The sequence below is a fragment of the Xenopus laevis genome, chromosome 6L (assembly GCF_017654675.1).
Source record: "Xenopus laevis strain J_2021 chromosome 6L, Xenopus_laevis_v10.1, whole genome shotgun sequence".
Classification (NCBI taxonomy): domain Eukaryota; kingdom Metazoa; phylum Chordata; class Amphibia; order Anura; family Pipidae; genus Xenopus; species Xenopus laevis.
Window position 1 is genome coordinate 18,196,992 of NC_054381.1, and position 72,089 is coordinate 18,269,080.

The window sequence follows — 72,089 nt, forward strand, 5'->3', positions numbered from 1 at the left end:
CCCCAGCCTTTTTCTTGGGCTGCACCTCTGAGTCTTTCTCAGCATGGTCCTTCTTTTTATCCCCTTGCTTCTTTTCGGGAGGCAATGCTGAGTTTTTCTCATCCACTGTCTTTCTCTCTGGAAGTCCCTTTGAATCTGTCTCATTTCTAAACAGAACACAAAATGCAATGTAAGTATTTAGAAATGTGTATTTATCTTGTGTGGGGCGCATGTATAAAAAGCTTCCTATTTACCATCATTACCATTGTATTAATTTGCAACAAACTACTAGTTGGACATGGTTGGCTAAGAACTGCAGGCTGTACAGAACTGAGCACTACTATAAGTTCAACTGGGACAGGGATTACGTAATTAAACAGAAAGAAACTTTGGGGGGCGCAATCTCCGAATTTTTCTGAGTTTTCACCGAAAGCTCCAAAAACATGGTGAAATTGCCTGAAACCCCCAACACAACCAAAAATCAGTGGGACTGTTCCCATTGATTTTTACGCAACCTCGACAGGTTTGAGATGCCGTATTTTTATATTCTGGCTTTTTAGCCCTCGGGGTTTAATAAATTCCGAAAAAATTAATGATTTTTTAAAAGTCAGATTTTATAAAAAAGATCACAAAATTTCGGGGAATTTCGGGTATTCAGAGCTTAGTAAATAACTCCCTTTAACTTACTCTGTAGGCCTCTTGGAGAATTTCCCTGTCTTTGCCTCTGCTTCAGCCTCAGCACGAGGTTCTTCTGACTCTGCTTCAGCCTCATCAGAAGGCTTGGGATGCTTAATCCTAAACACACAAGAATTACACAGATAAGTAACGAATGTTCAATTCTATGTGAAGAATAAATCATTAGAATAAGTGTGAGTCAGTGATCTACTAATTAAAGCTTTACTAAAATAGACACAGACCTGAATGAATATGATCGGATAAAGACAGAGGTTGTGTAGCACTAAAAACACTGAATTTAAAAGACTTACTCTTTAGGCCTCTCAGTATCAGTATCCCCTTTGGTCATTCTTGTACGTCTTCTTATAGCATCTCTCCGTACAAACTTTGTCACTTTTCCTTCATCTTCTGACTCTACTTCAGGTTTAGCTGGTTCCTCTGCTTCAGTTTTAGCAGGTTCCTCTGCTTCACCTTCAGCAGGTTCTTCTACGTCAGATGCAGCTGTGTCCTCCGACAGAGAAGTCTTGCTCCTAAACAAACAAATTGTAGGTTTAAGATGCCGTGTTTTTATATTCAGGCTTTTTAGCCCTTGGGGTTTAATAAATTCCGAAAAAATTGTGATTTTTTTAAAAATCCGATTTTATAAAAAAGATCACAACATTTCGGGGAATTTCGGGTATTCGGAGCTTAGTAAATAACCCCCTTTAACTTACTCTTTAGGCCCTTTGGTCATTCTTGTACGTCTTCTTATAGCACCTCTCCGTACAAACTTTGTCACTTTTCCTTTATCTTCTGACTCTACTTCAGTTTTAGCAGGTTCCTCTGCTTCACGTTCAGCAGGTTCTTCTACGTCAGATGCAGCTGTGTCCTCCGACAGAGAAGTCTTGCTCCTAAACAAACAAATTGTAATCAGATCATGCATTACGTTTTAAAAGAAATGCATCCATGAAGGTGATAGGTCACCTTTAATCAAAAGCAATAAAGGAAAATGTTATGTGTGGATCAATACTCACCGGCTGATCTCTGTCTGCTGTTCCTCTGATCCAGCTTCAGACGTATCCTCCTGCACCGTTGATTCAAGAGTCTCAGTTCTAAACATTCAAAAACATAAGTAAATAACATCAGAACTTGGCAAAGCAGAGGCAAGTGGATAACATGTAGAGCTGCATCCCACTAGGGCTTCCACTAATAATCCTGATGCCCCGTACTACTATGTTAGCAGGGTATTATCTTCATGGGGTCTCAATTATTAGACCATTGGTCAACTGGGCCCCCTCCTCACCCTCACCCACCTCTTTCCTAACCCAATAATCATGCTTTTGGATCTCATCCTTTACTTTACCATGGGGCCCATGACCATAGCACCCCCTGATGGAGGTCCTGAGCTCTAATAACATGAAGAAATAACCTCAAGGATAGAAACTCACTCGCTGGGCTCTTTCTGCTCTTCCTCTGATGCAGTTTCCTTCAATCCTAAACAAATGGAAAGTATGTGAATAACAGCAGGACTTGTCTTAGCAAAGTAGACACTGTCCCTAGAAACGTACATCATTCTTTGCCCCCAATAAATAATAAGTATACCAGTTTAATATTAAGATATTAGAAGCAATTTAAAAGAAACAAAGCTCATTCTGGATTAAAAAAACACACTTACGGTGCAGGTTTCTTAGATTTTTTATCTTTCTTGTTCTTCTTTGCATCTTTGCCTTTTATTTTCTCAGCAGCTTTCTTCTTTTTCTTTGGTTTAATCCTGAACAGACAAAATAAATATATGAAATGTAACTGAATAAGTTGGTGGGTAACAATGCAACAGATACCTCAAGTACCTCAAGAGGGAGGAACCCTTGGATTTAAAATTGTAAACTTAGAAACTCACTTTTTCACTTTTGGCTGCTCCTCCTCAGGCTCAGTCTCGCTCTTCTCTGTGGTAGAAGTCTCCGACCTGAACAAATAAAGAGTTTAAAGATAATGAGAACTGATATTTTATATACAACAAACAGTAAAAGAACACAGTGTTAAGTCTTAGAAACTCACTGGCTTATCTCTGTCTGGTCTTCTTCAGTCTCCTCTTCCTTCTCATATTTAGGCCTAAACAAACAGAGTGTTAAACAATAATGAAACCTTTACCGATTCAACTTTCCCCACTTTAATATTAATCCATAAAAATCCTTATTCCCAGACAATACACAGACACAATGGCGTATAATAGTAGATATAAAGATTTACTTTGCTCGTTTCTTAGCCTTATGGGGAGACTTCTTAGAAGATCGACTCTTCTTGGTCGACTTTTCTGGAGGTTTTTCATCTTCTTCATCCTCCTCCTCTGTGTTTTCCACTTTTCTTTTCTTTGCAGCTTTTTCCTTCTTTTTCTTTGGTTTAGTCCTGAACAAACAGAATAAATATATGAATTGTAACTTTCTGCCATTGCCAATTTGCTCCACCTAACTAAATGTGCGTTGGGTGGAAATGATATTCACATGTGGAGTTCCACCCAACAGCAAGCTTATAAACTCACTTTTTCACTATAGGCTGCTCTTCTTCAGACTCAGTCTCGGTCTCCTCAGTGGAAGGAGTCTCCAACCTGAACAAATAGACAGGATAAAGTTAATGAGATCTCCCCTTAACCAATGCTTCCTGATAATCATTATAAAAAAGTAAAAAACACATCCCATAAACATCTACAAAGAACAATAACCAACGGATCAATGATGTGTTTAGATGTACTAAAGAATCTATATTGGGAATTTGACTTAAAACAAGCTGATATTTCATATATTACTGCACCCCAACAATCAATGGAAAAATGGTTTAAAACAATAAAGACAAAACTTAGTTCAAGCTTAAAAACTCACGGAGTTTGCTCTTCCTCAGCCTCCTCGTATGTTGGCCTAAAGAAACAAAAGGTAGAATAAATGAACACCTTTCAGATCCAATGTTGTGTGCTGAGAAAAAGTGATTATCTCCAGTAAACTGTTTATATCCCCGTTTAGTTTTAATTTATCAAAATCTGTATTCCCAGACAATATACTGACACAAAAACGTATATTAGTAGATATAAAGACTTACTTTGCACGTTTCTTAGCCTTAAGGGGAAACTTCTTAGAAGATCGACTCTTCTTGGTCGACTTTTTGGGAGGTTTTCATCTTCTTCTTCATCCTCCTCCTCCTTTGTGTCTTCCACTTTTGCTTTCTTAGCAGCTTTTTCCTTCTTTTTCTTTGGTTTAGTCCTGAACAAACAGAATATATATATGAATTGTAACTTTCTGCCATTGCCAATTTGCTCCACCTAACTAAATGTGCGTTGGGTGGAAATGATATTCACATGTGGGGTTCCACCCAACAGCAAGCTTATAAACTCACTTTTTCACTATAGGCTGCTCTTCTACAGACTCAGTCTCGGTCTCCTCAGTGGAAGGAGTCTCCAACCTGAACAAATAGACAGGATAAAGTTAATGAGATCTTCCCTTAACCAATGCTGCCTGGAAATCATTATAAAAAAGTAAAAAGCACATCCCATAAACGTCTACAAAGAACAATAACCAGCGGATTAATGATGTGTATAGATGTACTAAAGAATCTATATTGGGAATTTGACTTAAAACAAGCTGATATTTCATATATTACTGCACCCCAACAATCAATGGAAAAATGGTTTAAAATAAAACTTTGTTCAAGCTTAAAAACCAAAAGGTAGAATGAATGAAAACCTTTCAGATCCAATGTTGTGTGCTGAGAAAAATTGATCATCTCCAGAAAACCATTAATATCGCCATTTAATTTTAATATATCAAAATCTGTTTTCCCAGACAATATACTGACACAAAAGCGTATATTTGTAGATATAAAAACTTACATTGTATGTTTCTCAGCCTTATGGGGGGGCTTCTTGGTAGGTTGACGCTTCTTGGTAGACTTTTTGGGAGGTTCAACTCCTGGCTGTTGTTCATCTTTGTCAGCCTCCTCTGTGTCTACCACTTTTATTTTCTTCACAGATTTCTTTATCTTTTTAGTCCTGCAAAACAAAATTATGGAATGTAACTTGCTGCCATTGCAAATGTGTTCCATCCAACTCAAATGGAAGCTACAAAGTCATTAGTGGGACTGAGCTTTAAATGCAAAATTTAATCACAGTGGGTTTGAAGGACATTTTTCTATCAACATTCAGTAAAACCCATGGATATACAGTGACAGTCCAGCCTTTGGTATCACAGGTGTTAGCATGGTGTGTGGCTGAAAGTATTCTGGGAATGTCAAGCAGGGACAGATCTAGAGGAAGGCAGAAGGGGCATGTGCCTAGGGTGCAGTTGGGTAGAACTTGGCACGTACCTCTTCTCTCTGCCTACCTCTAGTCCCAGAGCTCATCACCAATGGCAGGTAATCACTGTGCATTACCACCCAATCCCGTGACACCATCATGCATTTGTGCACATGCATACAGGGGAGGGAGGCAAGAGTCCAGCCGGGTTGCCTAGGACGACCGGCCAGCTTGACCCGGCTCTGATGCCAAGAGCAAAACTGAGAAACTTACTTTTTCTGTATTGGCCGCTCTTCCTCTTCTTCAACTTCACTCTCCTCAACCTTAGTCGTCTCAGACCTGGACACAAAGTAAAAATGATAATGAGAATTATTCCAATCCAATGCCATGTGGAAACCACTAAAGTGACTGTTTGTTAATGTTGCCATTTTATATTAATATATCTAAACCCTTATGGGAAATGATATAAAACACAAAGGCTTATATTAGTCAATATAAAATACTTACACAACAGGTTTCTTAGATTTCTTAGATTTAGGAGGAGATTTCTTGGAAGGCTTGATCTTCTTGGTAGACTTTGTGGGAGGTTCTTCTTCATCCACCTCCTCAGTGTCAGCCACTTGGATTTTCTTAGCAGTTTTTTTCTTCAGTTTCTTTGTTTTAGTCCTGCACAAACAGAAGAAATTGATTGTAACTTGCTATAGACACCTTCTGCCATTGCAAAGATTATCAATCAAAATCAAGTTGCAGCTACAAAGCCACTAGTGTGATTAAGCTTTAACTATAAAATAGTCGCAGGTGGGATTTAGTGTTATTTTCCTATCAACATTTAGGACAACATCCAAAGATGCTGTTGCATCAGCCTTGCTATTATAATGCCACATTGCTACTATTTGGTTAGCAGGGGAGCAGCCAGGGTGGCAGAGAAAAAACTCATCTCTTACTCACTTTTTCTTTTTTGGCTGCTGTTCCTCTGTGATTTCATCTGCTGCATCTGCAGGAATCCTGAACAAAAGAAATACGCAGATTGAAAACTCCAATATGACAGTGAGTGGAAATAATAAAAATTAGGAGTAAAATGGAAAGGAGTGGGTTGTGACTATTCTAACCTCTAGAAGGGGATTGGGTGATACAAATGTTTTTAGAAAAACTGGAATATTATACTTTAGAGCAGAAAAATATGCACAGAATTTTATAATAACATTATTTAATATATTGGGAAAGCTCTAATGAATTATATTTGCTTTGGGCAGAATTTTTTTTTGTGTTTGCAGCCTCTGGAAACGAACTAAAATCTTACAGACCTCTGGGTGGTTTCAGCAGTAACTTTTGTCTTGGATTCCCCAGTTGTGATCAGCCATTCGGCATCGGTGGGTTTCCTCTTCTTCAAGCTCTTGTAAATCAAGAACCTGCACAAACATAGAAAGAATACAGGTTCTTAAGTGGCACATTTTCGAGACTGCTATCTGACTCTTAAAACAATCTATTAGGCGCCTGATCCCTTCCAGTTCTCTTCAGCGGCTTTAACCGGTGGGGGCGCAACATTGTTTGAGGAGTCAGGACAAGCAGTGCAGATGCTGTTGTTTATAGCAGTTACATTAACAAATAACTTTTGTAACTGATAAAATGTGTAATTATGGCAATTGACTTTGCAGTAATTCCTCAATCCAAATAAAAGGTCTATAATTAAATAACTCACCACACAATGACCTGGGCCACAAATACCGCAACCACTACAAGTGCAATAATGACAGAACTGCTATTGCTGGTAGTGGAAGCTTCTCTCTTGATCCGGATTAATGGCCGATCCTTTATTTCTTCATTCCCTTTTAGGTCCTCTATCTTTGTCGAGTTCTCTTCTTCCTCTGTAGATAAATAAGGATTAGGTGAAGGACATCTATCTATCTAAAAAACTTTAATCAAATATAACAGTATGGCATTGCTAAGGATGCCTTTATACTTTACCTAAGTTCTGAGTGTTCAAGAAGTGAACCTTGACTTCTGGCACAGGCTCGTAGACTTTTCCATTAATGGTGACTTGAGCTTTGTAAGTGCCACGGTCATTTCTCTTTGCAGGACTAATCACAAGAGAACAGTTTCCTTTATGAAGAAGATATGGGAATATCTGAAACCGTTGCCCTGACTTGGAGAATTTGGTTTGATTGGCTCCCGACCAGTTAATCAAGGGGATGTAACTCTTTCCTTCATCTAGGGTTTTGAGCCATTGTAGATGTAGCTGTTCAGATCTGATAGTAGAGTTCGCAGTGAAGCTACATGGTATAATATTCCAGGACTGTAATTTCAAATTCACATTCTCCTCAGGGTAAGTCAAGTGTCCGATGTTCAAAACTAAAAAAGTAAGAGAAAAATATAGATTAACATCTTCAAATCTGCTAGAAATCAATCAGCCATTCCACAAAGAAAAGCTGTCTTATTTTGTATTTACTTTCTCCACTTACCAGGTAATGGAAATGATGATGATGGTGATGGATTAGAGATGAGAAGACAGAGTCCAATGAGGAACCACGAAAAAAGATGAGTAAGACTCATCCTCTGTGGCTCAAAGAACTCTGACTCCTTTTCTCACTAAAGGGGACAAGAAAAGAGAAATATAGATGAAACACATATACATATACAAACACGTGATAATACTTTTAGTCCTTCATTTCCTACACAATGATTATATTATAGTTTCATTTAGCGATGATCCATAAATGAAGTCACTCTATAACTTTTCTATAACTCCCCAATATTTTACAACTGGGGACACATTATTTTATATATCTATATACAAAACACACACACACATATATATATATATATAATATATAGTTAATAAAGTACCCCCTCTTGTAAAATATAAGGATAGTATAAGTTACAGAGTAGATCCATTACCATATAAAAGCACAAGGCTGAAGGCAGAGTGGTTTTATACAGGTCATTGAACTTTGAGATGACCTTGAATAACCTTATATTAAGGGCCATTTAAAGGATATTATATAAAGGCTATTCATGGCTCTTGTGTATTATTTATATATATGTGTGTATGTATATTATGTGTACTATATATAGTATTTATGCAGGTAGAGTGCTTTTATACAGCTCAAGTAACTCCAATGTAACTTTTAAGTTATGATGTACATGAAAAATGGTTGGTACAAATGTGGCATAGGGGATGATTTTTTACAAAATTATAATTGTTTATGTTAGGCTTATAGACAAATGACAGGCAGTGTGCACACTATACATCACTGGCTGTGAGTGTTTTCTATAATACATGTATATATATGAAATAAATACATATACATACACACATACCATATTAACTATTAATGGCCTAGTTCCTATGTTTAAAATGAACATTTCTTATCATTACAATATCTCTAAACATTAATTCCCACTTGGCTCTACCACAGATTAACAATGTACCTTGAATTCTCTGTATGATATAAAAGCTTTCAGCACTTACCTATTTGCAGTGTTGCTCCTACGGAAGCTACAAAGCAAATGAAAAAAATAGACTGTATGACTAATGTGTTTCACCTGGAATGATGTCACAGTGATAATTGGTTTCACCTGGAATGATGTCATAATGACCCTGTTATATCAGCTGGTGATTTCACAATGATATGATGATGTCATAATGACCCTGTTATCTCAGCTGGCGATGTCATAATGACGTGATGATGTCATAATGATGTGATGATGTCATAACGATGTGATGATGTCATAATGACCCTGTTTACTAGTTTCAGCTGGAATCTCATTATCGTATGTGATGATGTCATAATGACCCTGTTTACTAGTTTGTTTCACCTGGAATGATGTCACAGTGATAACTGGTTTCACCTGGAATGATGATGTCATAAAGACCCTGTTATTTCAGCTAGAATCTAATGGTCATGTGATTTCTCAATGATGTGATGATGTCATAATGACCCTATTACTAACACCTTCAGCACACAGGCAGCAGTATAGACCAAGTGGCAGATCATTTCACTAATGTGCCCAAATATTACTACTACGCGATTCCTTGTTTCAATGAGTTGAATGATGTCAAAGGAACAGTTCAGCGTGACAATAAAAACTGGGTAAATAGACAGACTGTGCAAAATAAAAAATGTTTCTAATATAGTTAGTTAGCCAAAATGTAATGTATAAAGGCTGGAGTGACTGGATGTGTAACATAATAGCCAGAACACTACTTCCTGCTTTTCAGCTCTCTAACTCTGAGCTAGTCAACGTCTTGAAGGGGGACCACATGGGCCCCTTCATGTCTCTGATTGGTTACTGCCTGGTAACCAGGTTAACCAGTCAGTGTAAACCAAGCGAGCTGCAAAGCAGGAAGTAGTGTTCTGGCTATTATGTTAGACATCCAGTCACTCCAGCCTTTATACATTACATTTTTGGCTAACTAACTATATTAGAAAATGTTTTATTTTGCAGAGGTTATCTATTTACCCAGTTTTCATTTATACACCGAACAATTCCTTTAATGGTTCAAAGAATGCCAGGCTGAATGGTCGGCCCCCATACATTTTTCACCTCACCAAATCTGGCCCTCGTTGCTAAAAGTTTGGACACCCCTGCCTTAACCTCTGCTTTACCATCTAATGTCCAGTGGAACACACATTTTAAAATATTATCTGTCTTCACAGGTAAAAAAAATGATTGTAGGAGGTCCCCTATTTTACCAAGTCGGCAGGTTTTAGATGTTGAATAGTCAAATTCAAATTCTTAAAGGAACAGTATTTTTTTTTAAAATTCAAATCAAATTTGGTCTATTACCTAGTTGACTTACACTAAAATAAATGTGAAATTCAAATATAAAAATTAAAATTTTCAATTTGACTCTTGATAAATCTGCACCTTAATGTAAGAAAAAATCGCCCTTTTGTAAATTGTAATAAATAGCATTGATAACGTGAACAAAAAGTTACAGTTAAAAGAAGTTTGCCGAAAAAAAAATCTTTAGCACTTTAATGCAAGAATTTTTACTAGCTTAATGCACAAAACATGTCCTTAATACATTGGTAAAGGGTTGAGTGCAGAGGACTCCTTATATTGTTCTATATGAATTTCATGGTCACAGCCTCATTGCACCCTCGCTTATTGGTTTAAAAATTCAATCTTCTTATTCTGCATACTATTTGTTATTATATTGATTTGTATGGTTTATTGTGAAAACCAAATAAAATATTTTAAATCAGATGCAAACATAATAAATAAACAAATAAATAAATTAGCGGTGAGCACAACTTTCCCTTGTTTGTTATAGTTTATAAAGGAGCAGTGGCCAGCTCCATGTTGTAGCCCCCAGCCTTCCCAACTATAGTCAGGTGATCCCACTGGTGGTCAAAAAAGGGCATGGTCAGGGGTGCTTCGCCAATGAGGCGAGTTGAGGCTGTCGCCACGGCGGCAGTGCCCCACTAGGTACCAGGGGCAGCAAACTGCTGCTGTCTCAGGTGGCGGAGGGGCCAGGATCGTCCCTGGGCATGGTTTTGAGGGTTGCACCGAATACCGGTTCAGGATTCTGCCTTTTTCAGCAGGATTCGGCAGAATCCTTGTGCCTGAATCCTGATTTGCATATGTATATTAGGGGCAGGTAGGGAAATCACGTGACTTTTCGTCACAAAAGAATAATTTTTTCCACTGTATCATTCATGACCCTAATATGCAAATTTGGATTCAGATTCAGTTCGCAATTTGGCCGAATCTTTCACCAAGGATTCATCGATTTGGCTGAATCCCAAATAGTGGATTTGGTGCATCCCTACTAAAATGTATAATGAAGCAATAGAATTCCTAATGAATCAGATGAAAGTTGAGTGTAGGACTGGCCAGATATGGGATGACTTTGATGCAGTTGTCCAGCTTAAATATATAAAATACCCCACTTGTAATATATAAGGATATTATAAGTTACAGAGGAGTTCCATGACATATAAAAGCACGAGGTCGAAGGCTGAGTGTTTATATACAGGTCATGGAACTCAGAAGTGAATTCTAATATCCTCATATTTTGCAACAGGGGGTACTTTATTTATTATAATACACACGTTTCAGTGAGTCATGTGACAGAAATGACATCACTAAGCTCTGATTAGAACCAATGACATCACTAGGCACCATTTATAAGGATATAATTCAAAGGATATTCATGGCTTTTGTGTATTATATTGCAATCTATGGACAAACAATCCCTGTTTTGTTTAAAGGGGAAGGCATTTTTTTGTAGCTTAATGCACAAAATGTCTCAGTGACCTTAATATATTGATAATGGATTGAGTGCAGAGGACTCTTGTCTCTCTCTGAAGGAGAATGGGCAACTAGAATTGGCGGAAGGAGTGGACCACAGAGTTACTGGATATCATTTTATATTAATTTCTCTAAAAAACATACCGTATATACTCGAGTATAAGCTGACCCGAGTATAAGCCGAGGTACATAATTCTACCTACGAAAACTGGGAAAACTTATTGACTCGAGTATAAGCCTAGACACAACTACAGCCCTGTCTCCCAGCAGCGCACATTCTGCCAAAGCGACCCCCCCAGCAATCAACCGGACTTCTTTGCAAAGTTGGTGGTGACAGAGAATTGCCAAACGGATTACTGTGTGCATTGTCCCACTGTCCCACTACCATGTGCAGAGGGTGCTGTGTGATATTGCCATCACTGTTAATCTTTCGTATAACCAACAGAGGGCACTGTGTGATATTGCCATCACTGTTAATCTTTCGTATAACCAACAGTGGGCGCTGTGTGATATTGCCATCACTGTTAATCCTTCATATAACCAACAGAGGGCGCTGTGTGATATTGCAGTCACTGTTATTCTTTCATATAACCAACAGAGGGTGCTGTGTCATATTGTAGTCACTGTTATTCTTTCATATAACCAACAGAGGGCGCACTGTTATTCTTTCATATAACCAACAGAGGGAGCTGTGTGATATTGCAGTCTCTCCCCAAGCGAACTTTTGGTATAGGAATGATTAAAAGTGACTGCAATCTCAGCTACTGCCCACTGACTCCCAGTATAAGCCGAGGTAGACTTTTTCAGCACATTTTGGATGCTGAAAAACTCAGCTTATGGGGTAAGCCCATAGAGATCTCATACAATGAAAAGAGTGTTTCATTTGGAAATTATTAAAGGGGTTGTTCCCCTTAAGTTAAATATTAGTATGATGTGGAGAGTGATATTCTGAGACAATTTGCAATTGTTTTTTTTTTTTTATTATATGTGTTTTTTTTTAATTATTCAGGAGCCCTTCAGTTTGCTTTCTAATTGCTATGGTCAAAATTACCCTAGCAACCAAGCATTGATTTAACTAAGAGACTGGAATATGCAGATGAGTAATAAAAAGTTGCAATAACAATAAGGGGCAGACCCTGGAAATAGCTGGAATCCACAAATACACCATTAAAACTTGTCAAGCTCATGTAGAAGTCAATGGCAGAGGTCCCTTGAACCATTTGAAAAGGTTAACAGCCTGTTTGATGGTCAATTTTTTTTCCGGATGGGTTTTGCCCAAAAACTCGAATAATTTGAGTGGTTTGAGTTTTATTTAGCAGAAAACTACGAATGCTATGTAAGTTATGAAAAAATCTGCATATAAAAAGTAGAACCGGTAACAATCGCTGAATAATGTGCTTACAAATATGAAAACATCTTAAATTTGAGGTTTCAGACAATTATAAGCAAAAAAAAATCAGAAAACCTGATTGTTAAAAAAAAGGTCCAACTGGATCACAGCAGCTTCTATTGACTTCTGTAGGACCTCAACTGCTTTTACTTGCTGAAGTTTTGTATTCGAGTTTTTTTCCAACTTTTTCATTCAGATAAAATAAAATTAAATGTAATTAAATAAAATCATATCATTGTCAATGTAACATTTTGTTGTCACCGTGTTTTTATTATTATTATTCAGTATACAGTTAAGTATTTTAAATTAGGGAGTATTGTCATCCTGGGTCATATCTTCTTTATTGATCCAAGGGTTCCAAATTTGTTCATATTTATCGAGTTTGTCTTTTAAAGTGTAGGTCATTTTCTCATTAGCTGCTATCCACTAGATTGTCCTTTCTATAGCCATATGATGTGGGCCTGGTCCTTTTCCACGTTGAGGCTAAAGTACATCTTGTGGCCGAACAGATTTGAAACGCGAGTTTGTTACAGTGTTTGGGTTTGTTGGGGAGCCGTTTACCAAACAGTGTTACCCATGGGTCTGGTTCTATATTAAGTTGGAACAGTGATGATAAAAGTTTAAACGTGTGGGTCCATGTTTGTTGCACTACTGGGCATGTCCACCAATTCTGCCAGTTATCTGCCTTCTTTCCACAACCACTGAAGCTCATTTCCGAGCATTCTGGGTTCCATTTATGTAATTGGTCTGGTGATACATACCAATCATATAGGATTTAGTAAGGCTTTTCTTTGATGATTGCATTTAGTCAGTTGCATGCCATTTCTGTGAGTAGGTCTGACCATTGCTCGGCTGAGAGGGTTTCTCCTGTGCATGTTTCTCATCTTTGTTGATGCTTTGTCTTCTCTGGAGTCCTATCGTGCCACAATAGTCTTTATATCTTAGTTATTAGAGCTCTTTGGAAGGACAGGTTGTAATAAATCCACTCGGACCTTGTTAATTTAGCTGCGAGCATTGTTGGGAATGCTGATTTAATGTAATGGGACACCTGCATTAAGTGAAATTAAATCTGTCCTGTTAGGTAGTCACACATTTATTAAAGAATATGTCCCAAGGTAGCAGTTTCGCCTTTAGTAGCCCAACCTTTGCATCCTAAGGTCACTGAGCCTGGGGTGTATTCTGGGTTATTATGAACAGGAATAACCACGCTTGGTAATCCTCTAAACTTGAATTTATTTTGGCAAGAGTCCCATATTTGTAATGTGTGGTGTATATATGAACATAGGTATATTGTTTGAGTGGGCCTATGTTTTTTCGCCAGCCATGGTAGATCTCACACTCCAATAAGTTGCATTAAGGAATGCTCTATGTCCACCCACCTGTGAATCATTGTCATAGAGTTCCACTGAACCGTTTGTGCTAGTCTGGCTGCAAAGTAAAAGCTTTTGACATCAGGTAGCCCCAATCCACCATTATTTTTTGATCTTGCTAATATATTTGTAGCGATACGTAGAGAACACTTTTATTGCACCACACAAAGGAGGATATGTAGGATTGGAGGATTCACAATTCTTTGTCTGGGATTCTGATCAGGAGTGCTCTATATAGGTACAACAGTTTGGGTAAGATCACCATTTTAACAGCGTTAACCCTTCCTAATAAAGATATTGGGTATGATATCCATGTATTCATTAAGCTTTTCAGCTGGACTTACATCGGTATAAAGTTGAGTTGATTATTTTTTTCTGAGTTGTCTGCCAAATTAACCCTTGATTGCCTGACTATCCCTGAATGCTGCCTCTATTGACCTCGGCCTTTTGGACCTAGCCTGAACTCCACCTGAACCGACCACTGCCAGTGTCTGACCATCCCTGTATTCTGCCTGCACCGACCCCGGCCTGTTTGACTACACTTTTTTCTATTCCAAGAATGGTGCCTTCCATCCAAAAACGTTATGATGACCGTGCCCCTTTGCTCGTCCAGAACTCTTGCTTGGATCCTCTCTTATTAACTTACCTGGTGGCATCCAATTAGAGGAGGGCTCCTCCCGAAGTGAAAGGTGGCTGCTACGGGCAGAAGCGGAGCCGAGACCAGGGAGCCTAGCACTTGTTCTGGATTTTGGGAGCCGTCATGACAAGTGCTTATCAAGTGGTAATTGAAGTTAAGTTTGAGCAATTTTAGGGATGACTCCAACATGTTGTGTGGAGTGACTACGTCTTGGACTGGTTTATACAGAAGCCAGAGACTGAACAGAAATTTGCTATATGCTTGAACAAGTTTGGGAGTGATGTTAAAGGATGTGAAAGAGTAAAGATAGTGTCGTCTAGGGGCGTGGTCTGGTGCTACATGTAGGAAGACGCATTAGAGAGTTGCTCTGGTTCCAGATCCCAAATATCCTGTAAATATCAGCAACATCACCCAGCAAAAACGGATTACAGCGACCTGAGCTGGGAGCCCTTACCACGTAGATCCCTGATGGGGCAAAATCACGCTTCAGAAGCGTGCCTCTGAAGCTGCAGCTAAGCTGGAAAGATTTGGCCGTGATGCGCGGGAAGGCCAAGATGGCGGTGATGGGCCTGACCTGAATGACAACAACGATCCCCAGCTAGCAGAGCCCACACTTACAGATCTCCTTACCGAAATTAGGTCATCCAACGAAGCCTGCACATCCCTGATATGTGCGAAGATCGAGGAGATAAAAGTTGATCTCTCTATAATTAAATTAGACTTCCAAAAGCTGCAAGAGCGCACTGCTACACTGGAACGCAGAGTAAGCTCAGTGGAGGATATGTGCAACCCACTGCCGGAGCGCATGCAGCAAATGGATAAGGCGATACACACCTGTGCAAGTAAATCTGTTGACCTGGAAAACAGGCTCCGTCGCAACAATCTCCGGTTCATCGGGTTCCCAGAAAAAGCCGAAGGAGGCTCCCCTGAGAACTTTATCGAGACCTGGCTGGTGGAAAAATTTGGCAGGGAGGCCTTCTCAACCACCTTTGCAGTCGAGCGTGCACACCGGATACCATCCAAGGCCCCCATCCCAGGTGCGGCCCCAAGACCAGTCATCACAAGATTGCTCAACGGCAGAGATCGAGATTCAGCGCTGTCTCATGCCAGGAAGTCGGATACGCTGACCTACAACACAATCAAGATCTCCATCTTCGGTGACTTCTCGGCTGAGGTTCAGCGTCAGCGTGCCAGATTCATCGAATCCAAGTGTCGCCTGAGGGAACTCAGATACCAATATGCCATGCTGTATCCAGCCCAGTTGAGAGTGATTGTGGATAACAGCTTTTCACCTCCCCTCAAGACCTCAGCGACTGGATCGACAGCACGAAAAAGTGGGATGCCTAAAAAATCCTGCTGGTCTCCAAGCCGAGAGTACATCGTCTTATCCCCCGGGCCGTAAGGGGCAGAGGTGACACTTCAACCAGGTCGTATAAATCCACCATGTTATTGCTTAATATTACTATCCTTCAGACGCTCTGACCATCGCTGCAAGGGCACAGCGGCTGTTTTTGTTATTTATGACTTTCCTTGTTCATTCCAAATGCCCAGTGAGTAACTTCCTTTAAAAGCAACGGGATCAGGGTGATAGAGTAACCTTTTCTTTTTTTGTCTTTTTCTTTTTTCATTTCCCTTTTTTCCTTGGAACAGTGGTGCTGTTCATAAAGGTGGCCAGTGCGAAGTTAAGCACAAGGGAGAAGAACGGCCACGCGCCACACCCCCCGCAAACGCGTATGTTAACTAGTATTGATGGTTATGGGTTACAAATCTGCCAGGAGTTGGGGAACTGGTCGAGAGGGGTTAATGTTCCACAAAAAAGGTTCAAATGTGATATATCTGATCAACAGGTGCAACCAGGGCTGAAGCCAAGCAAGATGCACAAATGCATAAGTAGCAATAAATTTTCAAAAAGGGAAAATGACGCAATTACTTAGCTGGAATGTAAGAGGGCTCAATGACAGCATAAAACGTAGATTAGTTATGGATTTTGTTAAAAAAGCTGGGGCCAACATAACTATGTTACAAGAAACCCATCTAATTGGCAGTAGGACACTAGCCCTGAAGAGACCCTGGGTGGGCTGGTACTACCATGCGGAATACTCCAGCCACTCATCAGGAGTTGTGATTCTTATCTCCCGCAATACCCCATTCAGGGCAATAACAATCAAAACTGACCCCAAGGGTAGATACATATTCATACATGGTTACATCCAATCCCAAGAGGTAATTCTAGCATGTATATATATTTATACCACGCGCATACCAGGATACATGCTTGATACAACTCATTGAATTTATAGCAAACTATCCGCATGCAGAGGTAATAGCCATGGGGGACTTCAATGCACCTCTAGACTGTTCAATAGACCGTCTCAGAAGACGCTCTCAAGTTATCATAGATAAAGACACGAACATTAAAGCTCTGACCGAATCTGCAGGTCTCACAGGGGCCTGGAGACATAGACACCCAGACAAGTAGCAGTTCTCCTGCTATTCCATGTCCCATTCTGTGCTATCCCGCCTTGACCTAGCTTTCTTAAACCAAGGCGCACTCACGGGCAGTGGCGTAACTAGACCCCTAATTTACAACTGGGCCCCCCTCCCTCCTCACACATTGGGCTGGAACACAGAATTACTGACCTAAACACGTATATATAATCCAATAGAATACCGACAATCTTGAAAAAAGTCCAAAAAATTGCCAGGGTGCAGATTCAGTAAATATTCATACAAACATCAAATGGAGTCCGCACTCTCAGGATTTAAAATAAACTTTTTTTTTTTAATAAAAGCTACAAGCTGACGTTTCGGCCTTGTAGCTTTTATTAAATAAAAAAAGTTTATTGTAAATCCTGAGAGTGCGGACTCCATTTGATGTTTGTATATATATATATATATATATATATATATATATATATATATATATATGTATATATATATATATATATATATATATATATATATATATGTATATATATATATATAGGGACAGAGAAAAATAAATCAATCTGAGAAAGACAATTATTCTTTTAAAACAATTTTAGTACAGGTATGGGATACGGAAACCCGTTATCCAGAAAGCTCCGAATTATGGAAAGACCATCTCCCATAGACTCCATTATAATTAAACATTCCAACTTTTTAAAAATAATTTGATCCCAACTAATTAATCCTTATTGGAAGTAAAATCAGCCTATTGAGTTTATTTCATGTTTAAATGATTTTCTAGTAATGAAGATCCAAATTACAGAAAGATCAGTTATCCAGAAACCCCCACGTCTTGAGCATTTTGGATAACAGGTTCCATACCTATACTCAAAGGATATAGCACCGGAGTCTGAAATACATTTTTACTGTTATGACAAGGGTTAATCACTGCAGCATTAAAGGGGTCATTCACCTTTACTTTACTTTAATATGGTGTAGAGGGGGATATTCTGAGAAACTTTACAATTGTTTTTGTTTTTTTCCTTATTTGTGGTTTGAGTTATCTAGCTTTTTATTTAGTAACTCTCCAGTTTGCAATTTCAGCAGTCTGGTTGCTAGTGTCCAAATTACCCTAGCAACCATGAATTGATTTGAATGAGAGAATGGAATACGAATTGCAGAGAGCCTGAACAAAAATAAAAAGTTGCAATAACAATAAATGTATAGCTTTACAAGGCATTTGTTGTTTAGATGGGTCAATGACCCGCATTCGACAGCTGAAAAGACTCAGAAGGAGAGAAATAACTCAAAAACTATTAAGAGAAAAAAAATGAAGACCAATTGAAATGTTGGTTAGAATTTACCATTCTATATCATACTAAACGTTAACCTGAAGGTGAACCACCCCTTTAAAGTTACACTATGGGGGGCATGTGCAATAGGTAAATTGGTGCATGACTGTAGGTGCAGACTAATTGAAATTAAATATTTAAAGACAGAACCAAACTGCAATTACATGGGCAACATAAGAAGGAGCATTGGAACAACCTGTAAAAACACCTTTGCTTGAATTGCTTTAGTGAGGTGTGTTGTGATGAGGGCAGCAGGCTTCTGGTAAGGTGAGACGATGCAAGCTGTTCCCTTTCTCATAGTGCATACTGGTCGCACAAGCGCTCACAAATGTTATATTCTGTCCCCTGAGCTCCTGACTATCCCATCTGCTATTCCCAAACCCCCTCATCATAATACCATTACACAAATCACAAAGTCCCATTATACAGAATCCAATTTACAGTCCCATTGCGAGGGAGCAATGCCGCAACCCATCCCAAAGTGCCCTGACCAGCTCACTTGAACTGGGTGAGAGCAGAGAGGTGGGAGCAGCACTTACTTGCCGTGTAGATGACAGAGCTCGCTTGCAGGATTAGCACAAATCTCTAGGAATCCCGGCATTGTGCCGCTGCTTATCCCTTCAGCTCCCGTCGAGTGCGCCACTCACAGACAGCCGGTACTGCATCTGCACACAGTCGGAGAGCCTCTAGTTCTCTGTCTTATTCAGAGAGATTTGCGGGGCAGTGGGCGCCAAATGGCACCAAATGGAAGGAACTGTTTGCGCACATGAGCGTGCCGTCTGTGAAGTCACGTGCAACGTGCTAATGAGAGCAGTGCAGCGGCGCTCAGATACAAGTAACTTCTCTAAACAGATGCAGGCCCCACCAGGGGTGCAGGGGCATGGACCCTGGCGCCGTTGCACCTCCTGCACCCCCGGTAGTTCCGCCACTGCTCACGGAGCTCCGGAATGTGAGATACCTGGCCAGGGGGGTGTCTGACCATGCTCCTCTTGAAGTTCTTTTAGGGCTGGGAATAACACATGCTAGACCACTCTGGTCCCTTAACCCAAACTGGCTAAATGTGCTAGACAACTTTCAGTCCATTGACGACGAAATTCACAAGTTCCTGGCTATAAACGATGGCACAGCAGATAACTTAACAATATGGGATGCCCTTAAGGCATTTCTTAGAGGGCAATTCAACTCAGAAAATAATGCCTTTAAAAAACAGCACAAACTCCAGCAAAGCCAGTTGGAACATAAAGTAACTGAAGCCGAAATGACAGTAACTCTCGACCTGACTCAAGAAAACTTTAAGGCCCTGCAGGTGACTCAAGACAAATATGCGAAAATGATGAGAGATAAAGCCCAGCACTCTTTGAGCTTTATGAAACTAAATGTAAAAGAATGTGGAGAGAGAGCAGGTAAACTGCTAGCCCATTTAGCCAGAATACAAACCTCTCCTCCAGCAATAACCTTGTTAAGAACCCGGGAGGGAGCATTGACTTCGGACCCCACAATAATACAAAACACCCTATCCCACTTCTACTCCACCTTGTATGAATCTACCCTTGACAGCCAATCTATTGATTTAATTGACAAATGTATTCAATCAGTGTCACTACCTTCGCTAGACAAGAGCCATAGGGAGTATTTAGAAACAGACATCTCCTTGGTGGAGCTGCAAGAGGCAATTGTTTTGTTTCCCCCAGGAAAGGCCGCAGGAGCTGACGGCCTACCCATTGAGGTCTATAAAAAACATACCCACTCCCTGGCCCCACTCCTACTAAAAGTATACAAAGAAGCAGTAACACAATCCCGCCTTCCCGCTTCAATGTACCATGCTGCAATCACCCTCATCCCAAAACCGGGTAAAGACCAGACGCAACCAGAGTCCTATAGGCCGATCTCACTCCTCACAGTAAACGTTAAAATCCTCGCCAAGATCTTGGCTAATCACCTAAAGAAAGTCGTCTCCGCCCTGGTTGAGGAGGATCAGCTGGGCTTTATGCCAGGAAAAAACACTGCCCTCAACATCAGACGGTTGCTTTATAACCTTACCTCTGACTATACCAACTCAGGCACTAGAGCTATAGCTGCATTGGATATTGCCAAGGCCTTCGACACAGTACAGTGGCCTTACCTGTGGAAGGTCTTGGCGGCATTTGGTATAGGCTCAAAGTTATAGCCCTGATACAACTCCTATACAAAGCCCCTATGGCATCTCTCAGGGTAGGTAATGGAGACACACCCCGTTTCCCGCTCTCCAGGGGCACGAGACAAAGCTGCCCCCTGTCACCCATGCTCTTCGCCCTGGCAATTGAGCCCTTTGCAGCAGCAGCACTCCGTCAGAACTTAACCATACAGGGCTGGGAGTCACCAGACCGAACAGACAAACTGCAGCTATATGCAGACGATACCATTATTTACCTGGGAGACAGGGACCAGTCACTCAAGGAACTCATAAGGCTAACAGACACCTTTGGTACAGTCTCTGGTCTGAGAGTTAACAAATCCAAATCAAACCTATTCCTCGTCGACCCCCCCCTGCCTGATGAAAATCTAGCAAACAGTAACATACATAGTAAGTAAGGTTGAAAAAAGACACATGTCCATCAAGTTCAACCTTTTTTTTTTTAACTACCTATCTGCCAGTTGATCCAGAGGAAGGCAAAAAACCCATCTGAAGCCTCTCCAATTTGCCTCAGAGGGGGAAAAATTCCTCCCTGACTCCAAAATGGCAATCGGACTAGTCCCAGGATCAACTTGGACTATGAGCTATTTCCCATACCTCTGTATTCCCTCACTTGCTAAAAAGCTATCCAACCCCTTCTTAAAGCTATCTAATGTATCAGCCTGTACAACTGATTCAGGGAGAGAATTCCACATCTTCACAGCTCTCACTGTAAAAAACCCCTTCCGAATATTTAGGCGGAACCTCTTTTCTTCTAATCGGAATGGGTGACCTCGTGTCAGCTGGAAAGATCTACTGGTAAATAAAGCATTAGAGAGATTATTATATGATCCCCTTATATATTTATGCAAAGTCATCATATTACCCCTTAAGTGCCTCTTCTCCAGCGTGAACATCCCCAATTTGGCCAGTCTTTCCTCATAGCAAAGATTTTCCATACCTTTTACCAGCTTAGTTGCCCTTCTCTGTACCCTCTCTAATACAATAATGTCCTGTTTGAGTGATGGAGACAAAACTGTACGGCATATTCTAGATGGGGCCTTACAAGTGCTCTATACAGTGGAAGAATGACCCCCTCCTCCCTTGACTCTATGCCCCTTTTAATACAGCTCAAGACCTTATTTGCCCTTGATGCTGCCAACTGGCATTGCTTGCTACAGCCAAGTTTATCATCTACAAGGACTCCAATGTCCTTTTCCATAATGGATTTGCCTAGTGCAGTCCCATTAAGGGTATACAGTAAGTGGCTTGGATATTTTTACATCCCAGGTGCATGACTTTACATTTATCAACATTGAATCTCATTTGCCACTTAGCTGCCCAGATTGCCAGTTTGTCAAGATCATGTTGCAAGGATGTCACATCCTGGATGGAATTAATTGGGCTGGATAATTTTGTGTCATCTGCAAACACCGATACATTACTTACAACACCCTCCCCTAAGTCATTAATGAACAAGTTAAATAAAAGTGGACCCAATACTGAGCCCTGGGGGACCCCACTAAGAACCTTACTCCAAGTAGAGAATGTCCCATTAACAACCACCCTCTGTACCCGATCCTGTAGCCAGTTTCCTATCCACGTGCAAACGACTTCATTAAGCCCAATAGACCTTAGTTTATAAAGCAGTCGTTTGTGGGGCACAGTATCAAACGCTTTGGCAAAATCCAAATAGATCACATCTACTGCCCCCCCACTGTCCAGAATCTTACTTACCACATCATAAAATGCAATCAAATTCGTCTGACATGACCTATCCTTCATAAAGCCATGCTGATTGTTGCTCATAATGCCATTCATTAGGACAAAATTTTGAATGTGATCCCTTAACAAGCCTTCAAATAATTTGCCCACCACAGATGTCAAGATTACTGGCCTATAATTGCCAGGCTGAGATCGTAATCCCTTTTTAAATATTGGAATAACATCAGCTTTTCTCCAATCCATTGGCACCATACCAGATGACAGTGAATCTGAGAAAATCAGAAATAAGGGCTGGTCTAAAACTGAACTAAGCTCTCTTAGAACCCGGGGGTGTATGCCATCAGGCCCTGGAGCCTTGTTTACATTAATTTGTATTAAAGCTTTTTGAATCATATCCTGAGTCAGCCACTGACTAGATTGAGCTGAATCATTCGTGCAGTTATTAAGTGAGCTTGTGAACCCAGACTTCTCTATTGTATACACTGAAGAAAAGAACTGATTTAACACATTTGCCTTTTCTGTATCTGTTACAACCATACTGGTACCATTATTTAAGGGAGCAACACTCTCAACCTGCATCTTTTTACTATTAATATATTTAAAAAACTTTTTAGGGTTAGTTTTCACCTCCACCGCAATTAACTCTTCATTTCTTTTCTTAGCCTTCCGGATTGCTGATTTACAACATTTATTACAGTGTTTATATTCATTAAATGCAGCTTCTGTCCCTACAGATTTGTAGTTTTTAAATGCCTTTTTGGCATTGGGGACCAATTGTCCCCAAATTTACCTACCTAGGGGTGGTCATCTCTATGTCTGTGGCTATGGCTATGCCCCAACAGATTTCAATAGATGGGCATATATGGTGATGATATGTTATATGCATATATAATAAAGAACACTGCTGATAATTGTTCGGTAAAGAAGGTGAACTGTAAATCTTTAAAATTATGCCAATCTGCGAATTGGCTTTGAAATGTAAATGCACTGTTGAGTAAATTGCCATGTTTAGAACTGTTCAATAAACTTATTTGAACCAAAAAAAAAAAGATAGTGTCGTCTGCAAACAAGGCGATTCCATGATTTCAGGGATCAGATCTTACCATTATGACCAAAAGCACCCATATTGCACACTTTTGCTGTGGGGTTTGAGTATAGGTTGGTGACCGCTGCTATGTATTTGTGAGAAAAGCTGAATTTTGTGAGGACACCCTGTAGGTACCACCAGTCCACCCTGACAAATGCTTTTTCGGACAGCACCTTGTGTTCTTTAACTACTGCCATTAAGTTTAGAATTCTTCTGACATTGTCAGTGGCCTGGCGGCCCGGGATAAAGCCTGTTTGGTCCAAGTGTATCAATAGCGTATGATTGTATTGAGTCTATTGGCTTGAACTTTGCTAGTAGTTTGACATCCATGTTAAGTAATGAAATTGGCCTATATAATTGCTCATATTTGTTAAGTCTCTGTCTGGTTTGGGGATCAATAATATATTAGCCTTCAGCATATCGGTGGGGAAGGAGGCTTTACCATCTAATACTGCATTGTAGAGGTCCGCTAATTGCTGTGAAAGATTCTTTGCTAATGTTTTGTAGAACAGTGTAGGAAATCCATCCAGGCCTTGTGCTTTGTCCGACTATAATGACTTTATAGCTTCTTCTAATTCTTCACTAGTGATGGGGTTGTTTAATGTGTCTCTCTATGTTGGAGTTAGTTGGGGGGTGTTTATGCTATTCATGTATTCGAGTTTTTTGTAGTTTTTAACACTTAATACATCTCAGAAAATTTTAAAAAGAATTTTAGAGAAAAAGATATGAATCAAAGAAAATCAAAGAATAAAAAAAAATAAGAACCATAAAAAATCAATTAGGGGAGGCCCATTTACTGAAGGTTGAATTTTAGTGGCATTAAAGGTTTTTGAAACCTTGATTAAACTTTATTTCTCTAAAATCATAAATGCCATGAAATTTATTAAAAGATCTGACTATAAAATTTACAAACGGATAAAATAAAAATATTTCTAAAACCTCTAAAAATTCAAGCTTTTCTGACAATTACTAGCGAAAAATTATATGTAAACCACTAAAAGTCTAAACGGTTAACAATAAGGTCCATTGACTTCAATGGGACCTCGACTACTTCTATTTGTCCCAGTTTTGCATTAGAGTTTTTCGTATTTTTAACACTTAACAAATCTCGAAGTTTTAGAGAAAAATACTATTCATATTAAAAAGGAAATCCAAATTTTAGTAAATTGGTCCAAAGGGTCAGAAGAAGAAGGCAAATAATCCAAAAACTATAAAAAATAAATAATAAAGACCATAACAGACAGAAAGGGTGAATAACCCCTTATCTTCTCTTTCACAGACTATAAAAGGAAAGTGTCAGGGCCATCTAGGATTTAAACTCTGATGTTTATGTTTCTGGGACTCTGTACTTATCATCTGAGCCTCTGGAGACACTAAAGGTAAGTCCACACAGGGCGTTTTGGGGAGATTTGGTCACCTGGCAACTAATTGCCTCGTTTTCGCGGCGACCAATCTTCCCAAACTCATTCCCTGTTCCTGCGCCAGCTAAAATGAAAAAAAAAAACCGCTAATCATCGCAATCATCGATTCATTTTCCGAAGACGCCCGAAGTTTCCTTGTGAGGCAACTTCGGAAAATGAACTGCCGCGTGTGATTAGTGCTGGCGGTTTTTCATTTTAGCTGGCGCAGGAACAGGGAACGCGTTTGGGGAGATTGGTCACCGCAAAAACGCCCTGTGTGGCCTGACCCTAAAGCTGGCCATAGATATAAAGATTTTTATAAAGATCCAATCGTCATCGTGAGATCACGATTATCTCAAAACGATCGTACGAATTGCCCATCAACTAAAATGACCATTTGCCAGGAAAACAAAGGGGAGCTGCCTGCTTGGCCCTGCAAACATAGATAGATTGCACTGGGACCGATAAAGTTTTTTAACCTGGCCGATCAATTTTCTGACAGATGTTGGCCGAAAAATCGTAAGATGTACGATCGTTTGAATCCCACTAATAATTTTGAAGGATTGATCGGACTTCGCTAAAATCGGTCATTCGGCAAGAAAAATCTTTGCGTCTATGGGGACCTTTAGGGCTGGACCAATTCTGTTTATACAAAACTTGTATTCATTCTGTTTGCTTTCTTTCCTCTGTCCACCTTATTAGTTGCAGGTGTAGTTCATCATGTAAATAAGACCCTTTATAAGCCTGTCCCTGACCCTTGCTCCTTGCATGATCATTGAAGCCCTACAGCCTGATCCTGCTTGCGTTCTTGAGAGTTCCTGCCCATGTTTCTACCTGATTCTCTGCTTCGTGCCCATATTCCTCTGCTCCAGTTCCCCTTGACTGTTTTCTGTTGGATCTCCTGATATTTGACCTCAGCCTGTTTCCCTGACTACTCTTTGGCTTAGCATGCCTCTGATGTTAGCCTGTTTACAGGACTCTCCTTGTTTGCTGCTAGTCCTGACCATGTGCCAGTTTACTTGATTCTTCTTGTTTGCAGCCTGCCCCGATCATTTGCCTGGTAAAGGATTTTTATAATTGCATCAAACCTGCTGTATTGTTTTCATTAATCAATCTACTCTGTTTACTGTCTATCAATACCTCAAATATCCACTTTAACAATATTATACAGCTCTAGGCACCTACCTGCTAGCCACTTATCAGTTGCCCAACCAACCAGGAAAGTAAAAGACATCATTATACCATGTTTCACACACTGTCAAGGGAAACGTAAACAAGTTTTTAGCTTTTTATAGACAATTATATATAGTGCGAGGCGATGAGTTGGTCACGTACTCTTCTCCTGTGTGGTTTCATATCCTGGCACCTGCCAACGTACCCCTTAAACTCAGGTCCAGATCATCATCAGTGTCTGCAGGGAAAACATTGTACAACAAGGTACAGACAACACCTATTTCTGAAATCTTCCTGGAGGAATAAAAAAGATCTCCTCCAGTGATCGAAAGGCATTGTAAGTGCAACTTGACCACCACAAATAGATGATCCATGTCATTGTGCACCAGAGAGACAAATGCAAGTGAAAGGTTCACAGGCAGCAACCCCTCCCATTCACCAAAGTTTGAAATTTCTACGTGTGTAGGCAGAGAGGTCAGTTCCACCCCCCCATTTAAAAACTGGAAAGAATCAGAAGGAAAGTAATTTGAAAACTATAAAAAGGAAAAATAGAGGTAAATTGAAAAGTTTAGAATCACCCATTCTATAACATACTACAAGTTAACTTAAAAACCCCTATAAGATCTAGGGGTGACCCAAGATTCTCGGTGAAAGTGCATGTGTGACTCCAGAGACCCTTCCTTACCCTAATACTTTTGCAATGTCCCAGATGAGATGAGGAGTCACATTTAGTGTCCATGGAGCTACACCGATAAAGGGAATGGAGAGTGTCATTTATGAAGAATGTCTGGCCAAGTTGGAGTTGGTTACACTGGAGAAGAGGCTCTTAAAGGAAGGGGTGGGGGGAAAGATATCTATATATAAATATATAAGGGGAACATATAATAAATTCTCTGGTGCTTCATTCACCAGTACATTCTTCCAATAGATGCTGGCAAGATTAGGATTGGTCTTCATCAATGGCGTAATAAGAGAGTACCTGGACCCTGTACAAAATAATCTTCAGAGGTGCCTGGCACATAACTGCTCCCGTCCGTGACCCTACAATTTTTAAGATATAGAGGAAACCAACCCACGGTCTGGGCCCCTCTGTTCCCCAGACCCCCTCCCTGCAACATTGGGGTCTGCTTCCTCTATAGTTATACCACTGATCTTCATCCCTGAGTCTGCCACACCTCCCCCTTTGAACCCAACAAAACATAAGCATTTACTATCAATGTAACTGAACATAATTCTGCATTCATAGTCCCTCCATGACAACATCAAAGCTGGAGTTAGCCAGGCCTGGATTTGTGGTAAGGCCCAAAGACCCGGGCCTGGGGCGGCACAAGCTCAGGGGCAGCATGCCGTCCAGCCGCACTTCCATTTGCCATTACCTGGAGCACTAGGGACTATGCTCCCCATCCTAGTGCTCTGGCTGTAGCTAATAAAAAAGCGCATTTGCGTGATCCAAAGGGAAGGGATGACGGAGAACGCTGGCCTCCAGGCGCGCACACCAGAAATCTGGCCCTGAAGTTAGTAGCTCTTTAAAATGAGGGATGGCACAAGCCTATTTCCCTTGCCCTGCACCAGTTGTACAGTCCTGATATGGGGGATCTCTGAGACTGGTAGAACAAATCTGTAGGCCCCAATGTCAGTGTATCTAATGTTTTGCACAGCATTTTAATCCTTTGTGTGCCAAACCAGGTGTTGACATTGCACTGGAATACTGTAGCCAACACTCAAAGGTTGAAAAGAACCAGGACATATAGAATTGTTCCCCAATTGCTTGGCTGCCTCTGCCACTGGTTCAGCACACTAAGCCCCATCACCACCACCATCACTCATTCTGCTCTGCCACTTTGCCACTGCCTCTCAGATTTCACCCCCTCCATCTTCACCCCCAGCCATTGTGCAGAGACATGTTCCTCTCTTGCCATCCCCTACTTCTGGCCCTGGGTTCTCAACTGTAAAATAGATTTCAAGGGGTGGGATATTCACTGAACTGTATTACATTTACTCTTGAAATTTGAAAACCCATAGCAATGAATCAGCTGGTCTGGTCATCAACACTGGATGTATTTTGGGCTGGCACTGCCCTTGGGACTGGACAGTAGCTCTCCACTCGCTGATTGGTACATATAATGAGAATTGTTTCAATGAAAGCTTTTTTTGGTGCCTATGCAGAACATATACTTATACACTTATTCATGAGCATTTAAGACATACGTTTTACTGACTTCATGTTATCCTGTCCATTTCTACAGACAGGCAGACAGATCTGCATTTTAGCCAAGTGTGGTTTAATTCCAACACAACCTGTGTGTGACATGCGTTTAGTGTACCTGTATATTAAAATAGAGAAGTGCATGTGCCCACTTGCATTAAAAAGAACACCTACACAAGCATGCAGGGAGGGGCACTTCCTCTTTGGCCTGCAGCAGGTGTCCTGGGCAGTCGTTCCACTGAGCCTGGAGTCAACAAGGCCGAGAACAAGGCAGAAGTGTTAGGCCCTAAAGGGACATCCCCTTTAGCGAAGTCGGGGTACAGGGACCCCGTGAACGAGGTGAAGCCAGTGTATAGGATATATCTTTTCATAGCACTTTCTAGTGGAAGTGAGATAGAGAGATCTAGCTAGTAAGAGCAGCTCAAGCTCCACCAAGGAGGATAGAAACAGAGTAGCTCTCCCCCAGGCTCTACCTTGCCTGTAGTGAAGGGAACACAGTACTGACAAGGGAACTCAGGCAGTGTTCTAAACCCTGATCCACGTCTGCTGTATGGGATCCAGCCCACATGAGGTATTGGAAACCTGGAAGGTGATCCTATCAACTCTCCATACTATTTCTTCTATGGTGCCTTCTATGCTGTATCTGCTAATCTGTGAATGTACCTGGCATGTGCTATAATCTACCTCAGTTGTGAGTATTATCAACCCTGTGGCACTTTGTATTGAATAAAGCCTGCGTAGTTTGTTTGCAAAGAACCCCTGGCATCCAACATCTCTGGCAGTAGTGAGTTGTAGTTCAACAACACCAACACGTGTTTTCCATATTGCAAAAACCCATCCTGGCTGAAAGAGGGTCGCATGTAGCAAATGCTCTACCATCCTAGTTGGTATTTGACTAGTTATAGCCAAATAGGTGCTACAATTAAAAAAACCCAATAGGCTGGTTTTGCTTCCAATAAGGATTAATTATATCTTAGTTGGGATCAAGTACAAGCTACTGTTTTATTATTACAGAGAAAAAGGAAATTGTTTTTAAAAATTTGGATTGGTTGGATAAAGGCGAGTCTATGGTAGAAGGCCCTTCCAGAATTTTCTAGATAATGAGTTTTCCGGATAACAGATCCCATACCTGTACTGCATTATACACTAAGAAAATTGTCATACAGTTGAGGCAATGATCTCTCTGTCCCTTTCTATTCTCTGCACTGCTGGTTCTGATGCTGTAACAGAAGTGGGTCATTTCACTGCATTACTGATTCCCACACTGTGGGAGTGGGGTACAGGGCAGTAGCTGAAGACTAGTTACAGTGAGGTATGGGAAGGTGTCAGAGTGTGGAATTGGGGTCTGGTATCAATTTAGTGTAAAGGCCCAAAGGAGGCATTACATGGGGCCACAGAGAGGCACAGTCAGAACCATAAGCAACCAGAGCAATACTAACAGCCAAAGTGGCTCTGAGCTGTACAGGCCGGTGACCCTGTTGGAGCCAGTACCATATAACTGATTTATTGTATATACATTAGCTTACTATTTCCCACTGACATTCTGTTCCGGTGCCATTCTAAGATGTAAAGTTCTTAAAGCTCAAGACCACCTTAGAGTATTTGTCTGACGGCAGACAAATAGGTACAGGTATGGGACCTGTTATCCAGAATGTTCGGGACCTGGGGTTTTCCGAAAAATGGATAGAAGCTACTGTTTTATTATTATAGTGAAAAAGGAAATAGTTTTCAAAATTTGGATTATTTGAAAAAAATGGAGTCTATATGGGAGATTGCCTACCTGTAATTCTGAGCTTTCTGGATGAGTTTCCGGATAATGGATCCTATACCTGTACTTGATGTCCTTAGAGCCCTGCACTTTACACCAGGATATAACTGGCTTTGACAACAAGGCACAAGTAACCGGGTGTTGTAGCACCTTAACCCTCCTCCACCCTCTTTAACCTCCTCAGTAACAACTTGTGTAGTGAAGACAAAGCTTCTCAGTTCTTTGCCATCTTAGGTTTGGATGAACTTTTTGGATTGTTTCCTGGACGTTTTCCAGGTTCCAGGCTGTTTTGCTATTTGAACACAAGGGGAATGTAATATACTGTATGTTTCAGCAGCTTTCTGGTATCTGGTTGCTAGGGTCCAAACAGTGGTGTAACTAGATGTCAACTAGGCCCCCCAAATATGCAGAGATTTTCCTGTTTTACCAATAGATATAAAAATGACTTATTAGGTCTTCGCAGGGCCCCATATACCTCCTGGGCTCCCCTGTAGCCACAGGGTCTTCTCCCTCTGTAGTTACACCCCTGGGTCCAAATTACCCTAGCAACCATACATTGGAATATGAATAGGAGAGGACTTGAATAGAAAGATGAGTAATAAAAAGTAACAATAACAATACATTTGTAGCCTTAGAAAGCATTTGTTTAAAGATGGGGTCAGACTCGGACTGTAATCTTAAAGTGGCAGATCATTTTAAGTACCTAGGGATAACAGTACATAAAGATCCGACACTATTTCTGCAGCATAACTTATACACATACATCGCAAATTTAAGGATACACTTGCACACTGGACCAAACTTCCTCTCACACTAATAGGCAGAATAAATATATGCAAAATGATTTCTCTTCCTAAATTTCTGTATATACTAAGTAATACCCCCTGCCACATACCCAAGAAAGCCCTATATGATATGGGCCGCACACAATCTGAATTCATTTGGGAAATAAAACGCCCACGTTGTCCAGAGTCACTCTCAATGCCCCACAAGACCAGCTGGGACGGACTCTCCCAATTATGAGCTTTACTACCTTGCCTCCCAGGCCTCGCATGCAGCCGGTTGGAAAGTGTTTGATGCAGACAATCCAGCATCCATAATAGAGGCTCTATATCTCACTTCCGTGGAAAGCCTGCACAATGCTTTATATAGAACTCGAAAAGATATTGGCCCTTTATTACCTGTTATGGATGCCACTAAGAGAGCCTGGGACGCAATGGTGCAGGTCAGTAAGGCCAATACCACTCTATCTCCGGACGCACCTTTATGGGGTAATAGTAACTATTCACACTTAGCTACATTCTTAGAGGTGGGAACTTGGACTAAGTTAGGGCTAAAGCGGTTGTCCCAAGTATACACTGATGGGAGTCTTCACACATTGGCTAAATTTTGTCAGACCCTCTCTCTGCCTGACCTGTCCGAATTTAGATACAACCAGATCAGCCATCTTTGCTCAGCGCAATTTCCAACTCCTCCTCTGCAACTAAAGTACACAAGGATAGAAGAATTGGTATCTCAACCCACCAAGACGAAACTCCTATCCAATACATACAAGCACTTCATTTCCAATAGATATGATCTCCCAGCCAGAGTGAAGTATAAGTGGGAGAGTAGTGGGGTTAGTGTAGACCCAGATGATTGGGAAGAAATCATAGACAACCTTTATATTCCGTTAGTGAGTGTTAGAGACAAGCTTATACAATTTAGGATCATACATCAAACATACCTCACCCCTCAGAAACTATATACAATGGGTAGGGTAGCTTCACCCGGCTGTCCAAAGTGTGGTGCCTCTGTCGCCAATTTCATACATTTAATGTGGGATTGCCCAGTGATACTCAGATATTGGAGGGCAATTGTGAACTTTATGGCTACTGAACTGGAACTTCCAAAAATACTTAGCCCTCCTACTTGTCTTCTGGGCCTCCTTGACTCTGTGATACCTAGAGTAAACACTAGATGTCTGATGAGGCTGCTCTTCTTCTACTCAAAAAAAAGTGGTTGTCCTACACTGGATGGGCCCAACACCACCGACACTGAGTAGATGGATTGGACTAATCAATTCGCAATTGGACTGGTACAAGCTCACGTATCTAGCCCAAGGATGCCCAAAGAAATTTGAAAATATATGGAATCCTTGGCTCGAGTCACCAGCCACCTCAACCAATCAATGAATGACAATTTTCAGCCATACTTCCTCCCTCCCTCCCCCTTCCTTTTCCTTTTCTAACTAGCTTTTCTTCCTTCTAATTTTTTTAAGTTGTTAAAATTAAATAAAAATTAATCTTTAAAAAAAAGATGGGGTCAGTACCCCCATTTGAAAGCTGGAAAGAATGAGAAGGCGGCAAATAATTTGAAAACTATAAAAAAAATTAAGGCCAATTGAAAAGTTGCTTCGGATTGGCCAATCTATAGCATACTAAAAGTTAACTTAAAGGTAAACCACCCCTTTAAAGTTGTGTAATATATAAGGTTCTCGAAGTTCAAGGCCACATTAGAATATTTGCAAGAGAATAAATCAAGGTCCTAAGCGTTACGTTAAAAGCACAAAACTTTATTTAAAAAAAGTAAAAATGTACGTCAGGTTCCGCCCTTAATCAAAGGCGTATTAGAATATTTGTTTAGCACAAGTAACATCAAAAGGTGCTTGATGTTACATGAGCATTAGGGTGTTTGTAGCACCCTAAACCCTCCTCCTCCCTCTTTATCCGCCTCTTCAACTTGAAAAGACCATTAATAAAGATCAGTAGATCACTTCTTTGCTGTCTTAGTACGTGACAAACTTTTCTTGGGTTTTACACTGGACGCTGCTTTTTTTGTCGGGCGTTTTGCTGTTTTTGTCGGGCGTTTTGCTGTTTTTGTCGGACGTTTTGCTGTTGTTGTCGGCCGTTTTGCTGTTGTTGTCGGCCGTCTTGTTGTTGGCCGTTTTGCTGTTGTTGTCTGCCGTCTTGTTGTTGTCGGCCGTTTTGCTTTTGTTGTTGGCCGTTTTGCTGTTGTTGTCGGCCGTTTTGCTGATGTTGTTGGCCGTTTTGCTGTTTTTGTAGGCCGTTTTGCTGTTGTTGTCGGCCGTTTTGCTGTTGTCGGCCGTTTTGCTGTTGTTGTCGGCCGTTTTGCTGTTGTTGTCGGCCGTTTTGCTTTTGTTGTTGGCCGTTTTGCTGTTGTTGTTGGCCGTTTTGCTGATGTTGTTGGCCGTTTTGCTGTTGTTGTCGGCCGTTTTGCTGTTGTTGTCGGCCGTTTTGCTTTTGTTGTCGGCCGTTTTGCTGATGTTGTCGGCCGTTTTGCTGTTGTTGTCGGCCGTTTTGCTGTTGTTGTCGGCTTTTTGATGGCTTTTACTGCCTTCTTTGGCGCACTTATACTCTTCTTGCTGCACAAAATAAGGCAGAGTTTAATCATTTCAAATGTTTGTGGAACATACATGGAACCTACTCTCAGCCTACCCTCCTTTAATCACCCATTAAGCTTCCACAAATACGAATGTGAAAGTCTCAGCTTGAGGCTCGGGTAATGAAGATGAAGCAAGAAGCTTAACATTACTTACCTCTTAGGGGCCGTAGTCTTAGCTGAAGGTGTTGCCTTCTTTGTGTCACTTTCCTTTTTAGTTGGCTTAGACCTGCATAAAATATGGCAATATTTAATACACAGACTGACAGTCGTATTTGTATTAACACTCCCATGAATGTATACATCCATACAGCCACCCAGATCTATGTAACATGATGTAGTTGTGTAACTAAGGCTAAATGTAAATTCACATCATCGGAGGCATCTGCTTGATGACTACCAGTAATTAGCAAGAGAGATCTAGACCAATAGTTGCTCTTTACCCTCGGTAACCTAACCTACTGCTACACCTTCAAATGTCATTCTAATAGAACATAATACACTACACCATAGGTGTGCTTTTGTAGATATTGTGACATGTACACACCCCACGCTCAGCATCCCCACTTTTAGGTCCCATGTAGGTAAAACTTGAGTAATGAAGAAAAGTTTCAATTTACTCACTAGTGATAGGTGAATAAATTCACCAGCTGTGACTCCGCGGCAAAAATCCACCACATCAAAAGAATTTAGGCGTGCGTCAGTAAAGACACGCGTAAAAAAATTGTTGTGCGTTATTTTGACACCCACTGACCTTAATGCGTTTGGACAAAATAGGCACACGTATAAAAATTGTCGCGGGCATCAAAATAATTTTGACGCCCATTGACTTTAATGGGACAAATTCGCCCATCCCTATTACTCACCACTCAAACTATACTTGTATTGTGTGTGTGAAAATCCCAGTGCTGGGGTAATGGGAGTGGATGAACTTGTTTAGACAAGCATACTCACTTAGCTGGACGTTTGCTTATCTTCTTCTTTCCCTTCACTTTGGAAGTCTCCACCTTCTTTGCTTTTCGGTCCCTACAAATAAAATGAACATATTATCAAAACTAATCCTACATACTACTGATCTATGGTAACTGAGGTATAGTTGTGTGGCACCTAAACATATGGATCCATAATCAAGCAACAAGTGGAGGCAATATGCCATAAATACACTTATCACTTCTGGTGTATGCACATATGCTACACACTCACACTGCGCCCCTCAGAAAACATTGCCATTTTCCTTTTAACTAGTCCTTAAAGGGCAACTACACCCATTCAAAATAAAATAGCATGAAGAAAAGTAAACTCACTTCTTATGATCTGCAGTCTTTCTCTCTGTATGGTGCTCATCCCCAGTCTTTTTCTTATCATGCACCGCTGAGTCCTTCTCAGTACGGAGCTTTTTCTCATCCCCGGTCTTTTTCTTATCATGCTCCGCTGAGTGCTTCTCAGTACGGAGCTTTTTCTCATCCCCGGTCTTTTTCTTATCATGCTCCGCTGAGTCCTTCTCAGTACGGAGCTTTTTCTCATCCCCGGTCTTTTTCTTATCATGCACCGCTGAGTCCTTCTCAGTACGGAGCTTTTTCTCATCCCCGGGCTTTTTCTTATCATGCACCGCTGAGACCTTCTCAGTACGGAGCTTTTTCTCATCCTCGGGCTTTTTCTTATCATGCTCCGCTGAGTCCTTCTCAGTACGGAGCTTTTTCTCATCCCCGGGCTTTTTCTTATCATGCTCCGCTGTGTCCTTCTCAGTACGGAGCTTTTTCTCATCCCCGGTCTTTTTCTTATCATGCACCGCTGAATCCTTCTCAGTACGGAGCTTTTTCTCATCCCCGGTCTTTTTCTTATCATGCTCCGCTGAGTCCTTCTCAGTACGGAGCTTTTTCTCATCCCCGGTCTTTTTCTTATCAGGCTCCACTGAGTCCTTCTCAGTACGGAGCTTTTTCTCATCCCCGGTCTTTTTCTTATCAGGCTCCGCTGAGTCCTTCTCAGTACGGAGCTTTTTCTCATCCCCGGTCTTTTTCTTATCAGGCTCCGCTGAGTCCTTCTCAGTACGGAGCTTTTTCTCATCCCCGGGCTTTTTCTTATCATGCTCCGCTGAGTCCTTCTCAGTACGGAGCTTTTTCTCATCCCCGGGCTTTTTCGTATCATGGACCGCTGAGTCCTTCTCAGTATGGAGCTTTTTCTCATCCCCGGCCTTTTTCTTATCATGCTCCGCTGAGTCCTTCTCAGTATGGAGCTTTTTCTCTTCCCCGGTCTTTTTCTTATCATGCTCCGCTGAGTCCTTCTCAGTACGGAGCTTTTTCTCATCCCCGGGCTTTTTCGTATCATGCACCGCTGAGTCCTTCTCAGTACGGAGCTTTTTCTCATCCCCGGGCTTTTTCTTATCATGAACTGCTGAGTCCTTCTCATCCCCAGCCTTTTTCTTGGGCTGCACCTCTGAGTCTTTCTCAGCATGGTCCTTCTTTTTATCCCCTTGCTTCTTTTCGGGAGGCAATGCCTCATCCACTGTCTTTCTCTCTGGAAGTCCCTTTGAATCTGTCTCATTTCTAAACAGAACACAAAATGCAATGTAAGTATTTAGAAATGTGTATTTATCTTGTGTGGGGCGCATGTATAAAAAGCTTCCTATTTACCATCATTACCATTGTATTAATTTGCAACAAACTACTAGTTGGACATGGTTGGCTAAGAACTGCAGGCTGTACAGAACTGAGCACTACTATAAGTTCAACTGGGACAGGGATTACGTAATTAAACAGAAAGAAATTTTGGGGGGCGTAATCTCCGAATTTTTCTGAGTTTTCACCGAAAGCTCCAAAAACATGGTGAAATTGCCTGAAACCCCCGACACAACCAAAAATCAGTGGGACTGTTCCCATTGATTTTTATGCAACCTCGACAGGTTTGAGATGCCGTATTTTTATATTCTGGCTTTTTAGCCCTCGGGGTTTAATAAATTCCGAAAAAATTAATGATTTTTTAAAAGTCAGATTTTATAAAAAAGATCACAAAATTTCGGGGAATTTCGGGTATTCGGAGCTTAGTAAATAACTCCCTTTAACTTACTCTGTAGGCCTCTTGGAGAATTTCCCTGTCTTTGCCTCTGCTTCAGCCTCAGCACGAGGTTCTTCTGACTCTGCTTCAGCCTCATCAGAAGGCTTGGGATGCTTAATCCTAAACACACAAGAATTACACAGATAAGTAACGAATGTTCAATTCTATGTGAAGAATAAATCATTAGAATAAGTGTGAGTCAGTGATCTACTAATTAAAGCTTTACTAAAATAGACACAGACCTGAATGAATATGATCGGATAAAGACAGAGGTTGTGTAGCACTAAAAACACTGAATTTAAAAGACTTACTCTTTAGGCCTCTCAGTATCAGTATCCCCTTTGGTCATTCTTGTACGTCTTCTTATAGCATCTCTCCGTACAAACTTTGTCACTTTTCCTTCATCTTCTGACTCTACTTCAGGTTTAGCTGGTTCCTCTGCTTCAGTTTTAGCAGGTTCCTCTGCTTCACCTTCAGCAGGTTCTTCTACGTCAGATGCAGCTGTGTCCTCCGACAGAGAAGTCTTGCTCCTAAACAAACAAATTGTAGGTTTAAGATGCCGTGTTTTTATATTCAGGCTTTTTAGCCCTTGGGGTTTAATAAATTCCGAAAAAATTGTGATTTTTTTAAAAATCCGATTTTATAAAAAAGATCACAACATTTCGGGGAATTTCGGGTATTCGGAGCTTAGTAAATAACCCGCTTTAACTTACTCTTTAGGCCCTTTGGTCATTCTTGTACGTCTTCTTATAGCACCTCTCCGTACAAACTTTGTCACTTTTCCTTTATCTTCTGACTCTACTTCAGTTTTAGCAGGTTCCTCTGCTTCGCGTTCAGCAGGTTCTTCTACGTCAGATGCAGCTGTGTCCTCCGACAGAGAAGTCTTGCTCCTAAACAAACAAATTGTAATCAGATCATGCATTACGTTTTAAAAGAAATGCATCCATGAAGGTGATAGGTCACCTTTAATCAAAAGCAATAAAGGAAAATGTTATGTGTGGATCAATACTCACCGGCTGATCTCTGTCTGCTGTTCCTCTGATCCAGCTTCAGACGTATCCTCCTGCACCGTTGATTCAAGAGTCTCAGTTCTAAACATTCAAAAACATAAGTAAATAACATCAGAACTTGGCAAAGCAGAGGCAAGTGGATAACATGTAGAGCTGCATCCCACTAGGGCTTCCACTAATAATCCTGATGCCCCGTACTACTATGTTAGCAGGGTATTATCTTCATGGGGTCTCAATTATTAGACCATTGGTCAACTGGGCCCCCTCCTCACCCTCACCCACCTCTTTCCTAACCCAATAATCATGCTTTTGGATCTCATCCTTTACTTTACCATGGGGCCCATGACCATAGCACCCCCTGATGGAGGTCCTGAGCTCTAATAACATGAAGAAATAACCTCAAGGATAGAAACTCACTCGCTGGGCTCTTTCTGCTCTTCCTCTGATGCAGTTTCCTCAATCCTAAACAAATGGAAAGTATGTGAATAACAGCAGGACTTGTCTTAGCAAAGTAGACACTGTCCCTAGAAACGTACATCATTCTTTGCCCCCAATAAATAATAAGTATACCAGTTTAATATTAAGATATTAGAAGCAATTTAAAAGAAACAAAGCTCATTCTGGATTAAAAAAAACACACTTACGGTGCAGGTTTCTTAGATTTTTTATCTTTCTTGTTCTTCTTTGCATCTTTGCCTTTTATTTTCTCAGCAGCTTTCTTCTTTTTCTTTGGTTTAATCCTGAACAGACAAAATAAATATATGAAATGTAACTGAATAAGTTGGTGGGTAACAATGCAACAGATACCTCAAGTACCTCAAGAGGGAGGAACCCTTGGATTTAAAATTGTAAACTTAGAAACTCACTTTTTCACTTTTGGCTGCTCCTCCTCAGGCTCAGTCTCGCTCTTCTCTGTGGTAGAAGTCTCCGACCTGAACAAATAAAGAGTTTAAAGATAATGAGAACTGATATTTTATATACAACAAACAGTAAAAGAACACAGTGTTAAGTCTTAGAAACTCACTGGCTTATCTCTGTCTGGTCTTCTTCAGTCTCCTCTTCCTTCTCATATTTAGGCCTAAACAAACAGAGTGTTAAACAATAATGAAACCTTTACCGATTCAACTTTCCCCACTTTAATATTAATCCATAAAAATCCTTATTCCCAGACAATACACAGACACAATGGCGTATAATAGTAGATATAAAGATTTACTTTGCTCGTTTCTTAGCCTTATGGGGAGACTTCTTAGAAGATCGACTCTTCTTGGTCGACTTTTCGGGAGGTTTTTCATCTTCTTCATCCTCCTCCTCTGTGTTTTCCACTTTTCTTTTCTTTGCAGCTTTTTCCTTCTTTTTCTTTGGTTTAGTCCTGAACAAACAGAATAAATATATGAATTGTAACTTTCTGCCATTGCCAATTTGCTCCACCTAACTAAATGTGCGTTGGGTGGAAATGATATTCACATGTGGAGTTCCACCCAACAGCAAGCTTATAAACTCACTTTTTCACTATAGGCTGCTCTTCTTCAGACTCAGTCTCGGTCTCCTCAGTGGAAGGAGTCTCCAACCTGAACAAATAGACAGGATAAAGTTAATGAGATCTCCCCTTAACCAATGCTTCCTGATAATCATTATAAAAAAGTAAAAAACACATCCCATAAACATCTACAAAGAACAATAACCAACGGATCAATGATGTGTTTAGATGTACTAAAGAATCTATATTGGGAATTTGACTTAAAACAAGCTGATATTTCATATATTACTGCACCCCAACAATCAATGGAAAAATGGTTTAAAACAATAAAGACAAAACTTAGTTCAAGCTTAAAAACTCACGGAGTTTGCTCTTCCTCAGCCTCCTCGTATGTTGGCCTAAAGAAACAAAAGGTAGAATAAATGAACACCTTTCAGATCCAATGTTGTGTGCTGAGAAAAAGTGATTATCTCCAGTAAACTGTTTATATCCCCGTTTAGTTTTAATTTATCAAAATCTGTATTCCCAGACAATATACTGACACAAACACGTATATTAGTAGATATAAAGACTTACTTTGCACGTTTCTTAGCCTTAAGGGGAGACTTCTTAGAAGATCGACTCTTCTTGGTCGACTTTTCGGGAGGTTTTCCATCTTCTTCTTCATCCTCCTCCTCCTTTGTGTCTTCCACTTTTGCTTTCTTAGCAGCTTTTTCCTTCTTTTTCTTTGGTTTAGTCCTGAACAAACAGAATAAATATATGAATTGTAACTTTCTGCCATTGCCAATTTGCTCCACCTAACTAAATGTGCGTTGGGTGGAAATGATATTCACATGTGGGGTTCCACCCAACAGCAAGCTTATAAACTCACTTTTTCACTATAGGCTGCTCTTCTTCAGACTCAGTCTCGGTCTCCTCAGTGGAAGGAGTCTCCAACCTGAACAAATAGACAGGATAAAGTTAATGAGATCTTCCCTTAACCAATGCTGCCTGGAAATCATTATAAAAAAGTAAAAAGCACATCCCATAAACGTCTACAAAGAACAATAACCAGCGGATTAATGATGTGTATAGATGTACTAAAGAATCTATATTGGGAATTTGACTTAAAACAAGCTGATATTTCATATATTACTGCACCCCAACAATCAATGGAAAAATGGTTTAAAATAAAACTTTGTTCAAGCTTAAAAACCAAAAGGTAGAATGAATGAAAACCTTTCAGATCCAATGTTGTGTGCTGAGAAAAATTGATCTCCAGAAAACCATTAATATCGCCATTTAATTTTAATAGATCAAAATCTGTTTTCCCAGACAATATACTGACACAAAAGCGTATATTTGTAGATATAAAAACTTACATTGTATGTTTCTCAGCCTTATGGGGGGCTTCTTGGTAGGTTGACGCTTCTTGGTAGACTTTTTGGGAGGTTCAACCTCCTGGCTGTTGTTCATCTTTGTCAGCCTCCTCTGTGTCTACCACTTTTATTTTCTTCACAGATTTCTTTATCTTTTTAGTCCTGCAAAACAAAATTATGGAATGTAACTTGCTGCCATTGCAAATGTGTTCCATCCAACTCAAATGGAAGCTACAAAGTCATTAGTGGGACTGAGCTTTAAATGCAAAATTTAATCACAGTGGGTTTGAAGGACATTTTTCTATCAACATTCAGTAAAACCCATGGATATACAGTGACAGTCCAGCCTTTGGTATCACAGGTGTTAGCATGGTGTGTGGCTGAAAGTATTCTGGGAATGTCAAGCAGGGACAGATCTAGAGGAAGGCAGAAGGGGCATGTGCCTAGGATGCAGTTGGGTAGAACTTGGCACGTACCTCTTCTCTCTGCCTACCTCTAGTCCCAGAGCTCATCACCAATGGCAGGTAATCACTGTGCATTACCACCCAATCCCGTGACACCATCATGCATTTGTGCACATGCATACAGGGGAGGGAGGCAAGAGTCCAGCCGGGTTGCCTAGGACGACCGGCCAGCTTGACCCGGCTCTGATGCCAAGAGCAAAACTGAGAAACTTACTTTTTCTGTATTGGCCGCTCTTCCTCTTCTTCAACTTCACTCTCCTCAACCTTAGTCGTCTCAGACCTGGACACAAAGTAAAAATGATAATGAGAATTATTCCAATCCAATGCCATGTGGAAACCACTAAAGTGACTGTTTTGTTAATGTTGCCATTTTATATTAATATATCTAAACCCTTATGGGAAATTATATAAAACCACAAAGGCTTATATTAGTCAATATAAAATACTTACACAACAGGTTTCTTAGATTTCTTAGATTTAGGAGGAGATTTCTTGGAAGGCTTGATCTTCTTGGTAGACTTTGTGGGAGGTTCTTCTTCATCCACCTCCTCAGTGTCAGCCACTTGGATTTTCTTAGCAGTTTTTTTCTTCAGTTTCTTTGTTTTAGTCCTGCACAAACAGAAGAAATTGATTGTAACTTGCTATAGACACCTTCTGCCATTGCAAAGATTATCAATCAAAATCAAGTTGCAGCTACAAAGCCACTAGTGTGATTAAGCTTTAACTATAAAATAGTCGCAGGTGGGATTTAGTGTTATTTTCCTATCAACATTTAGGACAACATCCAAAGATGCTGTTGCATCAGCCTTGCTATTATAATGCCACATTGCTACTATTTGGTTAGCAGGGGAGCAGCCAGGGTGGCAGAGAAAAAACTCATCTCCTACTCACTTTTTCTTTTTTGGCTGCTGTTCCTCTGTGATTTCATCTGCTGCATCTGCAGGAATCCTGAACAAAAGAAATACGCAGATTGAAAACTCCAATATGACAGTGAGTGGAAATAATAAAAATTAGGAGTAAAATGGAAAGGAGTGGGTTGTGACTATTCTAACCTCTAGAAGGGGATTGGGTGATACAAATGTTTTTAGAAAAACTGGAATATTATACTTTAGAGCAGAAAAATATGCACAGAATTTTATAATAACATTATTTAATATATTGGGAAAGCTCTAATGAATTATATTTGCTTTGGGCAGAATTTTTTTTTGTGTTTGCAGCCTCTTGAAATGAAATAAAATCTTACAGACCTCTGGGTGGTTTCAGCAGTAACTTTTGTCTTGGATTCCCCAGTTGTGATCAGCCATTCGGCATCGGTGGGTTTCCTCTTCTTCAAGCTCTTGTAAATCAAGAACCTGCACAAACATAGAAAGAATACAGGTTCTTAAGTGGCACATTTTCGAGACTGCTATCTGACTCTTAAAACAATCTAATAGGCGCCTGATCCCTTCCAGTTCTCTTCAGCGGCTTTAACCGGTGGGGGCGCAACATTGTTTGAGGAGTCAGGACAAGCAGTGCAGATGCTGTTGTTTATAGCAGTTACATTAACAAATAACTTTTGTAACTGATAAAATGTGTAATTATGGCAATTGACTTTGCAGTAATTCCTCAATCCAAATAAAAGGTCTATAATTAAATAACTCACCACACAATGACCTGGGCCACAAATACCGCAACCACTACAAGTGCAATAATGACAGAACTGCTATTGCTGGTAGTGGAAGCTTCTCTCTTGATCCGGATTAATGGCCGATCCTTTATTTCTTCATTCCCTTTTAGGTCCTCTATCTTTGTCGAGTTCTCTTCTTCCTCTGTAGATAAATAAGGATTAGGTGAAGGACATCTATCTATCTAAAAAACTTTAATCAAATATAACAGTATGGCATTGCTAAGGATGCCTTTATACTTTACCTAAGTTCTGAGTGTTCAAGAAGTGAACCTTGACTTCTGGCACAGGCTCGTAGACTTTTCCATTAATGGTGACTTGAGCTTTGTAAGTGCCACGGTCATTTCTCTTTGCAGGACTAATCACAAGAGAACAGTTTCCTTTATGAAGAAGATATGGGAATATCTGAAACCGTTGCCCTGACTTGGAGAATTTGGTTTGATTGGCTCCCGACCAGTTAATCAAGGGGATGTAACTCTTTCCTTCATCTAGGGTTTTGAGCCATTGTAGATGTAGCTGTTCAGATCTGATAGTAGAGTTCGCAGTGAAGCTACATGGTATAATATTCCAGGACTGTAATTTCAAATTCACATTCTCCTCAGGGTAAGTCAAGTGTCCGATGTTCAAAACTAAAAAAGTAAGAGAAAAATATAGATTAACATCTTCAAATCTGCTAGAAATCAATCAGCCATTCCACAAAGAAAAGCTGTCTTATTTTGTATTTACTTTCTCCACTTACCAGGTAATGGAAATGATGATGATGGTGATGGATTAGAGATGAGAAGACAGAGTCCAATGAGGAACCACGAAAAAAGATGAGTAAGACTCATCCTCTGTGGCTCAAAGAACTCTGACTCCTTTTCTCACTAAAGGGGACAAGAAAAGAGAAATATAGATGAAACACATATACATATACAAACACGTGATAATACTTTTAGTCCTTCATTTCCTACACAATGATTATATTATAGTTTCATTTAGCGATGATCCATAAATGAAGTCACTCTATAACTTTTCTATAACTCCCCAATATTTTACAACTGGGGACACATTATTTTATATATCTATATACAAAACACACACACACATATATATATATATATAATATATAGTTAATAAAGTACCCCCTCTTGTAAAATATAAGGATAGTATAAGTTACAGAGTAGATCCATTACCATATAAAAGCACAAGGCTGAAGGCAGAGTGTTTTTATACAGGTCATTGAACTTTGAGATGACCTTGAATAACCTTATATTAAGGGCCATTTAAAGGATATTATATAAAGGCTATTCATGGCTCTTGTGTATTATTTATATATATATATATGTGTGTATGTATATTATGTGTACTATATATAGTATTTATGCAGGTAGAGTGCTTTTATACAGCTCAAGTAACTCCAATGTAACTTTTAAGTTATGATGTACATGAAAAATGGTTGGTACAAATGTGGCATAGGGGATGATTTTTTACAAAATTATAATTGTTTATGTTAGGCTTATAGACAAATGACAGGCAGTGTGCACACTATACATCACTGGCTGTGAGTGTTTTCTATAATACATGTATATATATGAAATAAATACATATACATACACACATACCATATTAACTATTAATGGCCTAGTTCCTATGTTTAAAATGAACATTTCTTATCATTACAATATCCCTAAACATTAATTCCCACTTGGCACTACCACAGATTAACAATGTACCTTGAATTCTCTGTATGATATAAAAGCTTTCAGCACTTACCTATTTGCAGTGTTGCTCCTACGGAAGCTACAAAGCAAATGAGAAAAATAGACTGTATGACTAATGTGTTTCACCTGGAATGATGTCACAGTGATAATTGGTTTCACCTGGAATGATGTCATAATGACCCTGTTATCTCAGCTGGTGATTTCACAATGATGTGATGATGTCATAATGACCCTGTTATCTCAGCTGGCGATGTCATAATGATGTGATGATGTCATAATGATGTGATGATGTCATAATGACCCTGTTTACTAGTTTCAGCTGGAATCTCATTATCGTATGTGATGATGTCATAATGACCCTGTTTACTAGTTTGTTTCACCTGGAATGATGTCACAGTGATAACTGGTTTCACCTGGAATGATGATGTCATAAAGACCCTGTTATTTCAGCTAGAATCTAATGGTCATGTGATTTCTCAATGATGTGATGATGTCATAATGACCCTATTACTAACACCTTCAGCACACAGGCAGCAGTATAGACCAAGTGGCAGATCATTTCACTAATGTGCCCAAATATTACTACTACGCGATTCCTTGTTTCAATGAGTTGAATGATGTCAAAGGAACAGTTCAGCGTGACAATAAAAACTGGGTAAATAGACAGACTGTGCAAAATAAAAAATGTTTCTAATATAGTTAGCTAGCCAAAATGTAATGTATAAAGGCTGGAGTGACTGGATGTGTAACATAATAGCCAGAACACTACTTCCTGCTTTTCAGCTCTCTAACTCTGAGCTAGTCAACGTCTTGAAGGGGGACCACATGGGCCCCTTCATGTCTCTGATTGGTTACTGCCTGGTAACCAGGTTAACCAGTCAGTGTAAACCAAGCGAGCTGCAAAGCAGGAAGTAGTGTTCTGGCTATTATGTTAGACATCCAGTCACTCCAGCCTTTATACATTACATTTTTGGCTAACTAACTATATTAGAAAATGTTTTATTTTGCAGAGGTTATCTATTTACCCAGTTTTAATTTATACACCGAACAATTCCTTTAATGGTTCAAAGAATGCCAGGCTGAATGGTCGGCCCCCATACATTTTCACCTCACCAAATCTGGCCCTCGTTGCTAACAGTTTGGACACCCCTGCCTTAACCTCTGCTTTACCATCTAATGTCCAGTGGAACACACATTTTGAAATATTATCTGTCTTCACAGGTAAAAAAAAATGATTGTAGGAGGTCCCCTATTTTACCAAGTCGGCAGGTTTTAGATGTCGAATAGTCAAATTCAAATTCTTAAAGGAACAGTATTTTTTTTTTTAAATTTAAATCAAATTTGGTCTATTACCTAGTTGACTTACACTAAAATAAATGTGAAATTCAAATATAAAAATTAAAATTTTCAATTTGACTCTTGATAAATCTGCACCTTAATGTAAGAAAAAATCGCCCTTTTGTAAATTGTAATAAATAGCATTGATAACGTGAACAAAAAGTTACAGTTAAAAGTAGTTTGCCCAAAAAAAAAATCTTTAGCACTTTAATGCAAGAATTTTTACTAGCTTAATGCACAAAACATGTCCTTAATACATTGGTAAAGGGTTGAGTGCAGAGGACTCCTTATATTGTTCTATATGAATTTCATGGTCACAGCCTCATTGCATCCTCGCTTATTGGTTTAAAAATTCAATCTTCTTATTCTGCATACTATTTGTTCTGATATTGATTTTTATGGTTTATTGTGAAAACCAAATAAAATATTTCAAATCAGATGCAAAAAAAATAAATAAACAAATAAATAAATTAGCGGTGAGCACAACTTTCCCTTGTTTGTTATAGTTTATAAAGGAGCAGTGGCCAGCTCCATGTTGTAGCCCCCAGCCTTCCCAACTATAGTCAGGTGATCCCACTGGTGGTCAAAAAAAGGGCATGGACCGGTTTTGAGGGTTGCACCGAATACCGGTTCAGGATTCTGCCTTTCTCAGCAGGATTCGGCAGAATCCTTGTGCCTGAATCCTGATTTGCATATGTATATTAGGGGCAGGTAGGGAAATCACGTGACTTTTCGCCACAAAAGAATAATTTTTTCCACTGTATCATTCATGACCCTAATATGCAAATTAGGATTCAGATTCAGTTCGCAATTTGGCAGAATCTTTCACCAAGGATTCATCGATTTGGCTGAATCCCAAATAGTGGATTTGGTGCATCCCTACTAAAATGTATAATGAAGCAATAGAATTCCTAATGAATCAGATGAAAGTTGAGTGTAGGACTGGCCAGATATGGGATGACTTTGATGTAGTTGTCCAGCTTAAATATATAAAATACCCCACTTGTAATATATAAGGATATTATAAGTTACAGAGGAGTTCCATGACATATCAAAGCACGAGGTCGAAGGCTGAGTGTTTATATACAGGTCATGGAACTCAGAGGTGAATTCTAATATCCTCATATTTTGCAACAGGGGGTACTTTACTTATTATAATACACACGTTTCAATGAGTCATGTGACAGAAACGACATCACTTAGCTCTGATTAGAACCAATGACATCACTAGGCACCATTTATAAGGATATAATTCAAAGGATATTCATGGCTTTTGTGTATTATATTGCAATCTATGGACAAACAATCCCTGTTTTGTTTAAAGGGGAAGGCATTTTTTTGTAGCTTAATGCACAAAATGTCTCAGTGACCTTAATATATTGATAATGGATTGAGTGCAGAGGACTCTTGTCTCTCTCTGAAGGAGAACGGGCAACTAGAATTGGTGGAAGGAGTGGACCACAGAGTTACTGGATATCATTTTATATTAATTTCTCTAAAAAAACATACCGTATATACTCGAGTATAAGCTGATCCGAGTATAAGCCGAGGTACATAATTTTACCTACGAAAACTGGGAAAACTTATTGACTCGAGTATAAGCCTAGACACAACTACAGCCCTGTCTCCCAGCAGCGCACATTCCGCCAAAGCGACCCCCCCAGCAATCAACCGGACTTCTTTGCAAAGTTGATGGTGACAGAGAATTGCCAAACGGATTACTGTGTGCATTGTCCCACTGTCCCATTACCATGTGCAGAGGGTGCTGTGTGATATTGCCATCACTGTTAATCTTTCGTATAACCAACAGAGGGCGCTGTGTGATATTGCAGTCACTGTTATTCTTTCATATAATCAACAGAGGGCGCTGTGTGAGATGGCAGTCACTGTTATTCTTTAATATAACCAACAGAGAGTACTGTGTCATATTGCAGTCACTGTTATTCTTTCATATAACCAACAGATGGCGCTGTGTGATATTGCAGGCACTGTTATTCTTTCATATAACCAACAGAGGGAGCTGTGTGATATTGCAGTCTCTCCCCAAGCGAACTTTTGGTATAGGAATGATTAAAAGTGACTGCAATCACAGCTACTGCCCACTGACTCCATTATAAGCCGAGGTAGACTTTTTCAGCACATTTTGGATGCTGAGAAACTCGGCTTATACTCGAGTATATACGGTAAACCTATAGAGATCTCATACAGTGAAAAGAGTGTTTCAATTGGAAATTATTAAATGGGTTGTTCCCCTTAAGTTAAATATCAGTATGATGTGGAGAGTGATATTCTGAGACAATTCGCAATTGGTTTTATTTTTTTTATTACATGTGTTTTTTTTAATTATTCAGCAGTCCTTCAGTTTGCTTTCTAATTGCTATGGTCAAAATTACCCTAGCAACCAAGCATTGATTTAACTAAGAGACTGGAATATGAAGATGAGTAATAAAAAGTTGCAATAACAATAAGGGGCAGACCCTGGATTAGCTGGAATCCGCAAATACACCATTAAAACTTGTCAAGATCATGTAGAAGTTAATGGCAGAGGTCCCTTGAACCATTTGAATAGGTTAACAGCCTGTTTGATGGTCAATTTTTTTTCCAGATGGGTTTTGCCCAAAAACTCGAATAATTTGAGTGGTTTGAGTTTTATTTCGCAGAAAACTTGATTCATTCGTGTTTCTGGGTTACGGGACTTGAACTCGCATATTTGGGTTTTTGCCATTTGGGTTTTTTCTTAAATAAGATATTATTCGAGTTTCGAGTGCATTCGAGGTAAAAAAAAACCTCTAACACTCGACATTTGATTAATAATCCCCTTAACAGAATACTTGTTTTTAAGATGGAGTCAGTGACCTCCATTTGAATTATTTAGAGCAATCTGAGGGTTTTTTGGAGCTTTTTGAAACTAAAAATAAACAAATTTTCGCCAAAACTACAAATGCTATGTAAGTTATGAAAAAATCTGCATATAAAAAGTAGAACCGGTAAAAATCGCTGAATAATGTGCTTACAAATATGAAAACATCTTAAATTTGAGGTTTCAGACAATTATAAGCAAAAAAAAATCAGAAAACCTGATTGTTAAAAAAAAGGTCCAACTGGATCACAGCAGCTTCCATTGACTTCTGTAGGACCTCAACTGCTTTTACTTGCTGAAGTTTTGTATTCGAGTTTTTTTTCCAACTTTTTCATTCAGATAAAATAAAATTAAATGTAATTAAATAAAATCATATCATTGTCAATGTAACATTTTGTTGTCACCGTGTTGTTTTTATTATTATTATTATTATTCAGTATACAGTTAAATATTTTAAATTAGGGATTGTCATCCTGGGTCATATCTTCTTTATTGATCCAGGGGTTCCAAATTTGTTCATATTTATCGAGTTTGTCTTTTAAAGTGTAGGTCATTTTCTCATTAGCTGCTATCCACTAGATTGTCCTTTCTATAGCCATATGATGTGGGCCTGGTCCTTTTCCACGTTGAGGCTAAAGTACATCTTGTGGCCGAACAGATTTGAAACGCGAGTTTGTTACAGTGTTTGGGTTTGTTGGGGAGCCGTTTACCAAACAGTGTTACCCATGGGTCTGGTTCTATATTAAGTTGGAACAGTGATGATAAAAGTTTAAACGGACTTCCGGTTCGGCGCCTGACAGGAATGGAGGCTTAGGGGCCGAGCGCTACCATCCAGCGTTGCATAGCTGCAATAATATTCAGCACATTACCTTTTAAATCCCGTGGAGGGTGTTGGTGGAGAGAAGTGTAGCCGGCTGTTCGATATTGGCAGCGGGTTTGAGGGTCCAGGTCTCGAGTAAGAGCCATTTTGGTTGTCAGGACGCAGTTCCTGAGGTACCTGAGGTGCTGCGAGGCCTGGTTACTGCACTTGTCTGGCGCACTTCTGGTGAAGAAGCTGTTCCCTCATTTTGGCCCGTGTGTATTTCCTGCCGTGTAGTAGTACTTTTATTATTCACAACGCCATCTGCTGGTTGTTGCTGGCTTAACTTTTTGCATAGTGCTGCTGTGGATTCGTGAGTTACCTCAGAGAAGCCTCTCACTTAACTTGGTCCTGGATACAATTTAGGCTAGTGTCTTGCTAGTCAAGGCTATCGCCTGTCATTGTGTTATTGAACCATTTGTGGATTGTGTGCCTGGCTTTTCAGCTCTTCTGCTTCTCCACATTATTAAAATCTCTTTCTACATTGGCAACCTAGATTTTTGTGTTGCATCTCTCGCTAATTGTTCTCAAGTTAAAGAAGAAAAAGTTATTGAATAAAATCAGATTATAAACAAAAACAAACAAAACACAAAAAAAAAAACTAAAAAAAAAAAAACCTAAAACAAAAATAAGGAAAATTTCAGTAATAGTACTTTAAGGAATCTCTCTATCTTGGGATCTCTACATATCTATTGATCTATACTTGGACTATCCTGATATAACTTAGAATGGCTTAGAATTACTTATTACTCATTTTATATTTGTAAATTGGTTCTCTCACTCAGAGGCTCTTTACAATGATGCTTTATTTTGTGATGTTGTAAGTATGCTCATCTTTATTTTGATATACTACATATAGTAAAATGTCTCTTAATATAGTTTCGTGGAATATTAATGGTAGTAATCATTTTATAAAAAGAAAAAAACTTAGAAAGCATAAATGTGATGTTGCCCTTCTTCAAGAAACTCATCTCAATGATTCTGACAATGTCACACTTCTTAGAGATTGGGTTGCAGATATTGCTTTTTCCCCAGCCGTAAATATAAAAGGAGGGGTAGCAATTTTATTTCACCGAAACTTAAATGCCCAAATTTTATCTGAGGATAAAGATGAGCATGGTAGATTTATTCATGTTGAAGTGTTGATTTATGATAAGAAATGGCATTTTATTTCGATTTATGCTCCAAACCACACTAAAGAAAATTTCTTTGCTGATCTTAATCATAGGATCTCGACTATCCCTCAATCTAATATTATTTTAGGGGGTGATCTCAATGAGACTCATTTTTGGTCTCTAGACAGATCTGATTCCATTAAGGCTAATGCAGGGAAAAAATCCAAATGGATAAATGGGTTAATTAACTCCTCTGATGTCTGGAGACTTTTACACCCAACAGAAAAGGACTTTACACATTTCTCCTCCCAATATATGGTGGGGACCAGAATTGATTATGTCTTAGTTTCAAATGACGTTGTTGGTAAAACCATCTCTGCGGATATTGGGGCTATTGATCACTCTGACCATGCACCTGTGATAGCCCAAATTGCCACTTCTAAAGGTTTCAGAGATTATGTTTCACGGTCCTTTCCAAGTACTCTAGCAGATCACCCCAAATTTTCAAAGATGCTTTTAGAAAGGTGGGATTTATTTATCTCAGAAAATTCACAACATTCTAATAACCCATCTCTAATGTGGGAAACATGGAAATCCGTGATTAGAGGTGAGATATCAGCCTATAAATATCGACTTACACGTAAAATTAATTATAATTTTTGGAAGTTGAGCTTACAGCAAAGAGATTGCTACTTGAAACTAAAACATTTTCCTTCCCTCACAAATAGTCAGAAATATAAAGAAGTGTCTAAATCTTTAAAGCATTGGATTACTTTAAGAGATTCTACCTTTGCTCAACATTCCAAAGCAAAACTGGCTAATTTTAGTAATAAAGCTAATAATGTTTTAGTGAACCTTACTAGATGCTGGAATAAGAAATCTGCTTTGATTAAAGTTAAAGGTTTACAAGGTTCCCTGACCAATAACCCATCAAAATTAGTAAAAATTTTTATTACGAATCTCTGTATTCTTCTTCTGGGTCAAATTCTGTGGAGAGTGCAAATTTTCTAAAAATGATTCAGATACCCCAACTCTCTACAGAACAGTTGGAAGATTTAAATAAACCTATTTCTATAGAGGAAGTTATTTCCACCATTAATAATTGGAAAAAGAAAAAAGCTAGTGGTCCAGATGGCCTCCCCCCAATTTTTTACAACATCTCAAAAGCAAATATTTGCCCGTTTCTTACCAACTTGTTTAACGATATTCTATTTTACAAAAGTACATTGCCAACTAGTTCTCTCTCTAACCTGATTATAATACCCAAAGACGGCAAAGATCCTTCTCTTCCGTCCTCATATAGACCCATTTCATTGTTAAACCAGGACATAAAAATCCTTTCAAAAATACTAGCTGACAGGTTAGCTTTGATCTTACCCTCTATTATCTCATCTGTTCAAAATGGGTTCATAAAAGGACGCTCTGGTATTAAAAATATTAGAGCCTTATTGAATACCATTGCCTATGTTAATAGACAAAAAATCCCCTGTTCAGTGATCAGCCTGGATGCTGAAAAAGCCTTTGATAATGTGGAATGGGAACACCTTTTTAATTGCTTAGATCATTTTGGTATAATAGGTCCTTTTAACAGTTTTGTCAAATACTTATATTCTTCCCCGAGTGCCCAAATACTAATTGCTGGGGTAAAATCCTCCCAGTTTAAAATCTTTAAAGGGACCAGACAGGGATGCCCTCTTTCCCCACTCCTCTTTAATCTTTCATTAGAACCCCTGATTAGAGCTCTTGAGAATCTAGAGGTATTTTGTGGTGTAAAAATTAATACATTTCATCTTAAGACCTTAGCATTTGCAGATGATTTATTGCTGATTGTTCAGAATGCTAATAATTCTCTTACGGATATCTTTGATTTGTTTTATAAATTTGGTACTTTTTCAGGTTATAAAATTAACATTCATAAATCTGAAATAATGAACTTCAATGCTACTTTACCTAGTACCCTACTGAAAAAATTGAAACTTAACTCCCCAAAGTCACAGCTCAAATATTTGGGACTTATCTTTCCTAATAATTTAAGGAATCTGTATTCACTAAATATTACGCCAGCTATTAATAAAGTATTATCCCTTTGCCATAAATGGAAAAATACCCCCCTGAATTTAAAAGGTAAAATTGCTTTGTTTAAGATGTTAATTTTCCCTAAGCTAATATATCCTTTAATGAACTTGCCAATTCTAATCAAACATAAAGATGTTTAGAGACTAGATTCGGTATTAAATACTTTTATATGGAGTGGTAAAAAATCTAAAATTGCTTTATCTAAACTGCAAGGCCCCTATGATTTAGGTGGTTTGAAGCTTCCTAATTTCAGAGTATTCAACTTATCCGCAATTACCAGGTATTTGGTTGAGTGGACTTTCGGGGGAGACAAATTTACAAATCCTGCCCTTGAACTTTTCCCTACACCTGACTTCCATATTTTGCATATTCTTCATCTAAAATGGAAGGAAGTTCCTTCTGAATGTAAAATAAACCCCTTATTTAGGGACTCAATTTTTACTTGGAAGTTGTTATTCTCCAGCCATGGCTTTAATCATATGTTGACACCTTTCATGCCAATCCAACTTTTATGGAAAACTTCAAAATCCGGATATTCCTCTTACTTGTCACCCAAAAAACGACAGTCTCCTCTTATGATTAGAGACTTTGTGAATCCTACAAATGGAGGTCTTCTGGCTTGGGCAGTTTTAAAAAATCAGATTGGTTTGAATATAAGAGATCACTTTCTTTATGTTATCATAAAGAACGCTTTCCTTTCAGTCACTAATAAAAATCTTTTTGCTATTCAGAAACATTGGTTAGCTGAAGAATTAACTAAATTGGAAGACAACTTGAGGATCTTAAGTATAAATTATATAACTTGGAAACTTTGGTGCCCCCCTTCTAGTCTAACGCATCCTCTTAAAGACGCAGCCCTGAAATGGTCAAAATACTTACACTACGTAATCACTCCTTCCCAGTTGTCTTCTTCCATTATTAAATTTAACAAAAAATTTTCCTCAGAAAACTGGAGAGTTCAGCACTACAGACTGATCCATTTGGGTTATGGGAAATTATTTCGTAAGGGTAATGGTTCAGGTCACATCTCATACTGTCCGAAATGAAAACATGAAGATGTGGATTTGTTCCATTACTTATGGAGTTGTCCCCAAGTCAAGTTGGTCTGGCAAAGACTAAAGGATTTTCTTTGTTTGAAGTTAAAGATACATATTACATTGTCTCCAGTCTTTGCTCTCTTAAATATAGGCTCCTATTTTACCTCTGGAATAAACCAATATAAATCCAATACTAAAGATTTCAATAATTTGATCCTTCGTTTCGTTGCTGCCACGAAGAAATCTCTTCTTCTATATTGGCTCTCAGAAGCTTCCCCCTCCATGACAGATGTTCTATCACCGATGCATCAATTATGTTGGCAGGAAGCACTATGGATAAAAATAAATAACCCTCATTTAAAGTGCAGATTTTTAGATAACTGGTCTCTTTTCTTCCAACAAATTGATCCTAGTCATGAAATTGAAATCTTAGAGATATTGCAAATCTGATAGTGCTACTTATAAAGTTTATATCTGTAAAACCACTGAGTGAGGTTTTGGTTTATTTATTTATTTAATTATTTTTATTTCTTTCCCTTTTATTTTATGCTTTGTTATCTATTTCCCTTTGGATTCTTTGACTTTAAGTATATGTACTCATTTGTTTAATTCCTTGGTATGTCATGCAGCATTGTATATTCTTTTTCTATGCTTATCTTGACATACTTCATATGTTGTAAACCATAATTTTTTAAACGTGTGGGTCCATGTTTGTTGCACTACTGGGCATGTCCACCAATTCTGCCAGTTATCTGCCTTCTTTCCACAACCACTGAAGCTCATTTCCGAGCATTCTGGGTTCCATTTAAGGCTTTTCTTTGATGATTGCATTTAGTCAGTTGCATGCCATTTCTGTGAGTAGGTCTGACCATTGTTCGGCTGAGAGGGTTTCTCCTGTGCATGTTTCTCATCTTTGTTGATGCTTTGTCTTCTCTGGAGTCCTATTGTGCCACAATAGTCTTTATATCTTAGTTATTAGAGCTCTTCGGAAGGACAGGTTGTCATAAATCCACTTGGACCTTGTTAATTTAGCTGCGAGCATTGTTGGGAATGCTGATTTAATGTAATGGGACACCTGCATTAAATGAAATGAAATCTGTCCTGTTCGGTAGTCCCACATTTATTAAAGAATATGTCCCAAGGTAGCAGTTTCTCCTGCTGAATGAACTGATGTATAGACCATATGCCTTTAGTAGTCCAACCTTTGCATCCTAAGGTCACTGAGCCTGGGGTGTGTTCTGGGTTATTATGAACAGGAATAACCACACTTGGTAATCCTCTAAACTTGAATTTATTTTGGCAAGAGTCCCATATTTGTAATGTGTGGTGTATATATGAACATAGGTACATTGTTGGAGTGGGCCTATGTTTTCTCGCCAGCCATGGTAGATCTCACACTCCAATAGGTTGCATTAAGGAATGCTCTATGTCCACCCACCTGTGAATCATTGTCATAGAGTTCCACTGAACCGTTTGTGCTAGTCTGGCTGCAAAGTAAAAGCTTTTGACATCAGGTAGCCCCAATCCACCATTATTTTTTGATCTTGCTAATATATTTGTAGCGATACGTAGAGAACACTTTTATTGCACCACACAAAGGAGGATATGTGGGATTGGAGGATTCACAATTCTTTGTCTGGGATTCTGATCAGGAGTGCTCTATATAGGTACAACAGTTTGGGTAAGATCACCATTTTAACAGCGTTAACCCTTCCTAATAAAGATATTGGGTATGATATCCATGTATTCATTAAGCTTTTCAGCTGGGCTTACATTGGTATAAAGCTGAGTTGATTCTTTTTTTCTGAGTTGTCTGCCAAATTAACCCTTGATTGCCTGACTATCCCTGAATGCTGCCTGTATTGACCTCGGCCTTTTGGACCTAGCCTGAACTCCACCTGAACCGACCACTGCTAGTGTCTGACCATCCCTGTATTCTGCCTGCACCGACCCCGGCCTGTTTGACTTCGCTGTTCGCTTTTTTCTATTCCAAGAATGGTGCCTTCCATTCAAAAACGTTATGATGACCGTGCCCCTTTGCTCGTCCAGAACTCTTGCTTGGCTCTTCTCTTATTAACTTACCTGGTGGCATCCGATTAGAGGAGGGCTCCTCCGAAGTGAAAGGTGGCTGCTACGGGCAGAAGCGGAGCTGAGACCAGGGAGCTTAGCACTTGTTCTGGATTTTGGGAGCCGTCATGACAAGTGCTTATCAAGTGGTAATTGAAGTTAAGTTTGAGCAATTTGAGGGATGACTCCAACATGTTTTGTGGAGTGACTACGTCTTGGACTGGTTTATATGAAATGCAGAGACTGAACAGAAATTTGCTATACGCTTGAACAAGTTTGGGAGTGATGTTAAAGGTTGTGAAAGAGTAAAGATAGTGTCGTCTGCAAACAAGGCGATTCCATGATTTCAGGGATCAGATCTTACCATTATGGCCAAAAGCACCCATATTGCACACTTTTGCTGTGGGATTTGAGTATAAGTTGGTGACCGCTGCTATGAATTTGGGAGGAAAGCCGAATTTTGTGAGGACACCCTGTAGGTACCACCAGTCCACCCTGACAAATGCTTTTCCGGACAGCACCTTGTGTTCTTTAACTACTGCCATTAAGTTTAGAATTCTTCTGACATTGTCAGTGGCCTGACGGCCCGGGATAAAGCCTGTTTGGTCCAAGTGTATCAATAGCGTATGATTGTATTGAGTCTATTGGCTTGAACTTTGCTAGTAGTTTGACATCCATGTTAAGTAATGAAATTGGCCTATATAATTGCTCATATTTGTTAAGTCTCTGTCTGGTTTGGGGATCAATAATATACATGTATTAGCCTTCAGCATATTGGTGGGGAAGGAGGCTTTACCATCTAATACTGCATTGTAGAGGTCCGCTAATTGTTGTGAAAGATTCTTTGCTATTGTTTTGTAGAACAGTGTAGGAAATCCATCCAGGCCTTGTGCTTTGTCCGACTATAATGACTTTATAGCTTCTTCTTATTCTTCACTAGTGATGGGGTTGTTTAATGTGTCTCTCTATGTTGGAGTAAGTTGGGGGTGTTTATGCTATTCACGTATTAGATTTTTTTAAAAGAATTTTAGAGAAAAAGATATGAATCAAAGAAAATCAAAGAATAAAAAACATAATTGGGGAGGCCCATTTACTGAAGGGTGAATTTTAGTGGCATTATAGGTTTTTGAAAGCGTTATTAAATCATAAACGCCATGGAATTTATTAATAGATCTTACTATAAAATTTACAAACGGATAAAATACAAATATCTCTAAAACCTCTAATAATTCTAGTTTTTCTGACAATTACTAGCGAAAAATTATACAAAAAACACTAAGGGGCACATTTACTAAGCTCGAGTGAAGGATTTGAAGTAAAAAAACTTCGAATTTCAAAGTATTTTTTTGGGTACTTCGATCATCGAATAGGCTACTACGACCTTCGACTACGACTTAGATTCGAACGATTCGAAGTAAAAATCGTTCGACTATTCGACCATCGAAGTACTGTCTCTTTAAAAAAAACTTCGACTAGGTACTTTGGCAGTTTAAACCTACCGAGGTACAATGTTAGCCTATGGGGACCTTCTCCATCAGTTTTCTAAGGTATTTTTGATCGAAGGAAAATCCTTCGATCGATCGATTAAAATCCTTCGAATCGTTTGATTTGAAGGATTTCACAGATTTTTCCTTCGATCGATCGATCATAGGATTTGCAGAAACTCCTTCGAATTCGATATTCAAATTCGTAGGATTTTACTTCGAAGGTCGAATTCGAGGGTTTATTAACCCTCGATATTTGACCCTTAGTAAATGTGCCCCTAAAAGTCTGAACGGTTAACAATAAGGTCCATTGACTTCAATGGGACCTCGACTACTTCTATTTGCCCCAGTTTTGCATTAGAGTTTTTCGTATTTTTTACACTTAACAAATCTCGATTTTTTTGAGAAAATACTATTCATATCAAAAAGGAAATCCAAATTTTAGTAAATTGGTCCAAAGGGTCAGAAGAAGAAGGCAAATAATTCAAAAACTATAAAAAATAAATAATGAAGACCATAACATACAGAATAACCCCTTATCTTCTCTTTCACAGACTATAAAAGGAAAGTGTCAGGGCCATCTGGGATTTAAACTCTGATGTTTATGTTTCTGCGACTCTGTACTTATCATCTGAGCCTCTGGAGACACTAAAGATGACCATAGATGTGAAGATTTTTTTTTTTTAACTAAAAAGACCATTTGCCAGGAAAACAAAGGGAAGCTGCCTGCTTGGCCCTGCAAACATAGATAGATTGCACTGGGACCGACAAAGATTTTTTAACCTGGCCGATCAGTTTCCTGACAGATGTCGGCCAAAAAATCGTAAGATGTACGATCATTCGAATCCCACTAACCGCACGATAATTAAGAAGGATTGGTAGGACTTCGCTAAAATCGGACTAAAAAAGATCTCCTCCAGTGATCGAAAGGCATCGGAAGTGCAACTTGAGCACCACAAATAGATGATCCATGTCATTGTGCACCAGAGAGACAAATGCAAGTGAAAGGTTCACAGGCAGCAACCCCTCCCATTCACCAAAGTTTGCAATTTCTGCAACTTACCCTAGCAACCATGCACTGATTAGAATAAGAGTCTAGAATATGAATAAGAGATGGCTTAAATAGAAAGATGAGTAATATAAAGTAACAATAACAATACGTGTGTAGGCAGAGAGGTCAGTTCCACCCCCCCCATTTAAAACCTGGAAAGAATCAGAAGGAAAATAATTTGAAAACTATAAAAAGGAAAAATAGAGGTAAATTGAAAAGTTTAGAATCACCCATTCTATAACATACTACAATTTAACTTAAAACCCCCTATAAGATCTAGGGGTGACCCAAGATTCTCGGTGAAAGTGCATGTGTGACTCCAGAGACCCTTCCTTACCCTAATACTTTTGCAATGTCCCAGATGAGATGAGGAGTCACATTTACTGTAGCTGCAAAGCAGTACCCAAGTGTCCATGGAGCTACACCGATAAAGGGAATGGAGAGTGTCACTTATGAAGAATGTCTGGCCAAGTTGGAGTTGGTTACACTGGAGAAGAGGCTCTTAAAGGAAGGGGTGGGGGGAAAGATATCTATATATAAATATATAAGGGGAACATATAATAAATTCTCTGGTGCTTCATTCACCAGTACATTCTTCCAATAGATGCTGGCAAGATTAGGATTGGTCTTCATCAATGGCGTAATAAGAGAGTACCTGGACCCTGTACAAAATAATCTTCAGAGGTGCCTGGCACATAACTGCTCCCGCCTGCGACCCTACAATTTTTAGGCTATAGAGGAAACCAACCCACGGTCTGGGCCCCTCTGTTCCCCAGACCCCCTCCCTGCAACATTGGGGTCTGCTTCCTCTATAGTTATACCACTGATCTTCATCCCTGAGTCTGCCACACCTCCCCCCTTTGAACCCAACAAAACATAAGCATTTACTATCAATGTAACTGAACATAATTCTTCATTCATAGACCCTCCATGACAGCATCAAAGCTGGAGTTAGCCAGGTCTGGATTTGTGGTAAGGCCCAAAGACCCGGGCCTGGGGCGGCACAAGCTCAGGGGCAGCATGCCGTCCAGCCGCACTTCCATTTGCCATTAGCCAGAGCACTAGGGACTATGCTCCCCATCCCAGTGCTCTGGCTGTAGCTAATAAAAACGCGCGTTTGCGTGATCCAAAGGGAAGGGATGACGGAGAACGCTGGCCTCCAGGCGCGCACACCAGAAATCTGGCCCTGAAGTTAGTAGCTCTTTAAAATGAGGGATGACACAAGCCTATTTCCCTTGCCCTGCACCGGTTGTACAGTCCTGATATGGGGGATCTCTGAGACTGGTAGAACAAATCTGTAGGCCCCAATGTCAGTGTATCTAATGTTTTGCACAGCATTTTAATCCTTTGTGTGCCAAACCAGGTGTTGACATTGCACTGGAATACTGTAGCCAACACTCAAAGGTTGAAAAGAACCAGGACATATAGAATTGTTGCCCAATTGCTTGGCTGCCTCTGCCACTGGTTCAGCACACTAAGCCCCATCACCACCACCATCACTCATTCTGCTCTGCCACTTTGCCACTGCCTCTCAGATTTCACCCCCTCCATCTTCACCCCCAGCCATTGTGCAGAGACATGTTCCTCTCTTGCCATCCCCTACTTCTGGCCCTGGGTTCTCAACTGTAAAATAGATTTCAAGGGGTGGGATATTCACTGAACTGTATTACATTTACTCTTGAAATTTGAAAACCCATAGCAATGAATCAGCTGGTCTGGTCATCAACACTGGATGTATTTTGGGCTGGCACTGCCCTTGGGACTGGACATTAGCTCTCCACTCGCTGATTGGTACATATAATGAGAATTGTTTCAATGAAAGCTTTTTTTGGTGCCTATGCAGAACATATACTTATACACTTATTCATGAGCATTTAAGACATAAGTTTTACTGACTTCATGTTATCCTGTCCATTTCTACAGACAGGCAGACAGATCTGCATTTTAGCCAAGTGTGGTTTAATTCCAACACAACCTGTGTGTGACATGCGTTTAGTGTACCTGTATATTAAAATAGAGAAGTGCATGTGCCCACTTGCATTAAAAAGAACACCTACACAAGCATGCAGGGAGGGGCACTTCCTCTTTGGCCTGCAGCAGGTGTCCTGGGCAGTCGTTCCACTGAGCCTGGAGTCAACAAGGCCGAGAACAAGGCAGAAGTGTTAGGCCCTAAAGGGACATCCCCTTTAGCGAAGTCGGGGTACAGGGACCCCGTGAACGAGGTGAAGCCAGTGTATAGGATATATCTTTTCATAGCACTTTCTAGTGGAAGTGAGATAGAGAGATCTAGCTAGTAAGAGCAGCTCAAGCTCCACCAAGGAGGATAGAAACAGAGTAGCTCTCCCCCAGGCTCTACCTTGCCTGTAGTGAAGGGAACACAGTACTGACAAGGGAACTCAGGCAGTGTTCTAAACCCTGATCCACGTCTGCTGTATGGGATCCAGCCCACATGAGGTATTGGAAACCTGGAAGGTGATCCTATCAACTCTCCATACTATTTCTTCTATGGTGCCTTCTATGCTGTATCTGCTAATCTGTGAATGTACCTGGCATGTGCTATAATCTACCTCAGTTGTGAGTATTATCAACCCTGTGGCACTTTGTATTGAATAAAGCCTGCGTAGTTTGTTTGCAAAGAACCCCTGGCATCCAACATCTCTGGCAGTAGTGAGTTGTAGTTCAACAACACCAACACGTGTTTTCCATATTGCAAAAACCCATCCTGGCTGAAAGAGGGTCGCATGTAGCAAATGCTCTACCATCCTAGTTGGTATTTGACTAGTTATAGCCAAATAGGTGCTACAATTAAAAAAACCCAATAGGCTGGTTTTGCTTCCAATAAGGATTAATTATATCTTAGTTGGGATCAAGTACAAGCTACTGTTTTATTATTACAGAGAAAAAGGAAATTGTTTTTAAAAATTTGGATTGGTTGGATAAAGGCGAGTCTATGGTAGAAGGCCCTTCCAGAATTTTCTAGATAATGAGTTTTCCGGATAACAGATCCCATACCTGTACTGCATTATACACTAAGAAAATTGTCATACAGTTGAGGCAATGATCTCTCTGTCCCTTTCTATTCTCTGCACTGCTGGTTCTGATGCTGTAACAGAAGTGGGTCATTTCACTGCATTACTGATTCCCACACTGTGGGAGTGGGGTACAGGGCAGTAGCTGAAGTCTAGTTACAGTGAGGTATGGGAAGGTGTCAGAGTGTGGAATTGGGGTCTGGTATCAATTTAGTGTAAAGGCCCAAAGGAGGCATTACATGGGGCCACAGAGAGGCACAGTCAGAACCATAAGCAACCAGAGCAATACTAACAGCCAAAGTGGCTCTGAGCTGTACAGGCCGGTGACCCTGTTGGAGCCAGTACCATATAACTGATTTATTGTATATACATTAGCTTACTATTTCCCACTGACATTCTGTTCCGGTGCCATTCTAAGATGTAAAGTTCTTAAAGCTCAAGACCACCTTAGAGTATTTGTCTGACGGCAGACAAATAGGTACAGGTATGGGACCTGTTATCCAGAATGCTCGGGACCTGGGGTTTTCCGAAAAATGGATAGAAGCTACTGTTTTATTATTATAGTGAAAAAGGAAATAGTTTTCAAAATTTGGATTATTTGAAAAAAATGGAGTCTATATGGGAGATTGCCTACCTGTAATTCTGAGCTTTCTGGATGAGTTTCCGGATAATGGATCCTATACCTGTACTTGATGTCCTTAGAGCCCTGCACTTTACACCAGGATATAACTGGCTTTGACAACAAGGCACAAGTAACCGGGTGTTGTAGCACCTTAACCCTCCTCCACCCTCTTTAACCTCCTCAGTAACAACTTGTGTAGTGAAGACAAAGCTTCTCAGTTCTTTGCCATCTTAGGTTTGGATGAACTTTTTGGATTGTTTCCTGGACGTTTTCCAGGTTCCAGGCTGTTTTGCTATTTGAACACAAGGGGAATGTAATATACTGTATGTTTCAGCAGCTTTCTGGTATCTGGTTGCTAGGGTCCAAACAGTGGTGTAACTAGATGTCAACTAGGCCCCCCAAATATGCAGAGATTTTCCTGTTTTACCAATAGATATAAAAATGACTTATTAGGTCTTCGCAGGGCCCCATATACCTCCTGGGCTCCCCTGTAGCCACAGGGTCTTCTCCCTCTGTAGTTACACCCCTGGGTCCAAATTACCCTAGCAACCATACATTGGAATATGAATAGGAGAGGACTTGAATAGAAAGATGAGTAATAAAAAGTAACAATAACAATACATTTGTAGCCTTAGAAAGCATTTGTTTAAAGATGGGGTCAGACTCGGACTGTAATCTTAAAGTGGCAGATCATTTTAAGTACCTAGGGATAACAGTACATAAAGATCCGACACTATTTCTGCAGCATAACTTATACACATACATCGCAAATTTAAGGATACACTTGCACACTGGACCAAACTTCCTCTCACACTAATAGGCAGAATAAATATATGCAAAATGATTTCTCTTCCTAAATTTCTGTATATACTAAGTAATACCCCCTGCCACATACCCAAGAAAGCCCTATATGATATGGGCCGCACACAATCTGAATTCATTTGGGAAATAAAACGCCCACGTTGTCCAGAGTCACTCTCAATGCCCCACAAGACCAGCTGGGACGGACTCTCCCAATTATGAGCTTTACTACCTTGCCTCCCAGGCCTCGCATGCAGCCGGTTGGAAAGTGTTTGATGCAGACAACCCAGCATCCATAATAGAGGCTCTATATCTCACTTCCGTGGAAAGCCTGCACAATGCTTTATATAGAACTCGAAAAGATATTGGCCCTTTATTACCTGTTATGGATGCCACTAAGAGAGCCTGGGACGCAATGGTGCAGGTCAGTAAGGCCGATACCACTCTATCTCCGGACGCACCTTTATGGGGTAATAGTAACTATTCACACTTAGCTACATTCTTAGAGGTGGGAACTTGGACTAAGTTAGGGCTAAAGCGGTTGTCCCAAGTATACACTGATGGGAGTCTTCACACATTGGCTAAATTTTGTCAGACCCTCTCTCTGCCTGACCTGTCCGAATTTAGATACAACCAGATCAGCCATCTTTGCTCAGCGCAATTTCCAACTCCTCCTCTGCAACTACAGTACACAGGGATAGAAGAATTGGTATCTCAACCCACCAAGACGAAACTCCTATCCAATACATACAAGCACTTCATTTCCAATAGATATGATCCCCCAGCCAGAGTGAAGTATAAGTGGGAGAGTAGTGGGGTTAGTGTAGACCCAGATGATTGGGAAGAAATCATAGACAACCTTTATATTCCGTTAGTGAGTGTTAGAGACAAGCTTATACAATTTAGGATCATACATCAAACATACCTCACCCCTCAGAAACTATATACAATGGGTAGGGTAGCTTCACCCGGCTGTCCAAAGTGTGGTGCCTCTGTCGCCAATTTCATACATTTAATGTGGGATTGCCCAGTGATACTCAGATATTGGAGGGCAATTGTGAACTTTATGGCTACTGAACTGGAACTTGCAAAAATACTTAGCCCTCCTACTTGTCTTCTGGGCCTCCTTGACTCTGTGATACCTAGAGTAAACACTAGATGTCTGATGAGGCTGCTCTTCTTCTACTCAAAAAAAAGTGGTTGTCCTACACTGGATGGGCCCAACACCACCGACACTGAGTAGATGGATTGGACTAATCAATTCGCAATTGGACTGGTACAAGCTCACGTATCTAGCCCAAGGATGCCCAAAGAAATTTGAAAATATATGGAATCCTTGGCTCGAGTCACCAGCCACCTCAACCAATCAATGAATGACAATTTTCAGCCATACTTCCTCCCTCCCTCCCCCTTCCTTTTCCTTTTCTAACTAGCTTTTCTTCCTTCTAATTTTTTTAAGTTGTTAAAATTAAATAAAAATTAATCTTTAAAAAAAAGATGGGGTCAGTGACCCCCATTTGAAAGCTGGAAAGAATGAGAAGGCGGCAAATAATTTGAAAACTATAAAAAAAATTAAGGCCAATTGAAAAGTTGCTTCGGATTGGCCAATCTATAGCATACTAAAAGTTAACTTAAAGGTAAACCACCCCTTTAAAGTTGTGTAATATATAAGGTTCTCGAAGTTCAAGGCCACATTAGAATATTTGCAAGAGAATAAATCAAGGTCCTAAGCGTTACGTTAAAAGCACAAAACTTTATTTAAAAAAGTAAAAATGTACGTCAGGTTCCGCCCTTAATCAAAGGCGTATTAGAATATTTGTTTAGCACAAGTAACATCAAAAGGTGCTTGATGTTACATGAGCATTAGGGTGTTTGTAGCACCCTAAACCCTCCTCCTCCCTCTTTATCCGCCTCTTCAACTTGAAAAGACCATTAATAAAGATCAGTAGATCACTTCTTTGCTGTCTTAGTACGTGACAAACTTTTCTTGGGTTTTACACTGGACGCTGCTTTTTTTGTCGGGCGTTTTGCTGTTTTTGTCGGGCGTTTTGCTGTTTTTGTCGGGCGTTTTGCTGTTGTTGTCGGCCGTTTTGCTGTTGTTGTCGGCCGTCTTGTTGTTGGCCGTTTTGCTGTTGTTGTCTGCCGTCTTGTTGTTGTCGGCCGTTTTGCTGTTGTTGTCGGCCGTTTTGCTTTTGTTGTCGGCCGTTTTGCTGTTGTTGTCGGCCGTTTTGCTGATGTTGTTGGCCGTTTTGCTGTTTTTGTAGGCCGTTTTGCTGTTGTCGGCCGTTTTGCTGTTGTTGTCGGCCGTTTTGCTGATGTTGTTGGCCGTTTTGCTGTTTTTGTAGGCCGTTTTGTTGTTGTCGGCCGTTTTGCTTTTGTTGTCGGCCGTTTTGCTGTTGTTGTCGGCCGTTTTGCTTTTGTTGTTGGCCGTTTTGCTGTTGTTGTCGGCCGTTTTGCTGATGTTGTTGGCCGTTTTGCTGTTGTTGTCGGCCGTTTTGCTGATGTTGTCGGCCGTTTTGCTGTTGTTGTCGGCCGTTTTGCTGTTGTTGTCGGCCGTTTTGCTGTTGTTGTCGGCTTTTTGACGGCTTTTACTGCCTTCTTTGGCGCACTTATACTCTTCTTGCTGCACAAAATAAGGCAGAGTTTAATCATTTCAAATGTTTGTGGAACATACATGGAACCTACTCTCAGCCTACCCTCCTTTAATCACCCATTAAGCTTCCACAAATACCAATGTGAAAGTCTCAGCTTGAGGCTCGGGTAATGAAGATGAAGCAAGAAGCTTAACATTACTTACCTCTTAGGGGCCGTAGTCTTAGCTGAAGGTGTTGCCTTCTTTGTGTCACTTTCCTTTTTAGTTGGCTTAGACCTGCATAAAATATGGCAATATTTAATACACAGACTGACAGTCGTATTTGTATTAACACTCCCATGAATGTATAAATCCATACAGCCACCCAGATCTATGTAACATGATGTAGTTGTGTAACTAAGGCTAAATGTAAATTCACATCATCGGAGGCATCTGCTTGATGACTACCAGTAATTAGCAAGAGAGATCTAGACCAATAGTTGCTCTTTACCCTCGGTAACCTAACCTACTGCTACACCTTCAAATGCCATTCTAATAGAACATAATACACCACACCATAGGTGTGCTTTTGTAGATATTGTGACATGTACACACCCCACGCTCAGCATCCCCACTTTTAGGTCCCATGTAGGTAAAACTTGAGTAATGAAGAAAAGTTTCAATTTACTCACTAGTGATAGGTGAATAAATTCACCAGCTGTGACTCCGCGGCAAAAATCCACCACATCAAAAGAATTTAGGCGAGCGTCAGTAAAGACACACGTAAAAAATTTGTTGTGCGTTATTTTGACACCCACTGACCTTAATGCGTTTGGACAAAATAGGCACACGTATAAAAATTGTCACGGGCATCAAAATAATTTTGACACCCATTGACTTTAATGGGACAAATTCGCCCATCCCTATTACTCACCACTCAAACTATACTTGTATTGTGTGTGTGAAAATCCCAGTGCTGGGGTAATGGGAGTGGATGAAATTGTTTAGACAAGCATACTCACTTAGCTGGACGTTTGCTTATCTTCTTCTTTCCCTTCACTTTGGAAGTCTCCACCTTCTTTGCTTTTCGGTCCCTACAAATAAAATGAACATATTATCAAAACTAATCCTACATACTACTGATCTATGGTAACTGAGGTATAGTTGTGTGGCACCTAAACATATGGATCCATAATCAAGCAACAAGTGGAGGCAATATGCCATAAATACACTTATCACTTCTGGTGTATGCACATATGCTACACACTCACACTGCGCCCCTCAGAAAACATTGCCATTTTCCTTTTAACTAGTCCTTAAAGGGCAACTACCCCCATTCAAAATAAAAAAGCATGAAGAAAAGTAAACTCACTTCTTATGATCTGCAGTCTTTCTCTCTGTATGGTGCTCATCCCCAGTCTTTTTCTTATCATGCACCGCTGAGTCCTTCTCAGTACGGAGCTTTTTCTCATCCCCAGTCTTTTTCTTATCATGCACCGATGAGTCCTTCTCAGTACGGAGCTTTTTCTCATCCCCGGTCTTTTTCTTATCATGCTCCGCTGAGTCCTTCTCAGTACGGAGCTTTTTCTCATCCCCGGTCTTTTTCTTATCATGCTCCGCTGAGTCCTTCTCAGTACGGAGCTTTTTCTCATCCCCGGTCTTTTTCTTATCATGCACCGCTGAGTCCTTCTCAGTACGGAGCTTTTTCTCATCCCCGGGCTTTTTCTTATCATGCACCGCTGAGTCCTTCTCAGTACGGAGCTTTTTCTCATCCCCGGGCTTTTTCTTATCATGCTCCGCTGAGTCCTTCTCAGTACGGAGCTTTTTCTCATCCCCGGTCTTTTTCTTATCAGGCTCCACTGAGTCCTTCTCAGTACGGAGCTTTTTCTCATCCCCGGTCTTTTTCTTATCATGCTCCACTGAGTCCTTCTCAGTACGGAGCTTTTTCTCATCCCCGGTCTTTTTCTTATCAGGCTCCGCTGATTCCTTCTCAGTACGGAGCTTTTTCTCATCCCCGGTCTTTTTCTTATCAGGCTCCGCTGAGTCCTTCTCAGTACGGAGCTTTTTCTCATCCCCGGGCTTTTTCTTATCATGCACCGCTGAGTCCTTCTCAGTATGGAGCTTTTTCTCTTCCCCATTCTTTTTCTTATCATGCTCCGCTGAGTCCTTCTCAGTATGGAGCTTTTTCTCTTCCCCATTCTTTTTCTTATCATGCTCCGCTGAGTCCTTCTCAGTACGGAGCTTTTTCTCATCCCCGGGCTTTTTCGTATCATGCACCGCTGAGTCCTTCTCAGTACGGAGCTTTTTCTCATCCCCGGGCTTTTTCTTATCATGAACTGCTGAGTCCTTCTCATCCCCAGCCTTTTTCTTGGGCTGCACCTCTGAGTCTTTCTCAGCATGGTCCTTCTTTTTATCCCCTTGCTTCTTTTCGGGAGGCAATGCCTCATCCACTGTCTTTCTCTCTGGAAGTCCCTTTGAATCTGTCTCATTTCTAAACAGAACACAAAATGCAATGTAAGTATTTAGAAATGTGTATTTATCTTGTGTGGGGCGCATGTATAAAAAGCTTCCTATTTACCATCATTACCATTGTATTAATTTGCAACAAACTACTAGTTGGACATGGTTGGCTAAGAACTGCAGGCTGTACAGAACTGAGCACTACTATAAGTTCAACTGGGACAGGGATTACGTAATTAAACAGAAAGAAACTTTGGGGGGCGCAATCTCCGAATTTTTCTGAGTTTTCACCGAAAGCTCCAAAAACATGGTGAAATTGCCTGAAACCCCCGACACAACCAAAAATCAGTGGGACTGTTCCCATTGATTTTTATGCAACCTCGACAGGTTTGAGATGCCGTATTTTTATATTCTGGCTTTTTAGCCCTCGGGGTTTAATAAATTCCGAAAAAATTAATGATTTTTTAAAAGTCAGATTTTATAAAAAAGATCACAAAATTTTTGGGGAATTTCGGGTATTCGGAGCTTAGTAAATAACTCCCTTTAACTTACTCTGTAGGCCTCTTGGAGAATTTCCCTGTCTTTGCCTCTGCTTCAGCCTCAGCACGAGGTTCTTCTGACTCTGCTTCAGCCTCATCAGAAGGCTTGGGATGCTTAATCCTAAAACACACAAGAATTACACAGATAAGTAACGAATGTTCAATTCTATGTGAAGAATAAATCATTAGAATAAGTGTGAGTCAGTGATCTACTAATTAAAGCTTTACTAAAATAGACACAGACCTGAATGAATATGATCGGATAAAGACAGAGGTTGTGTAGCACTAAAAACACTGAATTTAAAAGACTTACTCTTTAGGCCTCTCAGTATCAGTATCCCCTTTGGTCATTCTTGTACGTCTTCTTATAGCATCTCTCCGTACAAACTTTGTCACTTTTCCTTCATCTTCTGACTCTACTTCAGGTTTAGCTGTTTCCTCTGCTTCAGTTTTAGCAGGTTCCTCTGCTTCACCTTCAGCAGGTTCTTCTACGTCAGATGCAGCTGTGTCCTCCGACAGAGAAGTCTTGCTCCTAAACAAACAAATTGTAGGTTTAAGATGCCGTGTTTTTATATTCAGGCTTTTTAGCCCTTGGGGTTTAATAAATTCCGAAAAAATTGTGAATTTTTAAAAATCCAATTTTATAAAAAAGATCACAACATTTCGGGGAATTTCGGGTATTCGGAGCTTAGTAAATAACCCCCTTTAACTTACTCTTTAGGCCCTTTGGTCATTCTTGTACGTCTTCTTATAGCACCTCTCCGTACAAACTTTGTCACTTTTCCTTTATCTTCTGACTCTACTTCAGGTTTAGCAGGTTCCTCTGCTTCGCGTTCAGCAGGTTCTTCTACGTCAGATGCAGCTGTGTCCTCCGACAGAGAAGTCTTGCTCCTAAACAAACAAATTGTAATCAGATCATGCATTACGTTTTAAAAGAAATGCATCCATGAAGGTGATAGGTCACCTTTAATCAAAAGCAATAAAGGAAAATGTTATGTGTGGATCAATACTCACCGGCTGATCTCTGTCTGCTGTTCCTCTGATCCAGCTTCAGACGTATCCTCCTGCACCGTTGATTCAAGAGTCTCAGTTCTAAACATTCAAAAACATAAGTAAATAACATCAGAACTTGGCAAAGCAGAGGCAAGTGGATAACATGTAGAGCTGCATCCCACTAGGGCTTCCACTAATAATCCTGATGCCCCGTACTACTATGTTAGCAGGGTATTATCTTCATGGGGGTCTCAATTATTAGACCATTGGTCAACTGGGCCCCCTCCTCACCCTCACCCACCTCTTTCCTAACCCAATAATCATGCTTTTGGATCTCATCCTTTACTTTACCATGGGGCCCATGACCATAGCACCCCCTGATGGAGGTCCTGAGCTCTAATAACATGAAGAAATAACCTCAAGGATAGAAACTCACTCGCTGGGCTCTTTCTGCTCTTCCTCTGATGCAGTTTCCTCAATCCTAAACAAATGGAAAGTATGTGAATAACAGCAGGACTTGTCTTAGCAAAGTAGACACTGTCCCTAGAAACGTACATCATTCTTTGCCCCCAATAAATAATAAGTATACCAGTTTAATATTAAGATATTAGAAGCAATTTAAAAGAAACAAAGCTCATTCTGGATTAAAAAAAACACACTTACGGTGCAGGTTTCTTAGATTTTTTATCTTTCTTGTTCTTCTTTGCATCTTTGCCTTTTATTTTCTCAGCAGCTTTCTTCTTTTTCTTTGGTTTAATCCTGAACAGACAAAATAAATATATGAAATGTAACTGACTAAGTTGGTGGGTAACAATGCAACAGATACCTCAAGTACCTCAAGAGGGAGGAACCCTTGGATTTAAAATTGTAAACTTAGAAACTCACTTTTTCAATTTTGGCTGCTCCTCCTCAGGCTCAGTCTCGCTCTTCTCTGTGGTAGAAGTCTCCGACCTGAACAAATAAAGAGTTTAAAGATAATGAGAACTGATATTTTATATACAACAAACAGTAAAAGAACACAGTGTTAAGTCTTAGAAACTCACTGGCTTATCTCTGTCTGGTCTTCTTCAGTCTCCTCTTCCTTCTCATATTTAGGCCTAAACAAACAGAGTGTTAAACAATAATGAAACCTTTACCGATTCAACTTTCCCCACTTTAATATTAATCCATAAAAATCCTTATTCCCAGACAATACACAGAAACAATGGCGTATATTAGTAGATATAAAGATTTACTTTGCTCGTTTCTTAGCCTTATGGGGAGACTTCTTAGAAGATCGACTCTTCTTGGTCGACTTTTCGGGAGGTTTTTCATCTTCTTCATCCTCCTCCTCTGTGTCTTCCACTTTTCTTTTCTTTGCAGCTTTTTCCTTCTTTTTCTTTGGTTTAGTCCTGAACAAACAGAATAAATATATGAATTGTAACTTTCTGCCATTGCCAATTTGCTCCACCTAACTAAATGTGCGTTGGGTGGAAATGATATTCACATGTGGAGTTCCACCCAACAGCAAGCTTATAAACTCACTTTTTCACTATAGGCTGCTCTTCTTCAGACTCAGTCTCGGTCTCCTCAGTGGAAGGAGTCTCCAACCTGAACAAATAGACAGGATAAAGTTAATGAGATCTCCCCTTAACCAATGCTTCCTGATAATCATTATAAAAAAGTAAAAAACACATCCCATAAACATCTACAAAGAACAATAACCAACGGATCAATGATGTGTTTAGATGTACTAAAGAATCTATATTGGGAATTTGACTTAAAACAAGCTGATATTTCATATATTACTGCACCCCAACAATCAATGGAAAAATGGTTTAAAACAATAAAGACAAAACTTAGTTCAAGCTTAAAAACTCACGGAGTTTGCTCTTCCTCAGCCTCCTCGTATGTTGGCCTAAAGAAACAAAAGGTAGAATAAATGAACACCTTTCAGATCCAATGTTGTGTGCTGAGAAAAAGTGATTATCTCCAGTAAACTGTTTATATCCCCGTTTAGTTTTAATTTATCAAAATCTGTATTCCCAGACAATATACTGACACAAAAACGTATATTAGTAGATATAAAGACTTACTTTGCACGTTTCTTAGCCTTAAGGGGAAACTTCTTAGAAGATCGACTCTTCTTGGTCGACTTTTTGGGAGGTTTTTCATCTTCTTCTTCATCCTCCTCCTCCTTTGTGTCTTCCACTTTTGCTTTCTTAGCAGTTTTTTCCTTCTTTTTCTTTGGTTTAGTCCTGAACAAACAGAATATATATATGAATTGTAACTTTCTGCCATTGCCAATTTGCTCCACCTAACTAAATGTGCGTTGGGTGGTATTCACATGTGGGGTTCCACCCAACAGCAAGCTTATAAACTCACTTTTTCACTTTAGGCTGCTCTTCTTCAGACTCAGTCTCGGTCTCCTCAGTGGAAGGAGTCTCCAACCTGAACAAATAGACAGGATAAAGTTAATGAGATCTTCCCTTAACCCAGGGATCCCCAACCTTTTGAAGCCGTGAGCAAGATTCAGAAGTAAAAGGAGTTGGGGAGCAACACAAGCATGAATAATGTTCTCGGGGTGCCAAATAAGGGCTGTGATTGGTCATTTGGCAGCCCCTATGTGGCTTGTGAACCTACATTGAGACTCTGTTTGGCAGTACACCTGGTTTTTATGAAACCAAAACTTGCCTCCAAGCCTGGAATTAAAATATAAGCATCTACAGTGAGGCCACTGGGAGCAACATCCAAGGGGTTGGAGAGAAACATGTTGCTCACGAGCTACTGGTTGGGGACCACTGCCTTAACCAATGCTGCCTGGAAATCATTATAAAAAAGTAAAAAGCACATCCCATAAACGTCTACAAAGAACAATAACCAGCGGATTAATGATGTGTATAGATGTACTAAAGAATCTATATTGGGAATTTGACTTAAAACAAGCTGATATTTCATATATTACTGCACCCCAACAATCAATGGAAAAATGGTTTAAAATAAAACTTTGTTCAAGCTTAAAAACCAAAATGTAGAATGAATGAAAACCTTTCAGATCCAATGTTGTGTGCTGAGAAAAATTGATCATCTCCAGAAAACCATTAATATCGCCATTTAATTTTAATAGATCAAAATCTGTTTTCCCAGACAATATACTGACACAAAAGCGTATATTTGTAGATATAAAAACTTACATTGTATGTTTCTCAGCCTTATGGGGGGACTTCTTGGTAGGTTGACGCT

General features: G+C 39.9%; 2 protein-coding genes across 2 annotated transcripts; both read right to left on the reverse strand.

Annotated features, from left to right (window-relative positions):
* Positions 1–33,113: 33,113 nt before the first annotated feature.
* Positions 33,114–36,635, reverse strand: LOC121394784 (golgin subfamily A member 6-like protein 2). The gene is made up of 5 exons (XM_041566789.1): positions 36,598–36,635; positions 36,299–36,406; positions 34,540–35,778; positions 34,190–34,261; positions 33,114–33,464 (listed from the first exon to the last, which is right to left on the reverse strand). Exons 1-5 carry the CDS (start codon positions 36,633–36,635, stop codon positions 33,389–33,391), a joined length of 1,533 nt encoding a protein of 510 aa, XP_041422723.1. The 3' UTR covers positions 33,114–33,388.
* A 27,618-nt stretch (positions 36,636–64,253) lies between these two features.
* On the reverse strand, positions 64,254–68,225 carry LOC121394785 (proteoglycan 4-like). Its single transcript, XM_041566790.1, has 6 exons — positions 68,188–68,225; positions 67,888–67,995; positions 66,248–67,366; positions 65,898–65,969; positions 65,101–65,172; positions 64,254–64,926 (listed from the first exon to the last, which is right to left on the reverse strand). The coding sequence occupies exons 1-6, from the start codon at positions 68,223–68,225 to the stop codon at positions 64,254–64,256; spliced, it is 2,082 nt and encodes a 693-aa protein (XP_041422724.1).
* Between the last annotated feature and the right edge of the window lie 3,864 nt (positions 68,226–72,089).

Coding starts and splice junctions, on each gene's coding strand:
- LOC121394785 (XM_041566790.1), bottom strand. CDS start 68,225: ATGACCAAAGGGGATACTGATACTGAGAGGCCTAAAGA. Junction 67,996..68,187: donor GATACTGAGAGGCCTAAAGA/GTAAGTCTTTTA, acceptor TGTGTGTTTTAG/GATTAAGCATCCCAAGCCTT. Junction 67,367..67,887: donor TTCTCCAAGAGGCCTACAGA/GTAAGTTAAAGG, acceptor TGTTCTGTTTAG/AAATGAGACAGATTCAAAGG.
- LOC121394784 (XM_041566789.1), bottom strand. CDS start 36,635: ATGACCAAAGGGGATACTGATACTGAGAGGCCTAAAGA. Junction 34,262..34,539: donor AAGACTGCAGATCATAAGAA/GTGAGTTTACTT, acceptor TTTTATTTGTAG/GGACCGAAAAGCAAAGAAGG. Junction 33,465..34,189: donor ATAAGCAAACGTCCAGCTAA/GTGAGTATGCTT, acceptor TATTTTATGCAG/GTCTAAGCCAACTAAAAAGG.